The sequence below is a fragment of the Barbus barbus genome, assembly GCF_936440315.1.
Source record: "Barbus barbus genome assembly, chromosome: 42".
Lineage (NCBI taxonomy): Eukaryota > Metazoa > Chordata > Actinopteri > Cypriniformes > Cyprinidae > Barbus > Barbus barbus.
Window position 1 is genome coordinate 13,024,518 of NC_136720.1, and position 69,911 is coordinate 13,094,428.

Sequence of the window (69,911 nt, forward strand, 5' to 3'; positions counted from 1 at the left end):
CCGTCTCTTTCTCTTTATCACTAGGTGTTATACTGTGAAAAAGGAATATTTTTATTGAACTGAAAATGAGAAACTGAATTCTGGTGAAAGTGTATTTTTTTTTTTATTCGTTTCCAACTGTATTCACAATAAATCAAAATAAGGCAATTATTTAAATCAGTGAACCTTGTGCCCTTTACTAAATCTAAACCTACACAGAAGTTTCATTCCAAAACAACTCAGCATAACCTCTTACGTTTTTCCCAATTAGTGGCTAATTTGTACTCAATCATACATTTCATGTTTTCATATGAATCGCCTACAAAACCGCCAACTCATAAAATCCTTACTTTTTCTCATGAGATTAAGATGGGTTGGATCATTAACACTACCAATGTGAAGTACATATTGTACACACAGCGTTTTAGAAACCATAGCAACTAACTCAACACACACACATACAGACACACAAAGTGTCCAATCGTGGGTCCGGTGCCAGCTCAATCTCCCCCCCCCCCCCCCACCGCTGTCATGCTGTTGTTGCTGGTCAAAAAGACACATTTAGGTTGCTATTTCCTCTGGTGACGGAGACTCAGTGGAGCGGATCCAACAGAACCACACTGGTGGAACCAGACAGGTGGCTGTAATGGAGTGTTTAGCACCTGTTGCTCAAGACACACAAACAGCCTTCAAAGAAACGCTCTGACAGCATGTCAGCATTCACTAGGAATCTCACGCCTCTGCACGGCATCTGCAGAACATTGATCATTCATCCGATGTTCATTCAATGACCCGATGAGGAACCTGTGATTTTTAATTACATCTAGAGTCTTGCCATGCCACCCGCCCTGAAAAGTTATGGTTCTCTTCACGCAATTAGTTAAGAAATACAGACAATTAAATTCCTGGTGAACATCTGGCACTGAAAGCCACAGGTTCGTTGCTATGGTTATGTGGACCACAAGTAGGCAGACTTTTTATTTATTGCCCACCCTACCCCTATACCAGCCCCCTCCTTCGATTGTTCAGTGTAATATACACAATTATGCTACATGTCTGAAGAATCTCTTGAGAGGTGCAGGAAGTAGATCAGTATGCTATTTCAGGCCCTTGGTGATGACTGTCAAACGCCCCTCAGCAATGTGGGTTGAGAATAAATTACATCATTGAGTGTGAAATACACTGGTCTCTGATCAGTATATGAAAATATGCATAACACTTTAGCCGTATGGAGAGGTCAGGGCTGAGGTCAGGAATGAACAAAACACAATCAATAGAGAATTTGCACTGTGGACACATTTTTCAATCCAAATGAAAAAAATCTTATTACTCAAAATTTGAAAATATGGACTTGTATGGTTCTTCGTCTCAATGCTTCAATTAACCATCAGTTTTGGGAACTGTCTTTGAAATTGTAGCTAACCACGTTTATAACTGAAAAAGTTTTTTTTAAAAGTTTAAAAGTGTTAAAGTAACTAACTACATTTCAGTAATTTAAGATAGTAGTATGTTTTGATAAATAAAAGTGGTGTAATTAATCATTTAATCAATGATGTATTTTAAATGAATACACACAAACTGAATTTGTTCTAAATAAAAAAAAAAGAGTCTGTTCATTTACATTAACTATAAAAATGAACCTATTCACTAGAAATCATAATCAGACTTTCCAGTTCTATATTTGAGAAAGAGACTTTGCAGTTCTATATATGAGGAAGAGAGGATAATTTAGGATGAAACAATTCACTATAATGAATTCCAGTGCTACATATGAAGAAAGAATCATTTGGGATTCATTTAGGATTAACGAATCAGACTTATATATATTCCTATATGTGAGCGAGAATGTGTGTGCAATGTCTTGAATCAGACCTTTCAGTGCTACAATACAAATGAAAAAGAAAGAATAATTTCTGATTCACTAGCATGAATCAGATTCACTACAAGGACTCAGACTTTCTAACATTTCATATCGGAAAGAAAATATAATTTAGGATTCACTTGAACAAATCAGATTCAATGACTTGAATCAGACCTTTCAGTGCTACAGTACAAATAAAAAAAGAAAGGATAAGTTGGGATTCACTAGCATGAATCAGATTCACAACAATGAGACAGACCTTTCAGCACTATATTTGTGAGAGAGAATAAGAGGATCATTTAAGATTGACTAGAATAAGCCACAATAAATTAAATTACAATGACTACAATGAATCAGCACGATAAATGTGAGAATGAAAGGATAATTTAGGACTGACCAGAATGAATCAGGAGAAATCAGATTCACTACAATGAATCAGACCTTTCAGCCTTATATATGAGAAAGAGATGATTCACTTAAATTAATCAGATTTTCCAAAGCTACGTATGACAGAGAGAGAGAGTGGACAATTTACAGTAGATGAGTATGTTTGGTTATTCCCTCAGCTCAGACAAATTAAAAAATTAGCATAGACATGAGTGGATAAGTTTAAACTGCGGATCTACAAGATGCTTCTTTTGAACTTAGTTAGAGATAAAACAGAGCTCAATCTAAATCCTGGTTGAAAGGGCAACTCACGTTGTTGGGTGCCAATCAAGCATTAATCAAGCAGGAAAAGGTCAATCATATCTTGTACTTATAAGCCACTTGGCTCCATCTGGCACAAAGCCGAGGGGGACATAAATACCTGGCGCTGGGTAACGCTGAAGCTGGGGTGTTTGATAGTAATCTGACCATGGTGAAGAGAGTCTGATGTGAGTGTTTGATAGTGATAGAGAAGAGTTCACTCATACAAGTGCCATCCTGGCAGATGGTTCCTAGCTCGCAGTAGGTGCCATTCTCATGGAGTAAAGCGGAAAGTGGGGCCGTGATGAAGAGGGTCCAGATTGGTAAATGAATAGAAAAGAATCCATGTGATCAATCTAGCCCCAAAATGATGATCCCCTTGTGATGGACCCTCTTCCTATAACACACACGTTGGTTTTATGGTTTACGTGGACAGGTGTAATGGGTTTTATACTGTACAAATGGTATTTTCTATCACCCAACACCAACCATAACCTAATCTAAACCTACCCCTCACAGGAAATGTGGTGTATCTTTAGATTTTCAAAAAACTCATTCTGAATGATTTATAAGCCTTTTGAATTACTGGGACACTGAAAGTGTTTATAAGAAAAAAACGTAAGCTAGTTATTTTAAAGACAATATGTTTTTTCCCACAAATTAAGTAATTGGCTTTTTAATTATCATTGTACTAAGTTATTAAGATATTATTTAGAAAATGTATTTGTATTAAAACTTTGCATTAAGTTGACAGTGTTCTTTTTAAATGATGGATTAAAACGTCTTCAATTCAGTTCTAATTACTTGTAACATTTAATACATATAGTAATATCTAATAAATATTAATAAATAATAAATATATAAATGTTTAATACATATTATAATAACATTGTTTTGACAATTCCAAAATAAAATAAAATAAAATAAAATAAATGTTCAGAATATTTTTCTTTTCTTTTTTTCGCACCACTCTGCAGCCCCAAACCTCTACCTTAGAAAACGAACATTTTATAAAAAATATTTTTTGGCAGAAAATAACATCACATAATAGATTAATGATTATTATCAGCAAAAGTGTGCTTTAAATTATTTAACATTAATTAATAACCATTAAATTAATTATTTTAACATTTTTTACAAGAAATGCATTTTTATAGGCTCGTTCATTAGGCCATTTATTGGAAATATTCAAACACAAACTGCCAGCATTTAAGATGAAATCCAACAGAGATTGTAAATCATCAGTCCCTCAGAACACACAAATTAATTAATAACCAAAAGCTACTATGATCTGGAGCCTGCTGTTCCTCAGACCGATTCCAGCCCATATCGCATCTAATCTTCTCCTGCCATCAGAATAATTATCTCATTTTAAAATTGCTTTGTCCCGTCATTTCGCTTTTTTTTTTTTTTTTCTCCATCTCAGACCTTCTAATTGACAGTCTGAGGGTGCTGTCTGATAGACTGTGACCTCGCACTAATCACAGCTGCACTGGGTCCACCGAACCGTTGAGTTTATTCACAACCCTAATGATATTTCACCATGTGGGTGCCAACAAAATGTCCCTAATTGGTATAGTGAAGATCTTTGTTTGCTTTCACAAACAGGTTTGCAAAACACAATGCATCGGTTATATCTATAACATCACTCCCACCACAGCAAAAACCTATAAAACCTGAATTTTTCAGAAAAGAGCTGAACTGTGCTTGTTCTTTTTCAAATCTCGAATGTGTGTTGAATGCTAATTGGCCAAATGAGACAGCAAGATTGTGAAAGGGGCTCTAGATAAGCCAGCAGTTGATCTACAAGACTTGAGACATGAAAATCAATGACCAAGATCTCACAGTGGGATAATTGTCATGAGACACAAATGTGGTTGGAGTACATTAGACTGCCTGTGTTTCATATATCTGTCAGCATGAAATGAACAGAAGCTGAAATCTTATCACAGTCTGTGGTGGGATGACGTCATTTAACAAAGCGACTGACTGGTGACAGCTTTGGTCGATTACGTCTGAAGCATGTTTAATTAACCCATGACATTTTACTGTCATTAGCTCATTATTGGCTTAATGCAGATACTGCTCGACACATTGTGGACATGTAAGATGTCAATCTGTGATAAGTCATGGGTGCACATACTTTATAAATTGGTTCTTGGGAAATACCATAAAGTACTAGCTTACTAGCTTTTTCCATTTCATTGCACTACTTGTCCATTGTTTTATATGTAAACGTGTATTTGACTATTGCATTTGCGTTTCTTACAGTGTCTTGCGCAAAACATGGCTTTCTAAAAACACGACACTCAATCAAAAAATTTTTTTTTCTCCCATCCCATCCCATCTCCCACGACTCATGTTTTTAAAAGCAAATATGCGTTCTGTCTGAAAATTTTGATAGTGCTAGATGAAATGTTTTGGTCCTGGAAGAGAAAGACTTCCAGGATTTCACATGCTACATGCTAATGCTAATGCTGCTATACCACCTAATTGAAGGACTACACTGGCTAGCATATAGATGTCCTCAAGTCTAAACCGTTAATTAATTAAACATTTTCTTTTGGTCAATGCAACGAATTTGCATGACCAACTTGAACACAAGAGGAAAATGTTCCGCCTTTGCGCAAAAATGCCATAGTGTGGATTCCTATTGGAATGACTGAATTTTTCTTCATGGGGAAAAAACATTTGTCAGGATGTTTCTTGTGTATCATAATTGATTGATTAGTCACATGCCATTTACGGTTCAGGTGATTGGCTAAAGAATTGACATTTGGCTGTTGAGCAAGTACCATTGAGATAAATGCTAATGTTAAAAGATAGCTTTCTCTTTACTCAAAGCTAACAGTCATAACATTTATTGCACTTATTACAGATTGCGTAGTCTAAACTAATCTCTAATTTTGATTTCAAGTAAAAATTTTAAATACGGATTATTTAAAAATATTATAAGACAGATATTTACATTTACATGTATTCATTTAGCTGACGCTTTTATCCAAAGCGACTTACAATTGCTATATATGTCAGAGGTCGCACGCCTCTGGAGCAACTAGGGGTTAAGTGTCTTGCTCAGGGACACATTGGTGTCTCACAGTGGATTCGAACCCGGGTCTCTCACACCAAAGGCATGTGTCTTATCCACTGCGCCATCACCACCCGCAGATATTATAAGATATTCAAAGACAGACACACACTTAAAAATATTAGCTATTGGCTCCCTTGTAATCTGATCCTCTGTTTTTCACAGCCCCTCAAACATACACACAAAATACACACACTTTAATACGTGTTCGCCTCCCTTAACACAGATCATTGCCTCACCGCCCTCTGGAGCTTTTATTGTTGCTGTGAATGTCTCCTCATTTATCTCTCCTCCTGCTCTCTCAATGTTTTCCTGTAGAGCCTCATGGCTATAAATCTTCAAAAAGACATTCAGCCACACAAAGGAAATGCCACAGGCCATCACCTGATCTGCCGCCTCTCAAGACTTCTCATGAATCAAACCATTTAAGGGTGAAAAACACTTTTTCCAGAACCTTGACCAGCTCTCATTGACGGCTGAGATGCCTCAGTCTGGCGTAGCAGATTCTCTCTTTATTCTCTGCAGCAATTTAAAAAGAACTCAACAAAAGACACTTTACTAACCTCCACTAATAAGGCAGCACTTATACTGTGCAAACATTATTACTGGACAGAATGATCACAAAGACACAGCAAAAGTTTTTGAACACCTACAAAAAGACTGATGCGCTCTGATTAGCTTAGAAAAAAATCACTATAATACAGAGAAAGGATAGGCAGTAATTACCTTGATCACTCTTCATTGTTCCCATTATGGAGGATCGTAGCAGCTCTGAAATTCTCTGTCTATAATTAAAGCCGGCTGCCATCGCTGGTGACGGAACCTTCCTGGAGGTGAGAGCAGTATCTCAATACTAAAAGACACTTTTATTAATTGAGCATAACCGAGAAAGGGAAATGAATGCAATAGTGGCCTTTACATGGCCATATTTAAGCAGTCATACAAATACATACTCACATTTCTCTGACAGAAAACATTTGGCAGTTTTGGAAACAAACAAACAAACATTATTTACTGAATTCATACATAATTTTTACATTATTAAATGTCCTGAAAGGACAGATTTTGTCAGCTCCATTTATTTTTTTTCTCAAATTTAGATCGTCAAAGGACAAATTTGTCCCCAAAATATGGTTATGTACATTGGCCCGAAACTCCTGAAAAGTTTGTAAAATGTCTAAATATAATTTAAAACATTGTCTTTATAATTTTGTAGCAATAAACATTAAATAAACAAACTTAAATATATCTTAAATATTACAATTTATAACATCAATAATTAATTATTTTTATTTTTATAAGAATAATTTAATAATAATGTTATATTTAAAAAATAAAAAGGCAAACAACAGTTACAAATTTAACCAAAGTATCCTTATATCTCCTGTAAATTAAAAACGTTTATTTTATTTTATTTATTTATTTTTTTACAATAATTTGGGTAGCAGTTTTGAATGGTTGAACACATCGAATGCAGTCAGTATAGCTGTACAAACAGAATAAAAGGAAGACAATCATGTTTTATATTATGCTGTTTTTATTGTGTTTAATCGTGTTAGTTAGCTAGTACTTTTTTGTAATTTTGTACCTAATCAAAATAACCCAACTGCAGTTTAACTGAAATTAATTGGAATGCACAATGAAAAAACTTCATCTGCTTTTGCAAATGAACTCTTCATATTTCCTAATATATTTCTCATCATGTCACGTGTCATGTGTCACAGATACATTTTTTGGTGGAAAAATATACTGGAAATATCATGCGGTTTACAGGGTTATCCAATTTTTTTTTTTTTTATTGAAAAAATATTTACTATGACAGTCAAATCTATGAGATACAGTTCATGTGTTTAAAAAATGTAGTTTTTCTTACTGGAATTTAATCTAACATAACTAATAGTTTTGTTATTTATACACGGAATTTACATTTTTAGTGCTCTCACAAGAAGTCAAGGGACACCAAAATGTACTGTTCCTGTGAAATGTGCAGAACAAAAACGTTTTCAGAAGGTCAGAGAATGTGAAGCCTCTAAAGGGCACTTCCGCTAAAGAGACTAATTCTTAAATCATTCCACCTGTAATGAAACAACCTTTCTGCATGAACTTAATCCCAATAAAGCGTCTCATATTGGCCTCGGTAGACTCATATGTGCAAAATCAAACAGTTCATGCTTGAAGGTGGAACGTAATGAGATGCAACCTTCCAAGTCCTGAATGAACGCCAATGTGACAATGGCATTTCAAACTTTCTAATGAAATTATTCTAGGCGTCCTCTGTCAACTAGACAGTAAGAGTCTATTTGTGCTTTGACGGCTCTCCTGAAAGGATGTTCTGGGACAGGGGTGAGATGGTTGGTTATGTTATCTGTGTGCCTTGTATGAAACGTTCTGGTCCGACAGACTTACACCAGGGTGTGTGAGTGACTTTTTCTTCATTTCCCTGCTGTTCCCATTACCCAGGGATGTCCTGCCTGGAATGACATTTACAAGCAGAACGCAGGGTACGAGAAGCATGGGGATAGATTACCGGACTGACAACTGCCAGTGGCATGCTGTGTCTGTTTACCTTTGTACTTTGGGAGATTATACAGTCAGCACATAGTGATTGTTAGATTTCTGCTAATACCCTCATAATGGCAGGGTGTGTGATCCATGCAACCAGAAAACCTTAGAGCACATTGGCACAGCATGAACAGCATATCAATTTGACATTTTACAAATCAATTTAATAAGAAGGATAGAAGAAGATGACCATGGCAAAAATGTAGTTTTTTATGTACTTGTCAGTTGTGAGATTTTGGGCTTTTCATAACATGTTTCAGACTAGTGGCAAGAAAGCATTAAAACAGTTCAAGTGTTTATTACACTTTATTTATTTGCTGCTGTAGATTTCAATAATAGTATATATTTTGTCTTTTTGATCACACTTTATTTGAAGTAACAAACAATTAACTATGACTTTTGCTTCAATAAACTCCTAATTTGCTGCTTATTAATAGTTGTTAAGGTATTTAGTAGGGTTGGGGTTTTGGAATATGGTCATGCAGAATATGTGCTTTGTAAGTACAAATAAACAGGCAATATGTTAATAATAGACATGTTAGTAAGCAACTAGTTAATTGTGAGAATTGGTCCCTATGCTGAAGTGTTACCGTCTGTTTTCTCAAAATAATTTTCTCTCTTGAAAAGCAAGAAATTTCCACTTCTTCTAACTTTACAGTTTTATTCCTTTCTATAGTCCGAAGGTATTTCATACCTAAAACATACCCCCCTCCCCAACCAACAATGTTCAGATTTATGAACTGGAAATATATGCAAATTAGCACATATTGAATTAGATAATCCCTCATTTGGATATTAAAGCATAACATTTCAGAAAACTTCAGTAAATTCTTAATTTAATCAATCAACTGGGGAAGTATGGTATATATTCCATCATTTTCTAATCCTAGTCACATTTCACAAAATGTCCACTAAATTATTTTCAGAAAACTTATATTACTTTTATTTTTTTAAGCTTAAATACATAACTAATACTGTAAAATAATGCATTCTATGTTGTTTTGCCATAGCCCATATAATTCTATTTAATTTATGAAATATAATTAAATATATATCAAATATCTAAAATTGGTCATGAATAACATTAACATTAATATATTAGTATTATTTCTGTAAATACCTCACACTGTGTTTATGGAAACAGGTTTATTAGTAACTTATGCGTGTCAGTGAATAAAATATGACTAAAAATTATACAAACAGCTATTTATTTTATTCTACTTCCCTGATTTCATTTTGGAATTACAATTAATATCAAATCATGTTTATTAAAGATTAAATTGGAATTTAAAAGGCGTTCTCAATTCAATCTGAAATGGCGCACAACTCCTCCAACTATGGACTTCCAAGAGAAGAAGCTGCAGGGGAAGAAACGATAACATCAAGGAGACTTCTCTAATTGAACATATTCATTAGTTACCAAAGGGTGATGTGAACTGGAACGGGTTTGATTGGGTTTTTATTTATGTACATGTTCACAAGTGCCTCCCGTCTTCATTGTGGTACACACTCACACACACACACTGGAGGTTGTCATAGCAACCTTCACCTGTTGTTGCGAGAGGGGAGAATTTCAAACAGCCCGTTATCACAGAAGCAGAGCATCCTCTGATCCCATACTCCAAAGTGTCACTCGTAGAATAAACTGAGGCAAATTGCATGATGACAGCCAATTTCATAAAGTTGATATTTGGTGCAACTCATTTAAATTGACCCAAAAATGTTATATTACGTCTTTGCGCCTCTTCAAATACTAATTCCAGAATGTCACAATGATATCATCAGCTATTAAACAAACCATTAAACCGGCAGTTAAACAGTGAAAAATGTCTAAAAGATATTTCAAACTTATTTTCAATATACCGTGAGGTATACAGCTGCAAATCAGTTTTGGCACATTTTAGCTTGTGTGTGAAACCAGACAGTCTTATGACGGAAAAACTTGAAGTCATCACCGCTCTTCGGTAATTCAGGGATGTCAAACTCAATCTCATATGGGTCCTTTTTTAACTTGATTTTCACAGCGCATGTAAGTCATGCGCATTGTTAATGATGCCTATATAAAGAGAAGATTCAATTATCACCTCTCTTCTCTTTCAGATCGCATTAACAAAGTGCTAACTCTTTCAACATGGCTGCTGTTGACGTAAAGAGTCAACTTTATCCCACACACTTCCAAAATGTGATTACAACACTCTCAGACGCCAGACAAGTCGACATACTCTACAAAGCCCAAAAATCCTGTCTGATTGTGACAGTTTCAAGGTAAGAACTTTGACTAGAATGAAAGTGAACCAGATACAAACATCTGAACACATTGTCAGCATAAAACAACAACATTTAGTTGGCTTTCAATGACAAATGGAGATAGAGTCTGTTACTGTCCAAAAATAAGAAGACATATGACTGCATTTCCAAGCACTCTGCATATAAACGACTGTGAAATGAGGGCGCTTGTTCATATTTATGGCCTCTTCTTGTCATAATTCCTCTCCTAGTAACATATGGGCAAGAACACAAACACGTATTGGCATACATTACACACACAAACAAAGACCCATTCATCTCTACAAACAGCCCCCACTGTGTCAATCTTTCCCTCTCACAGATGTTGAATCCGGGTTGGCAGCTGAACTTCAGGGCACCATGGTCAATGTGACGCCCAGTATAGACCCAGCGACAGCCCACGAGAGGTACAACTACCTAGCGTTGATATGCGGCGTGCCTCTCATCCTCATCATCATCTTGGGAAACGTCCTAGTGTGCCTCAGTGTGTTAACCGAACGCTCTCTTAAAACCGCAACTAACTACTTTATCGTCAGTTTGGCTGTGGCCGACCTTCTTTTGGCTGTGCTGGTCCTCCCGCTCTACGTCTACTCTGAGGTGAGTGCCAATGACCAACGAGAGACGGTCTAAACTCCTCCTCTATGTTTCAGACCACTAATTCACTAAACTTTGATTTAGCTGATGCTTTTATCCATGCAATCTACTTCTTACTGGGACAGTCTTGACTGGAGCAATTGGAATAAAGTGTCCCTCTCAAGGCCAGAATGATGATATGGAACGAACTGAGCGTATTGTCCACCCAGTCATTTGTCTTTTTTATCATCTTTGAAAAGATTTCAGTAGGAGATGCTGGTACAATGAGCGCTACAGGGTTTCTGGGAATTCATGAGTCATTCAGATTGTGTTGAGCTTGTAATTATTCCTCATTGAAGTGTTACTAGTGGACAAGTGCAAGGTGTTTGAAATGAATGAGCAGAATATGACTGAAATCAGTAATTGAGTCATTCAAATCACTACATTGTCTCAAACAGCTAGACTTCTTGAACATAAATAAAATTGAAAATGATTGTGTGGCACTTTCTGTTTAACATGGGGGACTGTGTGTGCCTGTCAGTGTTCAAATGAAACCTACGGCACTGGTGATGGTTTTATGCACCGGACTGTGAAACGCTTTACAGTGGTGGGGTTGAAGAATAAGATGATTTGCTGATGTCAACTGGAAAGGGAAGTCATTTAAAAGGTAGATCTAGTTATTTAAATCAATTAATTTGGGAAAAGATTCTTAAGACAGATTCTTAAGATTTTTAATCAGTGTAATGAATACAATATGAACACAATAACCCAAGAAACATGTATTAAGTAATACAGGGTCAGTTTTGATTTCATGTTGACTTAATGCCATTTTGGTGTTCTTCAGGAGACTATTTCTAATGTCTCATGGTGTGAATTTTTGCCCTTAAAGTTTGTGTGTCTGTGAAGTGAATCTTGATGCAGTGAGTGATTCCCTGTCTTTATTGTATGGTTAGTTTGAATTAACAGTGGATTTGGTTCATTCTTTGAATGAATTCAAACTTTAATTGCAGTCAGTCAAGACCATCGAGTGATAAACACCCACCATCTGCTCCCAAAAGATCCCTGAAGACTTAACTAACATGACCTTGAAAATGACTTTAAAGAATATTGTTTTTAATAGTTTTGGATGAGTATAGTTATTTATGTTTGCATATACTGTATGTTTATATATATATATATATATATATATGGAACTGATGCCACTGGCAGGTACTTATAGATGAGTGTATGTGTCCTGTTGTCTTATACATTCTGTCTTTCTCTGTCTATGTGTGTGGGTGTGTTTTAGTTCCTGGGAGGCATATGGACCCTGAGTATGTACATCTGTGATGCCCTAATGACTATGGACGTGATGCTCTGCACTGCCTCCATTTTGAATCTATGTGCAATTAGTGTGGACAGGTGAGACACGCACCCACACACACACCTGCTCACCCACCACTCTCTATTAAAAACAACTCAAACTTTAACTTATAAAATATGAACAGAATGATTATGGTAAGTAATGCCTAACACTGCCATTTTACCTCTATGGAAGCCCATTTCCACCACATAAAAAGTCAAGCTTAAAACAAACATATACACATAAAATGTAAAATTGGAAATGGCCTTCCATATACCCCCCAACACTGTAAAAAGACGAATACAGTAGCTTGTCCATTCAGATTATCTACAGTACACGTTTCTTGTGGTGGTCCCTAAACATTTATATGATTTTAATGATTTTTTAACATTCAGCAGGTCTCTTTTGTGCCTCTCTGAGCATTCACACAGTGAATCTTAAATCGGTGGTTATGTGTGATTGGCGTCCAACGGGATGCTAATGAAACCACGACGTGGAGCTGAATTTCATTACTTGCACAGTGCATCAAGCATCACTGATTCACATAAACAATATGAAACAACTTCAAGAGGTCCCAGACCTAGGCAAAGCATGGTCAGTCTGTCTTTGACGCATACTAAAACAAAAGCGAGCTTGTCTCTGAGGATGAAAACAAAGGTTTGGGGTCGAAATGGTGTAGATGATTGAAAAGATGAATCAGACTTATGAGGTCTCATGCAATTTAAAATGATTGCACTCGAATCTTCCACTGTCTCGCGGGTCACTGTGATTAACAAACACAAAACATGCTTTAAAGAATTGTCAATCATGATTTTACGCATAAACATAACCTTTTGCAAGCAAATCAACGTAATTGCATTAAAAGCAGACAAATAAAGGTAGAAAAACAGTGAATTGTGTCTGACTGAACATTTCATCAAACTCAACTGTGCCATTTTTTTGCCTCAAAATACTTTCTCTACTATCCCGTCTTGAAGAGATGGTTCATCCAAAAATTAAAATACTGTTATATATTTATTAATCTTGATTAGATGTTACTCTTTTTTTTTTTTATCTTTTATCTTACACACGGGTTTCACTTTATTTTGATGGTGCTTTTAACACATTCTGTTGACTATAAGTCAATAAAAATGCAGGCAGACAATCAGAATCCATCCTGCTTTAAAGAGCTGGAGCATTTAAAGTGGCAGACAACAAAATTGCAGCGCACACTTTTAAAAACAAAATGTTATTGTCCACTGGTGTAATATAGTTATCATTATATTTATCCTACTAGGTGTCAGTAGATCTTATTACTTTATCTACATCTCTGTTACAGGTACATTGCAGTGGTGGTCCCTCTGAAATACAACAGGAACCAGTTTAGTGTTCGTCAGCTAGCCTTGATCACAGCCACCTGGGTGCTTTCCCTGGGCGTAGCCAGTCCTGTCATATTCGGCTTGAACCAGGTACCCAACAGGGACCCCCATGTGTGTAAGCTGGAGGACAACCAGTTTGTGGTCTACTCCTCCGTCTGCTCCTTTTTCGTCCCTTGCCCTGTCATGCTCCTCCTGTACTATTGGATATTCAGGGGACTAAAGCGATGGAGCTCTGGCCGTAGCCGGTCGCACCTCCACCGCCCACCCAGAGGCCGTAGAAGCCTGTCTTTACGCCTAGGAGCAGCTCTACAGAAGGAGAAGGGACGGGCGAGGGAGAAGGTGGTGTACCTCATGCCTGCAGGTCTCAGTCCGACATCTCTCACCGCTACCCCGACTACTCCAATCTCCCCAGCCAGCCCGGTTACCCTTACCACAGATGAGCAAGCAGAAGGTCAAATGCCGGCAGCAGAGAGTGACCCCATGACTACCCAGATGGACAGTGTTTCGGACGCAGAGAACCCTGAGCATGCCACTGAGGATGAGAGCGGACGGGAGAATGGTGTGGGGAAGAACCATCAGCCTCATACTGGACGTCGCCACAGCAAGAGCAACAGGGTGAGCGGACGAGAGCGGAAGGCAATGAAGGTGCTGCCCGTGGTTGTGGGTATGTATCTATTCAATTAAAATGTTTTGGTATTGTGCTTTTCACAACATAAATGTCTAAAGCATATGGAAGCCCGTTTCTGCCACTGAATAAATAATAATAAAAAAATGACATTTTTTAAATGCAATTGCGAGTTTATATATTGCAATACTGACTTTGTGACTTTTATTACTGTAAAGGTCATTGCACCCTGAGTCCGAAATTTCCATCTAAATTTTTCGCACGTTAAAAAATAAATAAGACCTCACGTTGTGTCAATCACGTTTACACACTGCCTCCAAAATTTCGTCTGTCATAAAAAATTCGGATCAGGCTCCGTAGCAAGCATTTTGATAGGAAAGGATGACGAATACAGAAAAAACGAAAAAACCGCATACGACAATTTCGGACTCTGGGTGCAATAACCTTTAGTCAGAATTGTGATACATAAACTCGCAAATCTTAGAACATATCAGTCTTTTTTCCCCCCTCAGAACTGGACTTTATACTTGCCGAAAAAAGTCAGAATTGTGAGAAAAAAAGTCAGAATTGCGAGCTAAAAATTCACTTTTGTGAGAAAAAAGTCAGAATTTGCAAGTTTTTATCTTGCAATTCTGACTTAATTTCTCGCAATTGCGAGTTTATATCCCACTATTCTGACTTTATAAATCGCAATTGAGTTTGTATTATGCACTTCTGAGGTAAAAAGTCAGAATTACGAGATAAAAAAGTCGCAATTACCTTCTTTTATTTTTTATTTAGTGGTGCAAACCTGCTTCCATAACAGCAGCTTTATGTGCATTTTAAGCTGCATATTAAAATTGTATTCGTTTTTTGTGTTTCTTGATCTGGGGTGCGTTTCCCAAAAGCATTGTTAGCTTACTATGGTCGTTAGTTCCATTGAACTTTATTGATAACGACAGACTTTGCAACCGTAGTTGCTTTAGGTAAAAGCACCCCTGTTTTATTTCATTTTGGTTGACCAAGGATTTTTTGCTTAAGGGATTAATGTAAATTCTGTCATAATTTACTCACTTTTATGTTGTTCTACATGCAAAAAGAGAGAATTAACATATTTGGATTTAGCATAGATACTTGAAAACATCTTGGGGGCATTATAAACATTCTCCTAAAACATCTCCGTTTGTGTTCCACAACTGATTTGAAATGAGACAAAGTAAATTATGACACAAGTTTTATTTATTTATTTATTTTTGGTGAACTGTCCCTTTAAAATGATTCTAAGAGACTCCAGCATCCAAAACACATACTGGTGAGCAGCCATGCTGGCCTTGCCATGATCTAACGTTTTTAAAATCAAGACTGTGCAGGTATACATCAGTGTGCTTGAATGTTCATTTATGTGAAAATAACGAATCAAGTCATTAATAAATGCATGAGAAATTAGAACTAAATGACAGTCGTCAGGTGATGAAAACACCACTAAAATGTCACGTTCTGCAATATATAAAAACTTTCTATGGTTTGATGTGGCACCTGCTGCTCCCAGATTATTAACATGACAATTGCTTTCTAACAGAAGTCCTTTCAAGTATAAAATGTATAAAGCTGTTTCCAGGGCAATGAAAGCACTGATCATATTGTCACCATTGTTTCCCGCACAACTTACACAGACTGAAATCTTGGTGTGAAATCAGCGCGCTGCAATATAATAGTATAAATGAAAAAATAAATAAAAATACAAAAGCCGAATAAAAAGGTAACAATAGGTGAAAAAAATAGGGGACACTATTATAGAGGTAAATAAATAAATAAAAATAATAACAGGCACATCGAGCCAGAAACGGTTAGCTCTTTTGCTGCCTGTAGTCTGTTCAATCATGCACATGAAAGAGTTGGAAGAATTACCAATGTAAGGACATACATAAACTCCTAACATGATCTTCTCCTCCCTAGGTGTGTTTCTGGCCTGCTGGACTCCTTTCTTCGTGGTCCATGTGACTAAGGCGCTGTGCGAGTCATGTGACATCGGGCCGACGCTGATCAGTGTGGTCACATGGCTTGGTTACGTGAACAGCGCCGTCAACCCCATCATCTACACTGCCTTCAATGTGGAGTTCAGGAATGTCTTTCACAAACTACTCTGCTGTCGCTCCTGAGGCCAAACATTCTTTAGCACATGCTTAAATTCATGATGAATCATTAAATAATTCAAACAATAATGATTTTAAAAAACACCTGGATGATCTGAGTACACAGTGGTCTCCAAGCAAAGGAATGCTTTAAAAAAACTGAACATTACAAAACAATGGATTACTGAAAAGATTGAATATGCAGTGGAATGTACCATTGAGGAAAACTTCTGATGCCTTAGTTAACTGAACATTTTCTTGTAAAATTATTGCTTGAACACTACAGTAGATAACAGAATACTGTTGAATTCACAGCCCAGAGGCATAAAATATGTGAAAACGTCCACATTAAAGATAACAGTCGTCTGTGTTTGATATGTGATTGGTATCAGTGTTGATTTAATTATTTTTAAATGAATTTTCTTATCTTTTTTAAGTGTTGGTTGTTTTCAATAGATATTCAGATTGGACAGGTAGCTTTTTAATGGTTAAGGAGCAAGTTAGATGTGATCATGAGCTGTGTTTGGAATGGCATACTGCATACTAAGCAGTATATTGCCAGTATGATGCCTAATGTTTTAAAAAATTGTATGCAGTATGGAGTAATATATTTAAACAGTTGCAGAACTTAACACATTGTATGTTTACTTCAAGTAGAATTCAGTTATCATTTCAAATACAGTCGGTGTGTGCTTTTATCTCAAGCATTTGCTCATGTATTCTTTGCACATGCATATTATATACTAGAATGCTGCTATAATAATACAAGACATATGTTGTCTGCTAGAGGTATGCTAGTATGCTTATGCTATTCCGAACACAGCCATCGATTCTTAAAGGTGCATATGGTGAGATTGTTTATTACTAAATTTTCCCTGACAAAATGAACTAAGCCCTGTAAAACCATGTAAACATAGCCAGGGAAAGATCTAATTTTCATACACCTTTAGTTAGAACAAACGATGTTAAGAAGTTAATTCTGTGGCTTCATACAAAGAGGAAAATGTGCCAACTGTTGGGGGTGTATATACAGTTGCCAAAATCATTGATGCCTTTCTCTGCCCTAGTGCACACAGTCTGCCAACTTAGTTTTGTTGCAAGTGCGATTTACAAAATCTGTACTGTAGATGTGCTCAGCAGTGACTGGTAATAAATTGCATAATGGCACGGGATTGTGGGTATTATCTGGGGTGGATTATAGTAATTGTGCTTCTAAGAATCAGTGTTGTAAAGAGACTTGTGGAATGAGTATTGCTGTTCTTGTACAGGATCATCAGTGCATCTGTCACTTTATGAAGTTGTATGTGCTTAAATTGTACAAATGTATAAGCAGTGGGCTTCATAAGTCTGAGACCACACTAACAATCTGGGATTGAATTTATGATTTGTAAAATTCATCTTAATTTTGCTTTATTTTGGTAATATAATGTTTTTTTTTTTTTTGGAAAATTGCAAAATAGAAGAATTTTCATGCAGTATGTGGTCTCATCCTTTTGGACCTCACAGGATGCAAATATATATGCTAAAGTTTAAAAGTCTGGGGTTAGTAATCATTTTTATTAATACTTTTATTCATCAAGAACACATTCAATTAATCTGAATCTAATCTGAATCCTGGAAATTTTGTTTAATATTTTTCAAAGAAACTATTAAGCAGCACAACTGTTTTAAACATTTTTAATAATGTCGTATCAGCATATTAAAATTATTTCTGATGGATCATTTGACACTGAAGTAATTGCAGCTGAAAATTTAGCTTTGCCATCATGACATTTTAGGCTATATATTACAATAGAAAACAGTTCTTTCAAATTACTATTACTGTTTTTACTTAATTTTGATAAAATAAATGCAGCCTTTGTGAGAACAAGTTCAAACGACTCAAAAAAACAAACAAACCGACCCCAAACTTTTGAACAGTACTGTATATAAACAATCATTCAGTTCTTCATAATAAATGTACATTTCATAAGCCAGGATTTTAAATTGCAACCACAGACCAAGTGAGAAAATAAATTTTTGTTTTAAGATTTGTTGTCTATATTGCAGAAAAACTACTGAATATTGCTTTTTTTCTTCAAAGGATTGCATAATGCAGTCTCCACAATCCATGGAAACAGCCCGACTGAGACGTTCAGCATGTTTACAACAACGATAACAAAGGATGACATTTCCTGGAAAGCACTCCACCATATTCCAACCCTTTGAGCCGAACACCGATTCATATCTTTGAATCATAAGTAGACTTGATACACAGTGTATCTTGCGATGTACAAATCAGAATTGAGGCGCCCCAGAGAGCACTATGTACTCATCAGGTAAATAGTTCCCAAAATGAAAATTCTGTCACACCCTCATATCATTCCAAACCTATATGCAATACAATGGCTGTTCATAAGGGCTCCAAAAAGCAAACAATTACAAGTTTGTGGGTGAGTGACAACTGATTTTGGGTGAACTGTTCATTTAAAGTTGTCTCGTTTGTCAGTGGGAATGAATACGGCGGCATTCACAAGCAGATACATACCAGCAATCATGCAGTTCTCCCTCAGACATGATGCTCCAACCCTCCATTAGTCTCTTTCTGCACTATAAACACAGCTGTCAAAGCCCAGATGAGAACACAACAACGACTGACAGAGGAAATGAGGGCAATTCGTGTTTTATATAGCGTCACTAGGCAGGAAATTCAGATCAAGGAGTCTTCATAAAAACCTAGTGTTGCGAAGAAGGATGTTCTGATCGCTGATAGTCTGTTGGAAAAAGATCTCCAGCTGACATGATGAGTTCTGCGAGATGTAAACAGTCAGTTGGTATTCATTGTTTTGATGTGGTTTTCTTTGCATACAAAAGATCCCGCAGTGGGAATAAGCTGCATGCTGGTCTGTTTAACCAGGGCTGATGACTCCTCTGTGCCTCATGCGGAAAGTGGGTGTCCACACTCTCAGCGGTACACAAAAATAGATTAAAAGGATTGTGTAAGTACTGGCGGATCCGCAAGTAACCACGGAAACAAGGCACAACGAGGTGGAGCAGGGGCCATGCTGAAGGGCAGGTCAGGAGTCAGAGCTTTCTAGCCATTTATAACACTTAGCGGCCGTCGCTAATTTACAAATTAAATGTCAAATCATCCATTAATGAGAATCGGTTAATGAGACGGAAGTGCAAGTGATGTTAATTTACTGGAACTTCTGTGCTGGATTATAGCCATCATAGATGTTTGGTGTAAAGTGTGCACTGTTGCGTTACAGAAAACTGAATTTAGCTCTATGTGAGAGCCTCAATCTCCACAGGAGAGTGTTTCATTTTCATTTATTTCATTTATTTTAATTTAGTCATTTAGCAGACGCTTTTATCCAAAGCGACTTACAAATGAGGACAATGGAAGCAATCAAAATCAACAAGAGAGCAATTTTACACAAGTGCTATAACAAGTCTGTTAGCTTAACATAAGATATAAGAAAAGCATGAAATCGATATTTCAAAAAGTTGATTATTTTTTTTTTTTTTCATTTTTGAGTGACTTATCCCTTTAATTGTTTTTTTATTAATATAGATTTTTTATGATATGTAAATAATAATGCAAACTGAAATATTTTGTTCAAAATATAACCCAATATTAACTTCTTATTTACTTAACTGCTGTATTGAATCACTCATGAAATCACTTTTCCATGCTATTGGGGACAAAAACAGCACTCGTGTGATATCGCTTATCATATAAATATGAGAAAAATTCATACAGCAGCATTTTTTTTGGCCTAATATCTTCAACTTGTTTTTGAGCACATAACTGTATTTATGGACTGCGTAGTTGTTGTCCTGCATCACGTAAGTTAGTCAACAGTCAACTGTATGAAATATAAGACGATGTACAGGTCTAGGTGCGGGGCGGATATTAATATATTTAATATTTATTTGTCCATAACTAATTAATTAAATGAAGGTTGTTTGTTACAGTTCTAGCTGTGATCGGGCCTTACGCCGTTATGTCACACAGAGGATTTAGAACACGTCCAAATGGTCTCCCTCTCGCTCGCGATGTTGATTGGTTGACGAGAATCGCATCTTTTAAACTGTCATGACTTGGAGTCAGATTTTTTATTTTTTTTTATTGCAATAACTTACACTCCTTGAGGTCTTTGATGTTAACAAACCCTCATTATTGTTTTAAACCCTTATTCTGACCGTCTGTCCGATATTATCAATTTTTAAGGGGTGGCACAAGTATAAGGCCACTGTTATGATTGTCTAACGTATCATCCACTATATAAATGTAATGAGCTCTCTTATAGATCTTACTAACGTCCCATAAATAAGTGTTTAAAAAACATAAATACAAAAAAAGACAAAGCATTATGAAATTGTTTACTCACAGGAGTGTTTAAAGCAGCTAATTTGGCAATCAGTGACTTTGCCACTTAAAAAAAAAACACACATTAGAGTTTTGTAACTTTTAGTTTGTCTATTATCTTTAAAGGGATAGTTCACCCAAAAATGAAAATTCTGTCATTAATTTCTCACCCTCATGTCGTTCCAAACCTGCAAGACCTCTGTTCATCTTCGGAACAGAAATTAAGATATTTTTGATGAAATCCGAGAGCCTTTCTGACTCTCCATTGAGTGCAATGCAACTGAAATGTTCCCAGATCTAAAAATGTAGCAAGGGCATTGTTAAAATAGTCCATGTGACATCAGTGGTTCGTATTTTTTTTATTATTATTTTAATGATGTCCTTACAACATTTATTGGTCTGTGAACATTTCAGTTGCATTGCTTTCTATGGAGGGTCAGAAAGATCTCAGATTTCATCAAAATATTTTTGTTTTGAAGATGAACAAAGGTCTTACAGGTTTGGAACGACATGGGGGTGAGTAATTAAAGGGATAGTTCACACAAAAATGAAAATTTGTCCAAGATTTATTCACCCTCAGGGCATCTTTCAGATGAACACATTCGGAGTTACATTCTACATTGTCCTGTCTGTTCTAATCTGTATAATTGCAGTGAATAGTGCCCCTATTTCTGAATGCGAAAAAAAGTATCTATCTATCATAGAACTACTCCACACAGCTCTGGGGTGTTAATAAAGGCCTTCTGAAGCGAAACGATGTGTTAGTTTAAGAAAAATATAGATTCTTAAAACTTTATAAATTGTAATGTGCAGCTTCCAGTCGCTCAAGCAGGCGCGTTCACAACAAGGCGGTCGAGCGTATGACGTAAGCGTAAGGCCTACACCACTGAAATAACCTCCAATGTAGGCAAGCAGCAACATTATATAAAACAAACCACCAAGATTCATCCAACTAGGACATCCTTCCAAGTCTTCCGATTCTTGTTCTCAATCCATGTGAGTGCACTTACACACACTGTATTAATAGCTGTTGAGCTAAGGTCTATAATATATTAGTGAACAAAGGATAACCTTGACATATTATTGTCCTGACACAGATCAGACCCATTGATAGAGCGCAACCATATAAAAACCATTCGCAGGATTATTCACACCACAGTGTCAGAATGACTCACAGTGTCAATTCACTCCTCTCAGCGCTTTTGTGATTTGGTTCCATTTAATGTAAGATGCAAAAGCTTTTCATCTCACTCCTCTTGTTTCCCTCTTTTTCTCTCCCCTGTGGTACAGTGATCATATTAGTAACATTATGGCTCTGAATGATGTTCATATATTGTGGATATGCTGCTGTCTACTGTTTAAAAAATAAATTAAAAAATAAGTGCAACTGTAAACATTATCTCTCAAAGTGTTTCAAACAGTATACGACAATTGTGACATTTGTCACATGACCTCATCACATAGCTTGTTTCATTGGTCCAGCTATTGCGTCAGAAATATAAATGTAAATTTTATTTTTTAATGCAATTTTTAATTTTTTTTTATCTAGAAGCAATTTCACGTGGATATAATCTTTACATCACAATAGGATAAAAAAGTCAATCACAATTTCTGTTTCATGCTGACTTTAATAAACTTGACCTACAGTTTATTTAGAAGGACATTAGATAGTTCTTCAACTCTTTGCTAGATACATTAAACTGTATTGTAATGTCTTTAATTTATACTACTACTGAAACCGTGTTTCTAGGGCCTCAGATGACACCAACCCTGATTGAACATACAAACATACCAAATACATTAATAAATGTCAGGAACTAACTGCATGATCTTTACTATCCTACAAATGTACATTTCTGCCATATGGAGATCACCTTGACATAGTTGCCTAATTGTAGGGAACTTTAATTTTCTGTGAAGCTGCTATGCAACAGTGTATTGTGAAAAGCGCTATACAAATCAATGTGAATTAAATATAATTGAATTTCTGCAAGATGCAGTGGTCTTGTGTTGTAATCAAAGCTCAGAATTTTCTGATAGCTTCAAGTTGTAAGTTCTGTGAGGCCGTGAATGCTTTTTGCAAGTTGAAGTCTTATAATTATGGTAATTCAGACATGGTGTGAATGCACATATGGCGGGAGTAGGTCATTCAAATACTCTATACCTACAGCATTATTTCACATAACGTGCACAGTATGAATACTATAGTCTGTAAAAATAGTAAGAATAGTTTGCTAGCCCATTCTAGCATTTACAGAAGTGTTAGCATGCTATCTTGGTTTTATTTGAACAATCTGCTGCTCTGAGAAGAACAGCGAAGAGAAAAGATAAAATATGAAGAGTAAAGTAGAGACTGAGCTAAATAATTTCAATGTAGCAGATGAGAAAAAGTCTGGGACAGTTTGTTCTATATGAGATTAAACCACAGTTCAAATCTAATTTATGAGAGTAAATGCTGCTGCTTTAATAACACACTTATTCTCCCATTCCAAAAATATCTGCCTTAATTAGTTTCGTATCATTAATTTACTCATGCTCTCTCTGGGCATGGACACAGAAATATGTGCTTTTGATATTGCTGCCGTTTTAAATTTAATCATCTGATCCTTTATTTAAACCAAGAGCTCTTAACTACTTCGCAGTTTATGAAGGTATAGCAAAATAAATTATTTATTTAATCGTGCCATAAGTGTTACTGGAATACATTTCTACCAGCATCTCACACCCTCTATTCTTAAAATACACCATACTCTGTAATTAACACTGTCTTTTCAGCAGACCTAGTTTTCTCATTAGTGTGAGTGCGAAAGGTACAGCATAGTCACATTAAAATACTAATAACAGACTGTTATATTGATCCCTGGTCATGTTGATCTAGTCGCCTTGCTTCATAGTTTGTCATAAACGTGTCTATATCTACTAAAATATGTACTCCGATTTCATTTAATGTGCACATATATGAGACACATATATCTGCAGAAAACCAAGTGAAAATTATTCCTGAATCTTGTTCAGGCAACAGGCAGCAGGCCTCTGGGATCTACTGCAAAGTCTACAAAAAATACTCATATTAGCTTCTCAAATACTGGTAAAGTACATCACTGGCAGGCTGACTTTTTTTATCTTTATTTTTTATTTTTTTATGTCTCAGAGCATAGCTGAGTGCATTAATCATAGATGATGAAAGGGGAAAACAAAACTGGTATTTTTATTAGGGCAATCAAAGTCATCATATTTATTCAAATATGTTTAATGTTAATGTTCACGCCATTTATGCACTTATTAAATTTGATATTGTAATGGTTTCATTCTGTTCTGTGTGATTACTAAGCACTGATTGGAACAGAGGGTCGCTAGACTAAATGATGGATAAATAATTCATTTCCACAAGTCATTTCTTTATAAATCTAACCAAGTTGCATTTATTGTTTGATGAAATGTATTCATCATTGAAGATGTACATATGAAACACCAGTCAAGGACTGTCTGTCTTTACATAAGTACAGTAAGAGTTAATCCATAAAGTGCTGAACCTATTAATTACACACAGACTTATATTTATTTTAGATTTCTTAAAATGGGAATGCAATTAATCAACTGATGGCCATAAATACTATGTGCTCTGAAAATTATTGTAGATTTAGTCACACTTTATTTTAAGGTCCAATTCTTGCTTTCAACAAACCAATAAATACAAATTTTCCCTCAATCAATTCTTAATTTGCTGCTTATTAATAGTTAGTAAGGTAGTTGTTAAGTTTAGGCGTTGGGTAGGATTAGGGATGTAGAATATGGCCATGTAGAATAAATGCTTTATAAGTACTAATAAACAGCCAGTACGTATAATAATAGGCATGCTAATAAGCCACACGTTTTTACGCTTATCTTAAATATATTGCAATATATTGCACTGAACACTAGCACCTGAAACAGTAAATAGACATGAGTGTGAGCTTCAGCAGGGTCTTCCTGTCACTGTTCTGCTATAATGGACAGGAATCTAACCATTACTATGCTTCATTAAACTAATTTACATTGATTTGTTGGGCAGTTAACAGCTGTAAGGAGGTCCTGGGAATAAGAGACCTCAGCAGGAGTCATGTTATGGAAGAATGTGTGGTGAATAGGGTCAATATTGCCCTTAACTAATGCTAAGTCTTAAGCAAACTGCTGCTCTGAGCACACCTATCAATTTCTCTCTGTCTTGGTGTCCTGGTTTAAACCGGATAAATCAAAGCTGACACAGCAATTAGGGACAAATAATGTTTGAAAGAATTCAGATGATGTGACTTCTTTACTCAAAAATATCTCTAGTGAAACTAGTGTACTCCTATAATGTTTAATTAAAAATTACTATAAAATGAGTTTATTTTCTATTAATAAAAAAAAAAAAAAAAAAGCTGTTACAAATCCAGAATCCACCCCACCCCCTGGCAGACCCCCAAAATATAATAAAACAAATAAATAAGCAAAATAAAATAAAATAAACAATAATAATATAAATAAATTAATATTAATAGATAAATGAATAACAATACAATTATTTTTACAAAGATTTTAGAAAAGATCAAAAACCGAATGCCACAAATCCACAGCCTTCACACTAGATCCATGTATACAAGAAGTTGAGCGTTCCATCGAGATAATGTCCAAAAGATACACAATCCAGGTTTGTCTGTCCATTGTGTGAGGAGGACTCCAGCGGTTGACCAGCAATTTTTTGCTTCTGTGAGAGCAGCTAACAGTAAACATCTTTGTTGGACGGACAAGGTGAAGTCCCACAAGTCAATCATAAAAAAATGGCGCGGAGTCAAAGATATCTCAGTACCCAACAAATATGATAGGTCCAGTGAGAGCTGAGTCCAAAAAGGTGAGAGAGAGGGGCACTCCCAAATTTTTTTTTTTTTTTTTTTTTTTTTTATATATTAAAAAAAAAAAAAAAAACCTGCCTAAAACTCCTTGGGAACAGAGATTAGATGACAGATTCGTATCAAAACGTTTCATTGGAGTCAAGTAAATCCTATGCAGCAATTTCCAATGAATCATTTGATGATTAGGGTTTTTAGAAGACAATTTAAACATACCCCATACCTGATCCGAAAATAAAACATGCACATCCTCATTAAGAATCAAGAGATATGTTGACAAAACAGAGAAAAAAGTAGGGTCAGGAGTACAAGGGGCATAAACTGAAAGAAATACAATATTTCTATTCTCCACGGTTGTTTTATTGTGTTATTTTATCATCTGTATAACAACCTTTCTCTAAAACAGTAATATTTAAAGTCCTCCGCACCAATATTAGGACACCCTTGGTTTTAGTATCCGAAGATGAGTGAGATACCACTTCATAAAACTTATTATTACACCTGTGTATATCTTCCTCTTTCAAATGGGATTCTTGAACTAACATTATATCAATCTTTCTTCTTCACAAAAAATCCTGAAAACCTGTATATTTGTAAGGGCTATTTAGCCCATTAATATTACAACTCAGAATATTAAGGTCAGCCATAGGTATCAAACAGAATTACTGCATAATAAGACAAAATACAAGTTTGAAAATAAAACCAGTTGAGTCTACCATTAAACCACCCCCCACCCTCCCCGTTACCATTCAAACAAACAAACACATTCCCATAAACTGTGGCAGATCAAACCAAGAACAAACCTCAATCTGCCAGCACCCCTTAACATGGTCCATGGCGTCAACAAAACCCTGCACATTACTGTAGCACCAACATTTGGCCCCATAGTCACATATTGACTAGGTAGCATTTCTATTTAAAAAAATAAAAAATAAAAAAAAGAGAAGAGAGGTAAAGAATACAACTAAAACAAATAAAATATCATTAAAGTGAACAGTGAAAGACAGTCACCTAACCATTTAGAGCATCTCTTCTCCGATTAGACAGCAAATGTCCAGCTGGAGTTCACTGAGAGTTGGTGGATGAATGGGATCTGAGAAAATCCCTTGCTTCTTCTGGGGAGTGTAGCATTTTAGGTTCACCTTGATTGAGAATGACCTTCAGCGTTGCAGGATAAAGGAGAAAATTATGGATGCCAGCTTCTCTCATCTCCTTCCTAATTGGCGCAAATGCACTTCTTCATTTTGCGGTGACCGGAGAAAAATCTGGAAAGAAAGACAGCGTTGCTCCGTCAGAAGTTTTCACCGGGGCATGAAGTCTGGCGGGCCATAGAATGAGCTCCCTGTCCGTGTACCGCAGCAGTTTAAAGATGAAAACCCGTGGTTTAGCGCGACCTGAGGAGAGCCTTGTGTATATGCGATGCGTTCGCTCCACTTCAATCTCTTTGCCCGCCAGAGACGGGAGCCACGTCGGTAGTGATCTTTTCAAAAAGCCCATAGGGTCGTCCTTTTTGGAACCTTCAGGCAATCCAACCAGACGCAGATTGCTGCGCCTATTGCGATCCTGTAAGTCCACAACCTGTTGCTCGAGCGTGGCAATGCGCCTATCGTGATCTGCAACAACTTTCTTTTGTTCTCTCATCTCCTCTGTAGAAAATCCAGTTTAGAGCATAGCGACTGAACAACTGACATGTGGGATTCGTTCCGCATCGCCGTCAACTCGGTTCTTAGAATGTCCTCAAAGTGTGTAACAGTGTTCGCCATCTTGTCCATCATATCGCTTGAGTTCGGTGACTTGGATTTCTTCTTAATCGGAGACGCCAACAGAGACAACTCCTGATGTTTCCGATTTTATGCCATCAGGGAAAATATTATTAATGAATAAAACTTAAAATAAAACAAAAACAATCAGCAAAAAGGGGCCAAACGTACTGAGCTCTACTCAAGTGCGACTAGCTTCATGAGCACGTCACGTGACTCCATTTGTTCTAATGTCTTTTTAAAATATAATTCCTAATAATTATATTACAAATTACAGATGAAAGAGACTAAAATAAAAGTAAAATTTTGGTTGATGTTATGTCTAGTCATCGGATCAGTTTGAGCATTTCTCATTTCTACTATGCTATTTGAGTGCTAATCAGGAAAAAGACAAAGAGTGTAAATCAATGTTAGGAAGAACTGTTAAAAAGTGGGAGAAAGTGGGAGGGACAGCATGATTGTAGGTCATTTTGAAGTCAAATAAGACAAGAATAGATCACAATGTAATTAATACATAATTATACTCTCAAACACAACACAAATTCTCACACATGACACACACACACACACACACACACACACACGACAGCACTTGACAACGTGAAAACATCATCATAAGAATTAGTAATATAATTGCTGATCTTAAAATCATTTTGTGCTCACCCTGCTGACCATAGAAAAAAAATTATAGGAATAGTTCACCTGTAAATGCTTTAAACTTGCTCAATATGAAGCACATCATTGGATTTCACTGAATATTCGTTCAACAACAAAAAGCAATCACTTTCCAAATCACACGCCAATCGCCAAACACAAGCCGAGCACATAAACACAAGAAATTACCCACATTTCACCAATTACACCGTTTATGATGGCGTAAAAATCCACCACCCAGGCATGTAAAAATTGTACAAGTACCTCTTGTAGCAACGCTCAAAAGATCCAGATTAAAACGGATGAAAAATGCCAGCAAAATCCCCCACAAGAGTAAGGGGTCCCCAATAAGAACAACAAAACAAAACAAAAAATTAAATAAAACAAAACAAAATAAAATAAAATTAACAACATAAGTTAACAAACAAATAAATACATAATGACATTGCACTTAGCCATTGTGTATTTCTTATAAAGCACAAGACTATAATTGAATAAATATGAGTTCATGAAGGTTTACATTTTTAATATTTATTTAGCAGGTTTGTGTTAAGTTCTGATTTTATGTTTTGTATTTGATATGCTACAGTTATGCTTACGTATAGAAGGATTTATTGTATCCTGAAACTCTTGTGTTATTAAAGATTCTGTTTTCTACTTACTCGCTGGTTCCTGCAGTCCTTCGAAGAGCGTACCATAACAATCACTGGGGCAGTAACTTTTCAAAAGGTGCGTGTTGGTACCTAAAGGATCCATTTTGGTAGCTTAAAGGTACATATTGGTACTTAAAGTGTACATAAAAAATCTAATAGGTACAAAAATGAACCTAATAGGTACAAAAATGCACTTTTTGAAAAGGTAGTTCCCCAGTCATTTCATTTGTACCTTTATTTCAGAGAATGCAGGAATAATATCCTTCTGTGGAAGGTGTGTTTTATTAGAAATTATTGCATATAATTCTCTTGATGCCCTCTGTATAGTACTATCCTGTCTTCATAGATTGCACAAATCATGTCGTCACACAATTAAAAGCGAGTTTAAATATGTGAAGTTGAGCTTGGTTGAAGTTAAATTAAACGGTTTATTTCCTTCCTCGAGAGAAAAAAGGAAAGGGCAATTTTCCAGTGGCCAAATCCAGAAGAATATTTCCCGCTTCAGAGGATCCGGTCAGGAAAGTGACTGAAATCTTTGAGGTGCTCCTGTCACACTGGAGAAAGCACTAAGATTCCCTTAAATTCTGATGGAGGGCATATTTCATCAAAATGTGTGCCCACAGTCTTATTTAATTGTGCTTTCCAGCGCTGAAGGAAAGGTCAGTGGATCAGAACAATGGCTGAGTGGCCACTAAACCAAATCAAACCAAGTGAGGAAATTGGCCTTTACATAGACAAAAGACAGGAGATAGCGGCAGACAGAATATAGGAAAGAAACAACAAATAAATAAAAAAGAAAAGAAAATGAAATTAAATGAAAAGACGGGAAAAAAAAGAGAGCAGAGAGCGAGACAGTCAGAGAATCATTGGTATAAATGGTATAAATCATTGGGTTTTTGTATAATTAAAAATGTTTTTTATAAAAAAATAAAAGATAATTATAAGCATCAGTGTATTATTATTATAAAATTTGTATTATAATAATGGCTGTATCATAAAAAGTGATTTATAAAATGAAATGTATAATATATAAATCTATAAAAACAGTATGATTATTATTGATGTTGGTGGCTATGTGGGGTTTTGTATAATTAAAACGTTTTTTTATTTTTTAGAAAATAATAATGATAATTTGTCAGGGATTCGTCACTCTGTCACCACAGTCACCATCCAGAACAATCACCTGAGTTCTGATCACCCACGCCTGCTGTCACCAATCAAGTCTCACTATAAGAACACGCACCTCTCAGTTACTCACCGTCTGGTCTACGCTTCACTTCGATCAACTGTTCCTGATTCCCTGAGCTTTACTTACCTGTAAAGACTTCCCTGTTGATTCCCCAGCGGTCCTCGATAGACTCCATTGTTCTGTATCAGTGATCTCCAACGAACCTGCAAAAGAGACACCACATCAGAATTCAGCTAAGAACCATTGAAACCGTTGTGTTTATACTCACCTGCCTTTGCCTCTTCCGTGCCATTCATCTCCATCCTGTTAATAAATCTTCGTTTTGCACTTACCTGTTGTTTCCGGCCTTGATTTGTGACAATTATTATTATAAATATAAATGTATTATTATTAATTGAAAACCAATGATTGTTGTTACTTGATTAAAAGTGATTTGATTAAATCTATTATTATTATTATAATAATGAAAATATAATTGTTGTCGTCGTATGATTAAAAGTGATTTTTATTTTTGCTGTTGTTGCTATTATTATTGTTGTTATTTATAATTACTAAGCACTTATTTTGGAGATGTATCAATAGTTTATTTAGTTGTTTTGGCATGGATGCAGCATCATGCAAAGAATTAGTTTTCAGTTACCAGTGCTACTGGAGAAATTATTATTATTTTTAAAGCAGTGAGCTGTGATTAATTCATTTTATGTGTAACATTGTCAAATAATAAGACTTTACTGAGATACAGAATATAGTATTTGGTATGGTTGTGTGATCTGAGTATGGCAGTCTCTCCATGAGAGACCCACTCCATGTAAACCACTGACATGACATGGAGAGAAAAAACAAAAAAAAACTTAGTGCGCCTTTACTCGTATTTCATGCATGGTGCCCTCTGGTGGTCCTGCAGTATGAACCTGTCAATCACAAATATAAAAAGAGTCTCACCTCAATCATATAAAAGTTTTCCCTCTTCACTCCAACTCACATGAGCCCTACCACATCTATTAAAATAATCTCACATAAACCTGGATTCCAGATGGATTTAGTTCAGCGTTCAACTCAAACAAGCACAGAACAATCCTTCTCAGAGAAGACGAAAATATTGCATTCAGTTCTCTTCTCTGTGCAGTGAACACACTCTAGTTGCATGGCAACAGGTTCTATATGGCACAACAAAACTTGTAACGAAAGGGATAAAAGCAGCACTGCATACACAATGAACTGTATAAACGGAGGATCAGCATAGTACAGCTATCCAAAGCTGAATTACCGAGCGGCCTGGAGCTACACACAGCTTTCATTCACAGGGTTGATCACATTCATGACGCAAGAATAAATTACATTTTATTTTCATTACGTAAGGGGAAAGGCAGCATTGACGGTTAAGCGTGCTATGTTTTAACGTTAAATTAATTTATTTAGAGACTGCTAGGGGCGGGGATATTTTTGCAATGAGAGATGGAGTGTTTGATGTTAACCTTGTTTTTTTTTTTTTTGCCTGTCAGTAACACAGATAACACATGACAGTACGTATGTGTAGCTATGCTATCATCATTCACAGCCTTTTTTTTTTTTTTTTATATATATATATATTTTTTTTAATTTTTTTAATTAATTAATTAATTAAATTTTATATACCCTTTTATTTAACCATACTATGACCGACAAGACCAGGGGACAGAGAAAACAAGAGAGAGAAAGAAAAAAAAAAAAAAAAAAAAAAAAAAAATAATAATAATAAAAAAAAATAATAATAATAATTATAATGATAATAATAAAAATAATAATAATAATAAAAAAGAAAAAAAGGAATTATAAAACAAAACAAACAAAAAAAAAATTGTGGATAAAGTCAACAGAGAAGGGGGAGAGAGAGAGAAAAAAAAAGAGAATGGGGGATAGAGAGAGAGAGGAAAAAAAAACAAAACAAAAAAAAAACAGACAATTTGCTTCGATACCTGCTGACAAAAAGAGAAAACAACAGAAGACACAACAGAAGACACAACATCAGAGAAACTGCAGCAACAACCAACATCTGTATGAATCACAATAAATTCTAAATGTTAAATGTTATTGAGCAACACGCATAACTAATATTACAAAATAAGTTTTGAAGCAACAGCAGATCAGAACAATGTGTGTCTGTGAGCACCCGTTTTTACACCAATGTGAATGCTTGAGTGTACACCTGTGTGTGTGAGCGCGCTTGTGTTCATAAGGTTCCTCCATGTAAATGTTTAATAGTGTGTGTGTGGGGAACAACAGCCCCATCCCGCAAGGCATGTTAACCTTGTAATTAACCTTGTAATTATTTTTGCAATTGGTGGCATTATAATGATCCCGAAATTACACACCTAAATGAAAATTACATTAAAAAAACAATATGTGTAAGCTTTTTGTAACCAGTTTCCACCAAAACTCCACCTACACAATTACTACAGTGATATCTAGTGTTGTTATTGTTAACTAAAAACTTGTTTCCCGTAATTAAAGCTGACACAAAATAAAATGGTAACACTTTAAAATAAGATACCATTAGTTAAATGTATTAACTGATATTAACTATCAGCGAGCAATACATTTGATACATTATTTATCTTTGTTAACGTAAAAATATATTTGTTCATTGTTAGTTCATGTTAGCTCAGGTCCATTAAATAATATCAACAGATATGATTTATTATTATATATTATTACAGATATTATTATTATTATATATTATTATTATTATTATTATTTCAACAACCTTTGATTCAATAAAGTATTATTAAATGTTAAAATTAACATGAACTAAAATTAATAATTGCTTTAGAAGCATTTTCATTGTTAGTTCATGAGAACTGATATACTATAGTTAATTAATGTTAACAAATGGAGCAATATTGTAAGGTGTATAAAATATAAATATTAGATGAAAAACTTAAACTTAAAAAAGTTGCCCTGGCAACTGACTGAAATAAATCTTTTATTATAAAGCTATAGACATATGAAAACTAAAAAATAATAAACCACTGACATGACATGGAGAAAAAAATAAATAAATCAGAGGTACTATTAATTAATACAAAAAAACAACTTGCACTCGTATTTCATGCATGGTGCCCTCTGGTGGTCCTGCAGTATGAACCTGTCAATCACAAATATAAAAAGAGTCTCACCTCAATCATATAATTTTTTTTCCTCTTCACTCCAACTCACATGACCCCTACCACATCTATTTCATCTATCTATTAACGTGCCTAAGAGGTGCTGAAGCTGACAGGGAAGGACATGGGTCAGAAAGCGGCGATGGAGGATAATTAACTCCTCAGTGCGCCCCGCTGATCGATGCAAACATGCCTCTGATTGATTCCGAAGCTGCGAGAGCAGAAACTGGAGGGATTTTGCTTTGAATTTGCACATCTCTTGAGCACCAACAGATGCGCTACCTGCGCCCAGCTATGAGAAGTGAATGTCAAAGTATATAATCCACAGAGGTGCGTAATCATTGCAAGAAGTCTAAGCCAATTATCTCCCCTCATGTGCGGCGTTAAGGAGTGGTCCCACTGAAAGCTGACCAGCCTAGCAGCCTGTTATCTCATATATAGAGAGGAAGGGCGGAATATTGTAGGTCAACTGACTTTTCCCCCTTTGCTTTCTATGAAAGCTCATATCAATTATATTTATTACACCATGATTTAGATTTCTTGTGTCTTATTATTTCAATATTATTTCTACTGTTTATGTAATAATTATGATTTGCCATGTTTTTTTTCCCTATGTGTTGGAAATGGACTTCTGTAGATTACTGTTGCTTGCTGAGATTTGATGGATATTATTCGTAGATTAATTAGAATTAATTATGACATTGTAAATAATTTTTATTTGCTGTTTTTTTAGAAACTATTCAATTATGCATGGAGTGTCATAAGACAAAAGACTAATTTTAAAGGACTTCTACATGGCAACAGTTGCTTAGCTAAGACTGATGAATAATGATTTTAAGGCAGGGCTTAGCAAAGGGTCAATTATACAGGGTTCACTATACAGCCGGGGAAAGAGAGAATGAGAAAGTGCTTTGGTATCATAATCCTTTGTCAAAGAGAATTAAAGACAGGTGATGCTTGAGTCACCCTGCAGCCTCTGAATGCTCAGAGAGACACGACAGTGTAGATAGACAGGAGTGGACGTTCTCTCACTCAAGCTCACAGGTAAAAGATTGGCACTTAAGTAGATTTCACTTATGAATCCATCCCACCAGTTATGCAGCCACACTCATTGAACAGCATAAATACACAGGTGAATCTTATGAAACCTGTCAAATCATGTACAGGTCACATTTCACCCCAAATAAATAAGAAGGGGAAAAAGGAAATTATAATCAGCATAAAAAAAATACCATTAAGACTTTTGAAATATTTTCATTACAATTAAAAAGATGACTGGGGACCAGGTGCTTTCAAGCTAAAATAATTTAATAAATAAATAAAATATTGTAAAACAAACAATGTTATTATCATTAAATGTAGTAAAGTTTTTTATTTAAAACTAAAATGAGAATAAATGAAACTATTTAGGATTATATTTATAAGCTATTAAAATTACAAAAGCACATAAAATTCAAAAAATTAAATCAATACTCAAATTGAAAAGAAAACCTGAAATATTCATAAAAAGTAGTATGTAAATAATACTAAACACTAAATGCACAAATTAATTACCATTTGATTTTTACGTCATTCTCTAGTATTAATTATACCATTTACAAAACATTAAAAACATAAAAAAATTATGAAAAACATATTTTACATGTAGGCTAATGGAAATCAATAACGAGAATAATAGGAATTTTGAAAGAATAAATAAAAAAGAATAAGTAATTGTTTATTTAGAATTTATGGATCAAATTACTTAAAAACACAATTATGTCACAATGCAAAAAATCATGATGGTTTTATGAAATGTGACCTGCATGGAGTAATTTTTCATGACATTCAGCCAAATATACAGCAAGGGACAGTTCTTGTGGTCCTTTTGACCCCATAGACAGCTAGTCAGACTGACTGCAAACAGGCCAATGCACCCTCAGTCTGAATTCTAATGACAAACTAGTTGCATTTGCACACCTTGGACTGTATTAGCGTCAGCGCCTGAGCTAATGTTCTCAGTTTAACCTCCCTCTCAGCAGCCAGAGTTATCCTGTCCTGAAAATGCTGCCTAAGCCCTCGCTCTGCTGTGTGTGAGAGCTCTTAATTCCCTCCAGCTAAACGCATTGTGCTCCCGCTCTGTCTCTCTCTCTCTCTCTCTCTCTGAGCAGCCCTGACTTAACTAGCCAGAGAAATCTGTTGCACTGTGGCTACTCACTGTCCCGTGTGGCGCAGGTTTGAGCCCCCCTCAGAGGAGAGACATGTGGCGAAGGACAGGAGCGGCCACCGCAGGAAGTGACAGCAGGATCCCCTGAGCTCAAAAACAAAGGATAACCACCGATCAACGGTGAGGAAATATTGACGATGTTTGGTCTAGTGTGTGATTGTGTTGTTTACACTTCACAGGATATTGACAACTGGTGCTTTCTTGTTATGACTGTAGCGAAAGCTCACTTTCCCAGCATGCCTGGGTTTTGTAAAGCGTGCTCTTCAGACCAGTTTTTGTGATTAAGTGAATGTTTGATGCAAACAAAAGCATAATTTGTTCAGTTGTGGTAATAGACTGCTGTATAGATGTTCAGTGACCTCTTTAGATCGGTCTCAAAACAATCTGATTACAGAAGCATCCAGTCAGCATAGCTTGGGCCTGATCTTATAAAGATGACAGGAATACAGATAAATGGTTTTGTGACTTTGGCGAGAGCATTTCATTTGTCTTTGCTTTTACTTTTAAAGTGATCTGTATCAGAAAGTCTGTCATTTTTCAGTTTACTGACGGGCCCTGCTTCATACTAATTGTTTCATTATGCTTGAGTCTGTGTCCAAAGCTGCTCTAATGAGTCTGATGGTCTCATCTAAGGAGACAGCATGAATCATTGCGCTTCTAAACATACTGGACCTCGCCTGAGTTGCCGGTCTTTCTCTGTAGTGTTTATTAATGTGATTCTGCAGATTTCTGCAGATTTAGCCATAAACCTTTCTGTTACAATTACAGTAAAATAACTGGTAACATGTCATGAACTGATATTATTTTATACATAAACTGGTCCCACTTTATATTAAGTGGCCTTAACGACTATGTACTTACATAAAAAAAATAAGTACAATGTACTTATTGTGTTCATATTATTTTGCAGAACACTTTTGCTGATATTGAGGTGGGATATGGGTAAGGTTAGGGACAGGTTTGGTGGTATGGGTAGGTTTAAGGGTATAGGTTAAGGTGTAAGGGATAGGTCAACAGTGTAATTATAAATGCAATTACAGAAATTAATTACAGATGCAATTACATGCAGGTATTTTTTAAAATATAAGAACAATGTAAAAACATGTATGTACACAATAAGTGCATTGTACTAAATGATTAATTGAAATGTAAGTACATAGTCGTTAAGGCCACTTAATATAAAGTGGGACCCATAAACTAACCTGAACTACTAAAATCCGCTTTGTACCTTACACTCTCAGGTAAAAAAGCTAAAAGGTACCTTATTTATACCCAACTGGGTGCATATTAAGTCCTGTATAACCTGTATGAGTTTCTTTCTTTTGTGGAATATGAAAGAAGATATTTTGAAAAATGTGGGTAACCAAACAGTTGCTTGTCCTTACTAACTTCTATGGTACGGAAGAAATATGGAAGTCATTGGGGACCAGAAACTGTTTGGTTGCACCATGGAACGACTTGAGGGTTAGTAAATGATGACAGAATTTTCCTTTTTGGGTGAACTATCCATTTTAAATGTAAGTATTAGTCACGTTTGATAGGGTTTCACTCCTGAGATAGCTTTTGTGCCATTTTTTTTGGTAGCCTACTTAAAAGCATCATAATACAGATGGCACAGCAGAAGGCCTCATGTGTTAAAGTCTTCAAAATTTGACATCCGGTGAATAATTGCTGAAATAGACAGTGGTAACTAGGCAGAAAAAAAATTAAATGCGTTTGCTTACACTTTATTTTGATAGTCATTGATAGTCATTTATTTGCAACTACATGTCTACTAACTGTCAGAGTAGACTGTAAGGTTAGTTTAGGGTTAGTTAATCGAATAAGTTGACACATACTTGCAAAGTTTATTATAGTCAGTATGTTGTGGACCCATCAAAATAAAGTGTTAGAAGATATTAAGCAGACAGTCTACTAATATGCTAATGACTGCTAGTTTACATGTAGCTGCAAAGTTACTTACTGTTAGTAGAATGTCTAAACTGGACTATCAATATAAAGTGTTACCATGCCTTTTTAGATAATGTAATAATATATTTTAATTATTAATGTGATTTGTGGCACTGTTCTAAAGGTATTGTTAATCAAAGTCTTGTTAAATATGTTATTACAGTAATAACAATAATGATATATGATATATATATTATTGCAATTTAAATTAAATGCATACTATTTGAATATATTTTTAAAATGTAATGACAAAGCTGAATTTTTAGCAGCCATTCTTCTCTAGTCTTCAGTGTCACGTGTTCCTTCAGAAATCATTCTAATATGCTGATTTGTTGCTCGTTTATCATTTGTTACTATCAAAGTTGAAAACCGTTGTGCTGCTTCATACTTTAAGCCAGTGGTCTCAAACTCAATTCCTGGATGGCCACAGCTCTGCAGACTTTAGCTCCAAGCAGCTATAAATAACACCTGCTTGGAGGTTTCTAGCACTCCTGAAGACCTTGATTAGCTGGATCAGGTGTGTTTGATTAGGGTTGGAGCTAAACTGTGCAGAGCTGTGGCCCTCCAGGAATTGAGTTTGAGACCAATGATTTAAGCGATTGTTATTAAATATTGTTGAGAAATATTTTTCAAGCATTTCTATTAGTTATGAATAGAAATCGTACAAAATCGCACTGAAAACAAACTTAGTGTCAGACTTGTGTCCCTGTGTCCTGTGTTTTTCCTCCCTCTTGTTTCCTCATGCCCTTATTTGGTCTTCCTGTTCCTGTCCTCGTTTGGTGTCATTATTAGTTAATTAGTCTCCGTCTGTGTTTAATTACTCCTCACCTGTTTCTGTTCTTCCTCGTTTGATTTCCTAGTGTTCTTAAGCCCTGTGTCTCCTTGTCTCCCATGTCCGGTATTGTTTGTCTTTATCCCCGTGCTCAATGTACTCCTGTGATCGCGTCAATACAAGGAAGGTTTTGATTGTGCTCCTCGACTCCTTGCTCCCCGGGCAGTGTGACAGAATACCGGACCTAAAAAGATGACTGCAGCTGAGGATGCGCTATGGGGTTTGCGGCAGGACAGTCTGAGGTTGGAGCGATATGTGGAGGAGTTTCTCGAGTTCTCTAAACGAGTGAGCTGGAACGCGTCACGTCTCCCCAGCTCACCCCATGCCGAGAACCCCCACATACCTCTCCAACTGCCTACTGCCTGCCCAACTCCTAAACACCCTCCTAAGCTCCACCAGCATCCTCAGCCCCGAGCCACCGTCTGCGGCGAAGTCAAAGCCACCGCCATCTGCGGCGAAGTCAAAGCCGCTGTCATCCGCGAATCTCCCAAGACCGCCGTCCACGGGCAAATTAACGTTGCAGTCCGCGGGAAACTCTAAGCTGCCGTCCGCGGCTCTCCCAAGCCCGCCATCCACGGGGAAGTTAATGCCGCCGTCCGCAGCTCTCCCAAACCCTCCATCCGTGGGGAACTCTACACCGTCGTCCGCAGCTCTCCCAAGCCCGCTGTCCACGGGGAATTTTACGCCACCGTCCGCGGCTCTCTCAAGCCCGCCGTCCACGGGGAATTTTACGCCACCATCCGCGGCTCTCTCAAGCCCGCCGTCCACGGGGAAAGCAACGCCGCCTTCTGCGGCTAGTGTGAATAATAGTGTGCGGCTGTAGTGTGTATAATATTATTTATGAAGTAATTCTAACATTATAGTTCTAAAAACATATTTTTACACAAATTTACAGTAAAATTAGTTGTGTCGTGTTTTCATATAATTTTTTTCATGGATGTAGATAAGCACATTTTACAGTTCAAATTTGAACTTTTCTTTTTCTTTTAAATAACTGTCACTTTTCACAATCTCTTTAACTACACTGGCAATCACCATTGAGGAGTGCACTATATCATCTCTGCAGATGAGTGTTCTCAAGTGTGAGATTAGACTAATCAAATCAAAACAACACAATACAGCGACATCGCTAATTCTACATATACTTCTTCTAAAACTCAGAAGAGCTTTAATTTGGCAAAGTGGTCTCGATCAACACTTGCAGACAAACTCAGACATGCGGAGACATGCATAATAAATAGCTGGCTGCCGTGTGCAGCAAGAATATTAAACCATATTGTGCTGTAATCCCATAATCTTGAGACCTACTTCCTGTTTCGCATTAATTACTCAATTTAATCCCTAATCACATGCAATCCACATACAGTCATCCTGTATCCAAACAATCATTGATTACATCTGGTGTGGAAGCACCACAGTATTTCTGAGTTTCTGAGGTCCCAATTTATATTAGGTGGCCTTAACTACTGTATTTAAATAATTTGATACAATGCACTTGTGTACATTCATGTTTTTACATTGTACTTATATTTAAAAAATACCTGCTTGTAATTCCACCTGTAATTAATTTATGTAATCACATTTATAATTATACTGTTGACCCAACTTTAAACCTACCAATACCACCATATCTGTCCCTAAAAATTAATACAATCAACTAAAGCCAAAATCAAGCTGCTAAACTTAAAATGTATTCAAATTAATCTGTAAACTGTAAATTAAACTATATGCATCAATAATTTTAATGGCTTTGCAATATAAGCATCATAATGTAATGTACAGTAAATACATTATGTATGTATATAGGCTAAATTTCAACACTTACTTTAACACAGTATATAACAGTGGAGTCCCTGGATGGTTTCTTCTTTATTGACCAAGGGGTCCTTGGACTAAAAAAAGCCTGTAATGGTTATAACACTGTTCTCCAAAAAGAAAAAAGAAAAAAAGGGGGTCAGTAAGATTTATTTATTTATTTATTCATTTTGAATTAATGTGTAGTTTTATGTAGCAAAGTGGAATTAATTTAATCAGAAGTGACAGTAAAGACATTATGATTATTATTATGATTATTTATTATTTCAAATAAATGCTGTTTTTTCTTAACTTTCTATTCAACAAAGTATTCCAAAAACTGCTCCACAAAAATATTAAGCAGCACAAGCAACTGTTTTAACTGTTTTTAAATCAGTATATTAGAATAATTTCTAAAGGCTCGTTTGTTACTGAAGACTGAAGTAATGACTGCTGAAAATTCATCTTTGCTATCACAGGAATAAATTATATTTTAAAATATATTACAATAGGACATAATTACAGTTCTGCTTTAAGCACACACATTTCAGAAAATGTTACTTATTTGTTTTCTAGGAAACATGTAAATACCTTATGTACTAATCCTCATGCTGTTATTTCTTTTCTCGCATAGAAAACAGCTACATAAAATATGTGCTTTTAGAGCATGCTGGTTTGAAAAAAGTGGATTAAATAATGACAAATATTTTTGCATGAACTATCCCAACAAAATGATCTATAATTAAACAGTAAATGTGTAATTATCTGTAGTAGCATACAAAATGCGGGGAAAATTTGGTTTAATCTTGCCTGAGCAGACAGCAAAACTTAAGAGGGGAAACAACAGTTCTTAGGCAGCTTTGCAGGTATTATGTGAGGATTTGAAAAAGCTCTTATGTGGAGGGGTGCGCGAAGGTGGAAGGTGAAGGATCAAAAGTGCGGCCTGGAGGTCACGTAACCGACATCACTGCCAGTGCCAGGCCGTTGGCTTGACACTGGCTAAAGACATCATAATAGGTTTTAAGTACTAGGAAAGACCTTGGGGTGAAGACTAAACATGACTAAAGCCCAAGCAGACAAACATTGAGAGGTGAGACTGTATTTAGCGGTTTGATTCGACTCACTTGAGTAACTTGGCTGATGAATTTCAGATGGTGGTGCGACAGTATAAATATGCTTTGTTAATCTTCTGATTTAATTGACCTTTGGTGTGAATAGGAATGTCTGCTCTTTGTGACAGGTAATATGAGCACTCTAAATCCTTCAGAGCAATTGACTGTCAGGGTTTGGCATTTCTTTTACAGCAGGGACAAGGAGACGTGAGCCCAGGGGAATATCAACCATGTTGACACCATGGAGATTGTTCCTCTGCCAGATGGCACTGAACATATTCTATCACATTGCAAAAGGTAAACACCTCTCTGAAATCAGGATCCGCAAAGGCTAATTTTCATGAATCACTGCTCTGTGATGTAGTGGATGGTAACATATGTGCCAGACATGGTTATGAGGTTGTGGAAATGGTAATGAGTCTTTGAATGACTCTCTTCTAGTCACGAGAGTTCTGATTCACTCAGCCTGTCAGAAAGAAAAGTCACAATTCAGATTCAATTGTTTTTTCTTGACAGAAATGAGATGGAGAAAGGGAGAACAAATGGAATCTCTTGAATAAAGCAAACATTAAACTGTGTTCACAACTGATTTTTTACTTTCATTACATGGCAAATGTCAGGATATCCTAATATATAAAATTGTAGGGACTTGATTTTATACATCAGAATTGATTGTGCCCCAAGTGTTATGCAAAGGCCCAAGTTAAGGGCCTCATGATGTGTACTTGCGGCCTTGTGGCTTCCGCTTGCCGTTTTTGAAGTTTATAAGATCGTAGAGCATCCCATTTGATATTTTACATTTGGGAACGGGAGAAGTTAAAAAAATAGGAGGGATTGGTGACATTACCTGGAAAAAGAAAGGCGTTTCAGCTGTGGTACAGGTTGTTACTTACATCTTTATCAAGTATTACAAACTTAAACCACACATGTATTTTCGTGTCACATAATGTGCACAGATTTGCCTAGTTGGCAACCAAAATAAAGAGATTTCAATATGAGCTACATTTCTCATCAAATATCTATATGGAAAGTCTGCATTAATTTTAGAATTTTGTTATGTTGCATCAGCAATTGTTTCAGTATATAATATTAATTTAGTGAATTTAATTTTGTATATTAATATGAGTATTAAATGGAATAGTTAATGGAAGTGTTAACTCTGAATTCTGAGAAAACAAGTCAAAATTGCAAGGTGTAAAATCAGAATTGTGAGGAATTAACTCAGAATTCTAAAAAAAGAATCAGATTTGCAAGCTGTTAATTCCGAATTCAGAGAAAACGAGTCAGAACTGCGAGGTGTTAAGTCCGAAAAAGTATGAACTGTGTGTTGTAAACTCACAACGTCTAAATTCTAAGATGTTAACTCACAACTGCAAGATGTAAACTCAGAATAAAGTCAGAGTTGTGAGAACAACCCTTATGCAGGAATAGTTGGGCGTAATCAAATACATGTTACAATTATCCCTGCTTTCCCCTGCTATTACAAAGGTGCTGTTTTATACATTAGCTTTGCAGTCTGTGATTATGCATGATTTGTGTTGTCCTCATAATCTAATCAGTCTCTCATCTGAACGGCAGCCAGTTTATGCCTTGGTGGTCAAGACATATTTGCCACGGTCCGAGAGAACAGTCCCACTGGAGAGATCATAGCCAACCTCAGTATCAATGGAGACCCTGGAGCTGGTAGCATCCGTCTGTGTCTCACAGGCGAAAATGCCAACTGGTTTTACCTTGAAGGCCGAACAATCCGACTCAACTCGTCGTTTTCAAGGACCTTGGATCGAGAGGTGATTAACACGAGTAGTGGCTGTTAGCATGTGGAGGAAAGCCAGAATAACACTGAAGCATTAGGACTGCCAGCCAACACAGTGGAGGAGTTTTAAGCCATAGTTTGGGGTTTTAAAATGTCTATAAAATACAAATGTTATTAGTTATATAAATTCTGTTTTACCAGATTTGTCGGTTGAAACTGGGGCACAATACCACAAAACTTTACAACGATATGCAAAATGAGCATAAAGCAAGAGACAACATTAAAATACAATCAAAATACATACATTTATTTAATGTCTTGTACATTGTTTTTGTATAAAAATAGTTTTAGTCCTAAAATAGTAGTTCCCTTCCAGGAACTTCGAGCTACGTCCGAAGACGCTATGGGAACGCCATCAGCGTAACCGGCACTCTGAATATTGTATACAACCAGTCTAATGAATGGGCGAGGCGTCACGGGCGGGGGTGACGTCACGACCAGGTATATAAGCACGTGCGGCGGAGCCGGCATCAGCTTTTTGTCATTCAGCAAGCGCTCTGTGTATTGTCAGTCTGATTTGTGTCTTGTGAGTCTTATTTGGTGTTGTCTGTCTTAGAAACCCAAGAGATTATGCCTAAAGCCAAGGCAAAGACTAGGGGCGATCCCAGATCGCGTTTCAGGTTGTGTGTTAGTCCCTGCCCTCGTTACATAACGAGTGGACACACACACAACCTGTGCGTGGTCTGTTTGGGTGCGGAGCATGCGGCATCAGCTCTCGAGGGAGCCGATTGCCTGCACTGTGAGCGGCTCTCGCTGCGCACACTCCGCACCCGGAAGGCTCTCTTCGAGAAGGGAGCCTTCGCGAGCCTCCCACGCGGTGCTGGCCCCGCTGCTGCCGAGGCAGAGCGGCGGCTGCACGCGTGGGGCTCGCAGGCTGATCTGGCTGGCGCGAGTCAGACGGGCATCTCCTCCCGTATCCGCCAGATCTGGCGCCCCGTCTCTCGGTGCGGAAGCGGTTCTCTTTCCCCAGAGACGAGGGCTCGACGCTTCATCTCTCTTCCTCCGAGGAGGTTGATGAGACGAGCGTTGACGAGGTTTCGCCGCCTCCGTCGCTCCAATGTAATAGCGAGCTCTCCAAGCGCGCTGTCGGTCCCGCTTTGCAATCAGAGCGGCGGCTGGGCTCGCGCGGCTCGCATATGGATCATCAGATCCAGCGCGCGCTCTCTGTGCTTGGAAGCGGTTCTCTTCCCCCAGAGAGAGGGCGCGACGCCCCGCCTATCTTCCTCCGAGGAGGTGGATGAGGAAGGCATCGATGAGCTTTGTAAACTCCAGTGTTTTGTACAGACACAAATAGAGCCGGTCCCGCTCTGCTGAGGCAGAGCGGCAGCTGCGCTCGTGGGGCTCGTAGAGAAAAAAGGCTGGTCTGGCTGGCGGGCATATAGAAGAGAAGAGAAAAGAATTATCTTCTCCCGTATCCACCAGATCTGGCGCCCCGTCTCGCGGTTCGGAAGCGGTACTCTTCCCCCCGAGACGAGTGCTTGACGCTGCGTCCTCCGAGGAAGTTGATGTGACGAGCGTTGACGAGGTTTCGCCGCCTCTCTCGCCCCAGTGTGAGGAGCCACAAGAGCCTTCAGTTTCCCCCGATCTCCACCGAGGTGTTGAGATCGCGGGTGGAATCTTTGAGGGCAGATGGTATGCGCGAAATTCAGGTGGCTGCTGGGCGGGCGCAGCCTCCTCCGCATACCAGCTCCTCGCGCAACAGGTCCTGACGGGCGAGCCCCAGGACCGCGGAGGGCGACCCCTACTGGGGTGGAGCGGCTTACACCGCGGCACACGGTGACCGTCTCCCCTCAGGTGCTCTCCGGGGATTTGTCTGTCAACCCTGCAGTTCCAGGGCACAGCAGGTCCCAGCGAGTGTTGCTCTCAGGTTCTTCCGCCTGTGATTTCAGCGGGCCTGAGAAACTCGCCTCAGCCGCCAGATTACGCGTCTCCTGTCGGTGCGCCGCAGCGAGACAGCGGTCTGGCCGCTTCTCTGACACCAGAGGTCAGTCTCGAGAGACTGATTCCCTTAGTAGCTCGTTGGACAGCGAGCTGCCGAATGTGTCTCTCTGGTTCGTTCAGATGTCCTGACGGGCGAGCCCCAGGACCGCGGAGGGCGACCCCTACTGGGGTGGAGCGACTCACACCGCAGCTCACGGTGACCGTCTCCCCTCGGTGCCCTCCGGGGATCTGTCTGCCAACCCTGCAGTTCCAGGGCACAGCAGGTCCCAGCGAGTACTATCCTCAGGTTCTACCGCCTGTGATCTCAGCGGGCCTGAGAGACTCGCCCCAGCCGCCAGACTACGCGTCCCCTGCCGGTACGCTCCAGCAAGACAGCGGTCTGGCCGCTTCTCTAACACCAGAGGTCAGTCTCGAGAGACTGATTCCCTTAGTAGATCGTTTGGCGGCCTGGCAACGGCTGCCGAACGTGTCTCTCTGGGTCCTGCGCACGGTAGAGGCTGGCTATTCCATCCAGTTCGATGGGCCGCCCCCGCGGTTCAACGGGGTCTGCGTGACTACGGTCCGCCCCGAGCAGGCTCTGGTCCTGGAACAGGAAGTCAACACTTTGCTGAAAAAGGAAGCCATAGAGTTGGTTCCACTTCACGAAGTGCACACCGGCTTCTACAGCCGGTACTTCATTGTTCCGAAGAGGGATGGAGGGCTCAGGCCCATACTGGACTTGCGTCTCTTGAACCTCTCAGTCAGACCGCTGAAGTTCAAGATGTTGACGGTCAAGCAGATCGTGTCCCAAATCAGGTCCGAGGACTGGTTTGTCACGATAGACCTCAAAGACGCCTATTTCCATGTGTCCATCATTCCCTCTCACAGGAAGTTCCTGAGGTTCGCTTTCGGGGGCAAAGCGTACCAGTATCGGGTTCTTCCCTTCGGCCTAGCACTCTCACCCCGCACTTTCACCAAGTGTGTGGATGCAGCACTGGTCCCGTTGCGACTGCAAGGCATCCGCATACTAAATTATATCGACGATTGGTTGATTCTTGCTCAGACAGAGCAGTTGGCGGTTCGGCATCGAGATGTCGTTCTCGCCCACATGAAAGATCTGGGGTTAAGACTAAACGCCAAAAAGAGTGTGCTTTCTCCAGCTCAGAGAACCACTTATCTAGGCGTGGTGTGGAATTCGACCACGATGCAGGCTCGTTTGACCCCTGCTCGGATCGAGTCGATCCTCACGGCAGTCAGGAGAGTGCGAGAAGGCCAGCCATTCACTGTCAAGCAGTTTCAGAGGCTGCTTGGGCTCATGGCAGCTGCGTCCAGCGTGATTCCTTCTGGCCTGCTGTACATGAGGCCCCTACAGTGGTGGCTCAAGACCAGGGGGGTCTCCCTGAGGGGAAACTCGCTCCGCGCTGTCAAGGTATCACGGCGCTGCATCCGTGCCTTAGACATGTGGAGGAAACCCTGGTTCTTGTCCCAGGGCCCGGTGCTGGGAGCTCCTTGTCGCCGCGTCTCGCTAGCGACGGACGCTTCCCTCACCGGTTGGGGTGCGGTCATGAGTGGCCACCCTGCCCGCGGTCTGTGGAGTGGTCGCCACCTGACGTGGCATATCAACTGTCTAGAGATCCTAGCTGTGTCCCGTGCTCTCAAGCACTTCCTCCCAGACCTGAGAGATCGCCACGTGCTGGTCCGCACCGACAGCACGGCAGTGGTCTCTTACATCAATCACCAAGGAGGTCTGCGATCGCGCCCCTTGTACAAGCTGGCACACCAGATCCTTGTGTGGTCCCAGGGCAAGCTCCTATCATTGAGAGCTGTGCACATTCCTGGGTATCTCAACATCGGAGCAGACGTCCTGTCGAGACAGGGGCCGAGGCCCGGGGAATGGATGCTTCACCCCCAGGTGGTGAAGCAGATTTGGAAGGTCTTTGGCCAAGCACAGGTGGACCTCTTTGCGACTCGAGAGTCTGCGCAATGTCCCCTTTGGTTCTCTCTAGCTCCTCCAGCGCCTCTGGGACTGGATGCTATGGTACAGACCTGGCCGAGGCTTCGTCTGTACGCCTTCCCCCCGATCGCTCTGCTCCCGGGAGTTTTGGCGAGAGTGCGCCGGGACGCGGTAAGCCTACTGTTAGTAGCGCCGTTCTGGCCGGGCCGAGTATGGTTCTCGGATCTGATTTCCCTCCTCGACGGCACCCCGTGGCCGGTACCGATCAGGAGCGATCTCCTCTCACAGGCCGGGGGCACCCTTGTGCACCCCCGCCCGGAGTGCTGGAGGCTGTGGGTGTGGCCCCTGAGGGGGCACAACTCATAGCTTCCGGTCTGTCAACCGAGGTTGTCGAGACCATCCTCCAATCCAGAGCTCCCTCTACGAGGAAACTGTACGCCTTGAAGTGGAAACTCTTCACTTCATGGTGCGGAGACCGCCAGCTCGACCCAGTCAACTGCCCGATCCGCGCAGTTCTGGAGTTCCTGCAGGCCCGCTTCTCCGCAGGGTTAACCCACTCCACTATTAAGGTCTACGTGGCAGCTATCTCGTCGTACCACGCCCTTATCAGTGGTCAGTCAGTGGGCAGACACCCCCTGGTTACACGTTTCCTCCGCGGTGCGCTGAGGCCGCCTGTACGGCCCCGTGTCCCCACGTGGGACCTGGCGGTGGTACTAGAGGCTATGGGCAGAGCACCCTTTGAGCCTCTCGGGGAGATAACTGATAGACTCCTCACGATCAAGACCGTCTTCCTGCTGGCTATCACCTCTCTGAGGAGGGTGAGTGACCTCCAGGCCCTATCTGTGGCCCCTTCGCATATCGACTTTGCGCCCGGTTCGGCGAAAGTCTTCCTCTACCCCCGTGCGGGGTACATACCGAAGGTTCTGACGGTCGTACCACAGCCGGTCGTACTCCAGGCCTTCTGTCCTCCTCCCTTCAGGGAGCCCGACCAGGAAAGGCACAACTGTGTGTGTCCAGTGCGAGCACTGGACGCATACATCCACAGAGCTGCCCTGTGGAGAAAAACGGACCAATTGCTCGTGTGCTTTGGTCCACCTAAGAGGGGTCTTCCAGCTTCGAAGCCCACTCTTAGCAGGTGGATAGTGGATGCCATCAATCTGGCGTACGAGACCTCTGACCTTCCCCCGCCGTTGGGAGTCAGAGCACACTCGACCCGAGGTGTGGCGGCCTCCAAGGCCTTCTGGGCAGGTGTCTCCATGCAAGACATCTGCAACGCTGCTGGGTGGTCCACGCCCCTGACATTCGCCAGGTTTTACAACCTCGACATCAGAGCCACTCCAGGCTCCTCCGTCCTTTCAGCCTGACACTAGGCAGGGACTTGTCAGTCTGGCAGCGTTGGTATTGCGTTCCCATAGCGTCTTCGGACGTAGCTCGAAGTTCCTGGAAGGGAACGTACCAGGTTACGTATGTAACCCAGGTTCCCTGAAGGGAACGAGAGCTACGTCCCGAGCCACACTTCCGGCATCCCTGCCAGCGCTTGCTTCATGACTTGAAGCTGATGCCGGCTCCGCCGCACGTGCTTATATACCTGGTCGTGACGTCACCCCGCCCGTGACGCCTCGCCCATTCATTAGACTGGTTGTATACAATATTCAGAGTGCCGGTTACGCTGATGGCGTTCCCATAGCGTCTTCGGACGTAGCTCTCGTTCCCTTCAGGGAACCTGGGTTACATACGTAACCTGGTACGTTTTTTGGGTAACACTTTAGCATAGGGACCAATTCTCCCTATTAACTAGTTGCTTATTAACATGCCTATTTTTAACATTTTGGCTGTTTATTAGTATTTATAAAACATATATTGTGCATGACCATATTCTACATCCCTAATCCTACCCAATACCTAAACTTGACAACTACTTTACCAACTATTAAGAAGCAACAAATTAGGAGTTTATTGAGGCAAAAGTCATTGTTAATGGTTTGTTAACAGCGAGAATTGGACCTTAAAATAAAGTCTGATCATTTTTTGTTTTGTAATTTTTGTTTTGAGTGATAAAAAAAAGATTAGATGAATATTAACTTCTCGATGCAACCTATTTATTTCTGTGGTAATTTACAGGTGCTGGGATCAGTTCTGATAGCTACTTTGACATGTTATGAAGATGATATAATTAGGGTATGTTATAAAAATGCATTGCAAAAATAATGGTATTTAATACTGGAGTGCATTTAACACACAGTATCTTATTTCAGAGTCGATATCGAATTATGGTGGAAATATTGAATGAAAACGACAACATGCCATATTTCCTTGAGGACACCATTCAACCACGATATATAAGTGAGGTAAACTCTGGTCCATTTTTACTCCAGATTTTACTCAGTGAATTATTTCGGAATTAAATTCCTGTTTGAAAGTAACCTTTTACTGATCATTTTACATGTGTGATTATTTTAATGAATCCTGGCTCTCTTCCCACAGTTGCTGACTGTAAACTCAATGGTGTTCACAGTAAAAGCTAGAGACGGCGATGGAGACACAATCACTTATATGACCGACAAATCTACAGTGAGTGACGCCTTCGATAAAAGAAAAAAACAATTTCTGCAGCTGACTGACTACTCCTCAAACCAGCACTTTACTGTGTGTCTCTCTAATTCAGGCTGATGCCAGCTATTTTAGGATTGATCTGCCCAACAGCGGGATGGTGATCCTGGATAAACCGTTGGACTATGAGACTAAAACCCAGCTGCAGGTGGTCATATTTGCTGTGGTATGTAGTTTATGTTATTCACATATGTGCTGACTGGCAATCACAAAACATTGATGTGCTGGAAAGGAATCATAATTAAGAGAAAACAGTTTGAACTGCTATTTAAATCAACAGGAAACGGCCACAAAAGAAAAGTACAGCACAACAGCTACAGTCACTGTGAATGTTCTAGACGGTGATGACCAGTATCCTCAGTTTCAGCCATGTGCACCTGTTTATGAAGATGGAGATCATAATATCTGCACCAACCCTGTGTACAGTGTTAACATTACAGACACAGATGAGGTATGTGGTAACATTTTAGTGTAAAGGTGATTAATTTAGCTGAAATGAACTCATATACAGTAGATTACTGTTCAAAAGTTTGAAGTCAGTACATTTTTTAAAATAATTTTATATTTTTATTCTGCAGGGAGGGATTAACTGATCCAAAGTGACAGTAAAGACATTTATAATCTTACAAAAATATATAAATAAATAAATATAATGTTTCAAATAAATGCTGTTCTTTTGAACTTTGTATTCATTAAAGATTCCTGAAGAAAAAAATCTATCACCATTTCCTCAAAAATATTAAGCACAATGATAATAATAACAAATGTTTCCTGAATAGCAAATCAGAAGATTAGAATGATTTCTAAAGGATCATGTGACACTGAACACTGGAGTAATGACTGCTAAAAATTCAGTGTTGCCATCACAGGAATAAATTACATTCTAAAGTATATTAAATACAAAACAATTATTTTAAATCGTAATGGTATTACTGTTTGCACTGTATAATATATAATAAAATATAAAAAAATATATAATAGATGCAGCCTGATGAGCAAAAGAGACTTCTTTCAAAAACATAAAAAAATCTTACCAACCTCAACATTTTGAACATTTGTGTATATGGAAGGCAGATAAAATAATACAATTATAAATATGAAAACTACAGTAGCCACATTAGCTGTCTGCAAAGTATTTGCCAAAATTAAATTAGATTTTTATTTCACAGCAATTTAATGTTTCATTTAAAAAAAGTGAAGCTGTGAAGCTTGTGTCTTCACCTGTATGGTTAAAAATAAAATGCTCTTTATGATCTAGGATGCTGTGCTCTATTTTTCTCCTGGGCCCATTCATGCTGAAGATGGAGACAAAGACATACTGACTCCTCTATTCTACAGTATTCTGTCAGGTGAGTTTACTGTACGTTGCATTGATTTATAGACTATTTAATCCTTTAAATCTCCATTGTAGTTTTTTAATAATATTCAAAATGACTTTATAGGTAATGAAAATGGCAGATTTACAATCGACTCTAAAACAGGAGAAATCTCTCTCAAGCAACGTGTGGAAAACAGACTCCTCACATCTTCATTCAGGCTCCGCATAATGGTATGATGAGATAATGTCTATGTTTATGAACAACAACGTGATGGCTGATTTACCACGCTGATCTGCTGTATAGTGTTGACAAGGACACAGTATGGAAGTACTTCAGCTGCCATATTTCAGACCATAATGCTAGGCAATATAAAGACAATAAAAAGAAATTGCATTGAACATAAATGTGTGGGTTGTGTGACACAGCAACGACATCAAAGTTCTCATCATAATTGCCCTTTGCAAACTCCGACAGGCTGCGCAGGTGAACGACCCAAAGAAATATTCGGTGGCGACGGCACTGGTGCATGTAGTGTCAGAGAACCGATTTCCTCCATTCTTCAACAAGACCGTCTACAAAGGATTTCTCATTGAGAGCTCCAGCCCTGCCACACTGGTCACTACCTACGGGAACCAAGTCCTGGTAGTCCAGGCCATCGACAGGGACTTCAGAGATGTAGAGTGAAAATATTTCCTTTATAGGAAACATTTTAAAAATGCTTGCAAACATTAATTTAGAGCATTTTCTCTCTTTTTTTGTTCTTTTGCAGGGAATAAACCCAAAAATCCATTACACGATGCAGCCCTTGACAGGTAGCAATAAACTGTACCACATTACCCAGGATGGCATTGTGATTGCGAAAACGGACCAACTCAGAGCATTTGACCGACACATCCTTGAGGTGACAATTATGATATGATCTACATCAGGGTTCGGGAACCTTTTTTAACAAAGAGCCAACTTAAATGCCTCTGATTGGAAATCAACAGATATGTCTGTGATTGACTACACTGCTCAATGCTGCAAAAATACATTGTTAAATAGAAACCTTGATGCAATCTCAGTCAGCGGACACAACTACTCACTAGAGTGCTATGCTATTATTTCAGCTTCAACTGAGGGTGTTAGTACCTCTGTAAAACCAGGCCTGGTTTACAAAGTGTGTAGGCACAGAGCAAATGGATTTTTGTATAGGTAATTCATCTAAATTGTTCTAGGTTGAACAATCTTGTATTGGTGATCTAGTCTATTTCAGTTAGGTATTTCAGTTATAATACGGGTTGTTATTGCTTTGGTGAATGTCTGTTTGTCACACTGCTTCACAACTGAAGCATCAGAAACTTCAAGTTCTTCACGGGAACTGCATTTAGGGTATGCAGCCTGTGAAATCCTAAGCACAGATTCACTGAATGAAGCTTCACGCGGAATCTTCAATCGGCACAGAATTTACCTGTAGTTACAAACACACTGAGCTTGAGAAAGAATTCAACTGATATATGAGACTGAAGGCGCAAATCTTTAGAACGTGCATCATTGAGACATCACTGAGACTGACTGTGTGTGTAGGCACGCAGAAGACCAAAATTCTTGTCCGTGTTCCACACAGAATGCATCCTGTCAGTAGCGGATTCAGTTCTCTTTTACGGCTTATTGCGCTTTTAAAGGAACACTCCACTTTTTAAAAAATAGGCTCATTTTAAAACTCCCCTAGAGTTAAACAGTTGAGTTTTACCATTTTTGAATCCATTTTACCGATCTCAGGGTCTGGTGGTAGCACTTTTAGCTTAGCTAAGCATAGATCATTGAATCGGATTAGACCATTAGCAAATAGTTTAGATAATTTTCCTATTTAAAGCTTGACTCTTCTGTAGTTACATCGTGTACTAAGACCGACGGAAAATGAAAAGTTGTGATTTTCTTGGCCGATATGGCTAGGACCTATACTCTCATACCTAGCTGGGGACTACTTTCAGGCGCTGCGTCATATCATTGCGCCTGCTGCACCCATGGTACGGCAGCAAAGTTCCTTGATTATTACGCCAGAATGTATTCCCAAGCAGGTCGGACAAATATCGTGGCCATCGTCAGGTAGAAGAGTATTAGGGCACAGCTTACATGTTATTGCGAATGCAGTAGCAATAGAACCGTGAGCCATGGCCACCGCAATAACAGGGCAAAACGAGATACAAAAAATGTACACTTGACAACTGGCCGTCGGATTGCACCGAGGAGCTCAACGTATCGGAAACTGCTTGGAAAATAGCAGGGAATTATTGATCTATCAGCATTGAAAAACACTAGCCACCGGATAGACCCGAGAAGCACTTGGTGTTTCACAAAATCATTATTTAGAGATAAGGTTAGCGGGGAAACGCCAACATATAAGGGTGGCGAAACACAGCCTCCGGATAGCACCGAGAAGCACAAGTTGTTTTACAGAATCCGTCTATAAAGTGATAAAAGCGGGGGACCGTCACTGTACCAACAAAAAAACACTAGCCACCGGATAGCACCGAACGGCACAAAGTGTTTCAAAATTTTATGTAAGAGAACAGAAAAATTCTAAAAGCTCAGCGGGGAACCGTCAGTAATTGATCGGTAACACTGGCCACCGGATAGAACCGAGAAGCGCCAAGTGTTATCAATATATCAACAATATATCCAATAAAGCAAACAAACTCACAAATTCAGTCGACAATCCGTTCCAAAAAAACTCCTAAGAAAATCGCGAAAATCATTTGAATCACAGACAAGCGAGAAAGCGAAAGAGACCGAAGGCTGAGCTAGTGTGTCTATTATACTCGAGGCTCAGCCTACGTCACCACGTGACCTTTTTGGTTTATTATCTCAACCTATCGAGCTGGCGCTGCTATAATCCACTAGTGCTTAAGCACCGCCTCTGGCGGTCAGGAGGAATGAAACAGAACTATTTTTAATGGATTATTTCTTGGTAAAGGGTGAGAGAGCTAGTGTGGCTCATGAGCCATTGGTTCCCGACCACTGATCTACATGATATGCCTTATAGCAATACATATTTGTCATAACATCGCTGATGATGTGATGCTTTTTTTTTTTTAAATCAAAGGTGATTGCAACAGATGAAGAGTCAGGTGAAACAGCCCATGCTTCAGTGGATATTGAAGTGCTGCAGAGGGGACAACCAGGTAAATGCACTTAAGTACATTAATTGTGTTAATCTTGAGATTTCAAGATTATCAAGATTGTGTAACTACAGTTAACTCTCCATTGTATTAATTATATTTTATCAGTGAAATATATATATTTTTCTTACATTAAATTGATAAAATAAATGTAAAGAGTTAACCTTTAAAAATATAATAATGTAAAATTAAATATAAGTTTATTTTATGAATATTGATATATTATTATTGATACAACACCTATAAATTAACATGACAAACGACTTCTTTTTTTTCTTTTTTTAAGGAAAAAGTTTTCTATTGGAAATAAAATAGTAAAATAAAATAAAATATTGCAATATAGAAAATCTGTATCACAAAAATGGCTTCTTTAATTCAGTTCATATTTCTTGAATTTTGATACATTATTGATTAAACTCCTATAACCTGAAATTGCACAAATCATTATCATTTATCCATATTGCTCTTAAAAGTTAAGTTTATCTTCATTGTTAGATTCAGTTAATGCATCTGTGCCATTTCTGTTGGTTGTTTAGAAAACAAACATAAATTTTTTTTTTTAAATGATGACTTCTCAAAGATGCATAGAAAAAAAAATCCAAATGTAGAAGAAAGGTTTCTAAGGTTCTTCAGTATGTGTCATTCAGGTGAGAAGTAAAATAATATTTTGCCATGCATAGCAACACTGTCCCATAGAGGGTCAAACCAAATATGGAGAATAGTTTACACAGATCATTCGTCTGGTTAATTTGATTATTCATGGTTGATTTAAGAGGCATGAATAAGGTGTTAAATTAGATTTAGCCTTATTGTATTCCCATTAACCTCTGTGCTGCTCCAGCTCCTCACTACCCTACATTTGGCAGTTATTCAAAGCCAAACAAAGTGATAAATCTCTTGGTAAGACAAAGAACCGACCACTAAAAAGTCTTTGTGAGTGATTTGTAAAAATAATTTCCACCTCTAAACTCTCGGACAGTTCCCAGAAGTCCATTTGGTGAGGAACGTCTGTTTGGAGATATAAACGCAGGGATGGCTGGTGGCATCGCTGTCCTTGTTCTGATAGTGGCTGTGACAGTACTATTTCTCTTCATCTGGCTGGCTAAGAGACGGAGAGAGACACGGGATCCAGCAGACAGGGGTGCAGTAGCTCTTGGGAAACACCCAAATGTGGTAAGAGCTACTATATTTTATCAGTCATACCAAGTTGTACCCTTTACTCCCTTTGTGCATAAAGTACATCCATGGAAACCCAGCTGCAAAGAGGAGATGCTAAATTTGCCACTAAGACATTTGGCTATTTTGACTGAACTGGGCACTATGATAATCTCCCATTTTTTATTAATCTACAAGTGGCTTGTCTCGTCTTCCCTGTACTATGTCTAGTAGTACGAAAGGAACTAAAAGCAACACCAGCTGAGCTCACATCCTCTCTGAGCATATCCTATACAATCCCAGAAATTTAATCAATGCCTTTTTTAAAAATAGCAAGAGCAATATAGAACACATGCACATGTGCAATAAATTGTCCCACTGCTTTAGTGTATGATGACCAATGACCATATCTACAGATGTTCAAGCAAGACTTTTGCGCTAAACAAGGAAATAGCACATAATAAATAAACTCTTTTGATTGGAGGAAGATTACTGTATCATCAAGAAAAAACAGAAAAGCATCATTTTACAGATATTTTAGAAACAGCTCCTGCCCTTGTCGTTTTCCCCTCACATTCCTTTTTAATTCCTCTTATGTAGAGCTTAAGATGGTTTCAGCAGGTAAGTACTTGACATTAAGTAGCTAGACGTGTTCTGCAGTGTCACTGTCCCTTGTGAAGGTGAGATGTATTTTGTATCTGAAAGCCGTATACTACTGATAGGCTGGTTTAAATGGGGTTGTCGGTGTTACGGTTTATCATAAACATGGTGCACCATTTAAGCTGGTCAGTATACGAAGCACAGCTCCTTGTGTTTGATGGTTTGATGTTTCACTGTGTATTTGATTGGTCTGTGGCTGTTTTCATGTAGATAGGCGTTTTGTATTATGTATGTGTATTTTGTGTTACATATTTAAGTTTAATAAACACTGTTGAAAATGTAGCAATTGTTAATGGTGTTTATCGATTGTTTATTGACTCTTGAGAGATGAGACAAAATGCCACACTTTTACCTGCCATTAGTTAACAGTGAAGACAATCACTATGTTCTGTACCATTTCATTTACTGTTTACTTGATCGCTAATATAAAATAAGCTTTATATTTTATTTAATTTTATTTTAAATTATTGTGATTCTATCTTTTCTCACAATCATGAAATATCACATCCATCGGAAAAATTGTGTCTAAAAAATAGAATAATTTTTAGATAATTTCATTCATTTTGAGGAGGTCCTGCTGGTAACTAGCAACACCAATTAACACATGCATGGTTTAATACAGCATGACGGTAGCAACAGTTCAATAGATATAACTGAAAATCTGATATTGTCCTATGTAGGTCTATATTATATTTTTAATAATAGTTTAATGCTATGTTTGCAAACATCTATTATAAATATTTGACATAACAGTTCATATAATTTTTCTGTCTGACATTGTGCATTACAGCTAGAAAAAAAGAAAACATTTTAAAATCAGCCAATATTCAAATTATTAAGGTCTTCTCTTTCCATATTCTAAGGCCATACAGGCTAAATTTAATTTAATTGTATAGTATAATTTATTTTAAGAATAGTAGTCAACATTTGAAGTGGATCAAAACCTTTCATCAAAGTTGTCCTAAAACCTAAAGCCAAAATGTGTTCTTGTCTTAGGACAACTTTGATTAAAGGTTTTAATCCACTTCAAATGTTGACTACTGTATTTGACATAACAGTTAATATTTTGTTCTAATGTTTACATTACAGCTAGAAAAAAAAAAAAAAAAATATATATATATATATATATGAGATATATATGAGAAAATAAGCAGGACATTGCACCAAACACATTGACCCCAAATAATTCCACAAACAGTTTTGTCCCATGTCTCAAGAATCAGCTACACACATAACTGCTCTATAATCAGCGCTGGACCTCAGCAGTGGATTTGACCTGTGAATATGTCACGGTTGTTGGAGGCGACCCTAAATGCCCTTTCTCCGTGGTCAACAGGTCAATTCAGGACGTCCCATATCACTCATAGAGGACGCCTCCTACCACAACGAGGCATTCATTGACCATGAATACCCCAGTGATTTGTACACCAAAACAGATGACATGCTTCCTGCATCAATCAGGGCATATGAGTCTGAAAGGCCTATGGCACTGCAAGACATGCTGCCCATCCTGGTGCTTCCAGAAATAATACCCACAAACACCTCATCTTCAGCTCTGACCAATGGGAAAGCATTTGTAAAATCAGTCTCTTTTAAAGACGACGTAGGAGCAGCGGAGGAGACTCTGCCCAAAAATGAAGGACAAATTGTAGTTGTATGTAATCAAATAGAAACCAGAGCGGATATTTTGATGCCTGTCATGCAGCAGGATACTTTTGCTATAGCTACAGCAGAAAATCCTGCAGAAAAGGTTGACGTTTGTTGTCCAAATACTGCTGTAAGACCCAGAGAGGGTCATGCTAATGAGGATAATGAAGATGATCCATACAAGATCATGGCCTCTGTTATTTGCAGCAGTGATGAAGAGACGGGGGACGATGAGCCAAATGATTTAAGGCACTATTACAAACATGGGCAAAACCAGTTTACAATCGACCACATGAAGGCCATCGGATTACAAATCGAGGATTCGGATGAATCGCAAGCCTAATTCGGCAAGCTCATTTGAACAAGTCACTTTCATGAAAAGCCAAATCCTTACAAGTTTATACAAAGGGAAAATAGCACAAAAAACAAAACAAAACAAAAAAACAGGCTCATTAAATAGGACATACATATGTATTATCAAACTCTACAGTTGGTTGAGCATACCTGCTTTTTAATTTTTGGGTTATATTCCATGTGTTGAACTGGTACAGAAATACACAGAAAAATACAGTGCACATGATCAGCCTTAATTAAGAATCAGTTTAAATGACGTTTTGATGACTGTGTCTTTGAAAAATTTTGATCTTAGTCTGTTTTTGAATATTACATCCACCTCTAATGTATTTTTAAGATATTCTGACTGAAATTGAGGTCAAACCTTGAAAATTAAGTGTGTATTGTAACTAAATGTTTTTTTGTTTTTTTTTTAGATAATGTTCTGATTATTGATGTCTGCTGCGTAAAAATACACAAAAAGTTTAAATAAACTGTAATTACCCATTTAGTATTTAAATAATAAATACCAGTTGGAGAACACAATACTCTGTGCCAAAACTGATGCATTGCCATGTTTTACTTAAACAAAAGCTAAATGCTGAATAGTCTGCTGCAACATATTGCATTTGTTGTTTGAATTTATGACATATAATATGATGGAGATGATATTCAGGAGTTCTGAAGATCCTGTGAAATGGCTCTATACATTACTCTGGAGCTAAAGTGTAAAATTTCAGAGCATTGTCTCTTGTCAAAACACCTTGGATTATACACAGTAGAGTCTTTGTCGAGGTAAAACTGCTTAAAAGCTTCAAATTGTTTTGACATGGGTGTAAAGTTCATCTTTTACTTGAATATAATATAATAGCTGCCTGTAAAGCTCTGATGTGTCATTTCTCTGTTTGCAGGAGGCATCATCACCCATCTCTCCTCGCCATGCGTTGTAGGACTAAAGCAACAGCATCACAATCATATTTGAGAAAACTCTATTTCTATAGGCACATGCAGTCAAGATATCTGTGCCAGGACCAGGAAAAGTCTTATGCTCACCAAGGCTGCATTTATTTGATCAAAAACAGTAAAAACAGTAATGTGGTGTAATGTTACTGTTTTATATTTTATTGAATTTTAAAATGTAATTTATTCCTGCAATGGCAAAGCTGACTTTTCAGCAGCCATTAATCCAGTGGCACATAATCCTTCAGAAATAATTACAATGTGTTGATTTGGTGCTAAAGAAACCTTTCTTATTATTATCAATTTTGAAAACAGTTGTGTTGCTTAATAATTTTGTGGAACTTTTTTAGGATTTCAGAAATCTTTTCTGACATTGTAAATATCTTAACTAATTTGTAATGTTAGTTTTTCCTCTAATAGTAAATCCTGCCATATCATAAATCATAATACTATGTATCACAGTGCTTGATGGTAGCATATATTGTTTGTGTTATGTCACTTGTCATAAGGTGTCTCTGTAATGTAACATTTTTTTTTTTTTTTTAAACACAGAGCAGAAATATATACATCAATTAAAACTTGTAAATGTTGGGTTCACCAAAAAAAAGAACAACACCCTTTTGTTGTTCCAAAGTTGTATGACATTTTTTCTGGGCAATGTTCATGCTGCTCTCTTCTATACAAATGAAAGTGGATCAGGAGCACCTAATTATGCACTGTATTCCAAGTCTTCTGGAGCCATATGATTGTTCTCTGTGTTAAACAGAACTGGGCTATTTGAAATGTGCTGCACACTGAAATGTGCTATTTGGTGAAAATCTTGCCTTTAAAATCTCAACAACAGAATCAATTTTTATAGCTGGGATTTGTGCTGTTTTATGAAGTTTGATCACAAGAGGGCGCCATTAGACCATTTTCCTTCTGTTACAGCATATTTGTTGCTGCGGAGTGAAGTAAAAGTTTGACACTCAAAATTGTCACATTGGACAGTGGCAACATGATGGATGTCCGGAAACGTGCTATTAATCATGGTTGTGGCTAGAATGGATACAGCTATGGTCGGAAAATAACAAATAAGTAAATTAGCTACGTATCACATTCTGTTTTATTAACCTACCCCAACTCTAAACCTTAACCTACCCCTTACAGTAATCCAAATACAGTAATTGTTGTTCAGGCTATATTGATGTGCGCATGCCCAGGAAGCCCAGGTGGCCCTAGCTGTATCCCTTCAAGCCTCAACCACTACACAAATGCATGCTTGTACTTCAAATCCTCAAAAAGCAATTTCTTAAAAAGTACGAAGTTCTCGCAATCTACTATTTGAAAAATATGTTAAAATAATGCAAATACATAAAAAGGCATTTGAAATTTGTGGCCTTCTAAAAGCTTTTCGTTTAGGACCACACACACAGTAATAACAGATGATAACATAAATGGATGAAAGCCCCCTGATAGCACACGTACTGTACATCACGTCTGCCTTTACATCTGCAAGACATCTTTTTTAGAGTGTTTGCTCACCTGCAATACGTCTATCGGACGTTTCCTATCAGATGTCAAATAGACGTTAAGAACATGTCTTTAAAATGTTTATGATTTAGAATGTATGTAAAACTGACATCTCATAGGCGTCTATCAGATGTTTGTACACAGCAGATGATGAAACGATCTTTAATAGACATCTTACAGACGTAGGTCTACTTGTGCTACAAAAGTCCTATTTTTATTTTATAAGGTTTATAAACCAACTTTGATGGTTTCAAATTAATGTGTTGACACTTAATAAACACAAAAACGATGCAAAACACATCTTTGTGTTTTTTAGTTGGACAAATGTTTGAACATTTGAATGGAAGTGTACATGTGATGCTTGTTGAAATAACCGTGTTGACCACTAGAGGAAACTAGTAGTACATATATTTAATTTCGATTACACTTATGAAAAGTGTATATCACAGTTAAGTATTGAATTAGTGCAAAACATAGTTTAGCTCTAAGATGTGTGTGTGTGTGTGTGTGTGTGCGCATGTTTTTCTATCCCGGTGGGGACTGATACACTCACCAACTCATGGGGACTTGATTTAGGTCCCCATTGGGAAACAAGTATAAATCATACAGCATTATTTTTTATTTTTTTTGGAGAATATAAAAATGCAGAAAGTTTTCTGTGAGGGGTAGGTAGGTTTAGGTGTAGGGTGGTAGAATATATATACAGTAGTTTAAAAACCATTACATATGGAGAGTCCCCACAAAGATAGTAAACCAGACATGTTTGTGTGTGTGTGTGTGTGTGTTGTATATTGAGACAGTTCCTCGAGGTTGCATCGTTAGTTTGTTCTGCTCAGCTGACCATGGTTGCTTGACCTTATACTCTCATACGATAACATACAGTCACTTCGATGCTCACTTTCCTTGTAATATGTATATATAGTAAATACCCATTGTCACTCAAGGAATTAGAAAATTTAAAAAAGGTTCTCTGAATTATATTTAATGTAAGTCAGATGTATGATGTACACAAGAGCATGAAGCTGTAGGGATGTTTTTTGCTTGAGTACTTCTGTATGTCTCTTAATTCTCTCATGCACGTGGACTTTGACAGACTGGAGAGAAATGCTGCCTAATGTGAGGGAGGACATGGACGGAACAGGCTGTGAATCAGACGTACACATCCTGAACACACACACACACACACAAACACAGAGTGCCATGGCTTAATCAGCTAATAGTGGTGAGTGGGAATGTATCATGCTTGTAGTGCTGAATTAATTTCAACATTTTCACAGCTGAGATCTCTTGGTCATTTTGAAGCAGATCGCTCTTGCTTGTAGACACCCTCATGACTCAACCTTTAAATACACACAGTTACACGGCCGCATAAGCAGTGTATTTTACAAAAACACAATACCATCACAATATGAAACGACTTAAAGGAAAATAAATTCAGCGAGGACAGCCTTTTTTTATTTTATTTTAAGTGCTTGTATTAGTTATTCCATACAAAATTGTGTGTTATGAACTGTAAAGTTGTCTTAGCGGTAGACCACTAATTGTTATAGGTGGATTAACTGCTGGTTATTTCCAGTAAATCATGTCGGTAATTGGAGAACAAGTGATTTTGTCACACTAGTTCAGTGTTAAGCAAGGATGCCTTGCCAAATAGACTTACATTGTAAATATGTTATTGTACACGTTTTTTTGCTTGTTTTTACAAATTGAAGGATGAGTCAAAATGGCAATTGTGAATGTATAAAGTTGAGCTTGGTGGAAGCACATTTAAGAGTAAAAAATGTTATACCAAAGTACTGTACAATCTATACAAATGGAATAACTACAAAATCAAACAAAAATGTGTTAAATAATAACAAACTAAGCATTATAAACATAAAACCCCAAAATATCTAAAATAACATCCAAAGCAATGGAGAAAAATGTAAAATTAAATCGCATGGTTTATTTCTGCAGTAATCAGTAATTTTCCAGTAAAGTCACTGAACCTGGAATATTTAGCGCACAGTCCTTTCTGGAAACAAAATTTGTATTGTATATTCACTGCCAAAGTTTGTCATTGTATTCAGTCTCATAGCTGTAAGTGAATATGTTTGATGTGCAAAAGCGCATTCAGCTGTAGATATTTTTTTTATTTATTTTTTTGCTTAAGTAATCCTGTATGTCTCTTAATTCACTACCAACGTAAAAAAAAAACAGCGTTTCCTGGTTAGATATGTTTTGAAGCATGGTAGCTGGTTTTAGATGGTCATGTCCTTAGCTGGTCATGAGCTGGTTTAAGCTGGTCCTAAGCAACTAGCTCCTGCTCAGGACCAACTCACAACCAGTTTATAACCAGCTCAGGACCAACTTAAACCAGCTGACATACCTAACTAGCATACGCTGTTTTTTTCAACAGGGATTGTTCAATCTAATGTAACCTAGCTGTAAACCAGCTAAACCTGACAATTCATTGGTTATTTGGCCCGCTGTTGCCACCAAGTGTCACAGGCCTGAGGACAGGTGACAGAAGTTTCCTCCAGCAGACAGACAGGTTTCGGTTGGTGCTCTGGGCCTGCCGTGGTGTTCCCACGCTGTGACAGATGTGTGCAAGTACCTCGGCGGGGCATCGGACTGCCAGGCCGCCATGATGGATCCCACCTCTCTCTCCACCTGCTGCGGCCCAGCGAGCTTCTCTTGTTTATATGCTGTGTCTGCAGCTGGGTTGCGACACCATCTGTCACTATCAATGTCTTCCATGATTGGGAATGATGTTTGAGAGTGTTTAATACAAATCAAGGCTAAATATGTGTCCCTTAACCTCAGTGAGGCTTGTTTTTTAAGTCAAAAAGTTAGCAATTCTTCAGCTTAGCTTAAAGATGTTATTGCCCACAGTGCTCTAAATCTTATGGGAAAAATAGAGAGAGAGGTGGATGAGTAGATTTATGTATGTGTTATCTCAGTATGTCTATGACACATACCCAAGAGAGCCAGAGGGAGATTGCTTATGCAAGACAGTGATTCAAGAGGATCTCTTCTTATTCCTTGTTATATTCATTCATTGTCATGCAGAAAATTAGTTTGTGCTGTATAGCCACAACAGTTTTGCTGTGTAATCAGACGAGGCTTTTATCTCGCAATGAGATGCTGAGATCTTTATAGCGTAGGATCTGTGATCCTTAGCTTCCTCTGCTGGTGTCTGCCAGACGAGGCACATCTGCTGTTGAGAGCTGCGAGATGCAGACATCTGTCTGCAATCAAGAGCTGAAACAGTCAGCCGTATCGTGTGTGTCCTGACTGGAGAAGCGAAGCTAGAGTCTTAAAACTGTATTTTATGAATGTCAAAGCATTTGTTTACCACGGTCCAGTCACATGTGTGATGTTTCTGCTTTATATTAGGCCATAAACATTAAATTTGGAAGTAGAATGCATTGCAAGTGCACAGTCCTGTTGTATTGTCATTACTCCAGTACTTAAGGGAGCAATCTAGTTGCTACTAAACTTAAGTAACTAGTTAAAACATCTATAGCTAAATGTTTATATCTAACATTCTCAGCAAGAATGTGTTTCTCCACCGGGAAGGCAGTTGATCTGACAGAGAAAACTGTCCCTAGAAGAAGACATTTTATGGTAAATTTCAACTTAATAGCCCTTTCATGCAATGGTGAGAGTATAATGTATTTTCATTGTTAAGAACTGCATTCTGGCACATTTCTGACAAGACATATATGTAGCTCGAAGCATTAGCATTTACTTTCATAGAGTTCTTAAGGACTAAATCCTAAAACTTGCAAACAAATTAGCATTTAAACACTTCTGGACCCATCATACTGAAGTTTTTTTGTTTAAATGCTTGAAATATGGTCTGTGGTTAAAACAAGATCTGAAACTTTCCAACTTGTACATTTTAAATAACGAATGGAAGAGTTATCAGAAGCTTTTTAGTTGTGGTAAGGTTGAAGTCATGCAACCAAGCTCTAATTCATAAAAGTTATGTTTATTTATGAAGATTATTTTCATGAATGAAACCTGTAGAAATCATGAATGTTTGTAGGCCACAGAGCTTATTTCCTGCAGTAATCCAAAAGCCAATGGAAATTTTAACTTCCAGATCGGCCTACAAAAAAATAGTCATCACTGCAGTTCTCTATTGTAGCATCAGATGAGGTAATTAATTTCCCATGACGCACAGCAGTTTTATTTCATTGTTAATTGTTGTTATTAGTTTGTGTTCATAACAGTTGTTTCTGATATATTCAGGAAAGGGTGTGTTTTCAGTTGACCCTTCGCAAAGACCCGCCTCTCTTACTTACTGTTGCTGTGTCAGACAATGCTCTCACGCCACACACCATGTTCTCACGCAGTGAAAAATACTTTGTGGAGCAAAGAGAAAACTGACAATGCACCGACAGACAAGACAGGGCATGGTTATTTCTGGTATGAAACATGGTCTCAGCTTTCAAATTTTGTCATTTTATAAGGAATTAAAGCAATAAATGCTGTTTTGTGGCTCTTTAATGTGTCGTGACAGATATAGCGCCCCAGTTCAAGCGGCACGTGAACCGATCATCTCTACCTCTATACTAATTATAGCACGAAATAAACATGAATGAACATCAGAGGGAATCTTGTTTAAACCGCCGAAAGACGTCAATACACACCATTTTTTAAGTTCAAGTCCACCGACGTTAATCTACTCTCCTGCCTGGTTTGTTTGTCGGACAAAATGGCAGATTCGGCATTATGATTGGTCAGATCGCCTGTCAATCAAACTCCCTGCGAAGGGTCAATTGACGTGCTATTTTTTTGCTTATATTTTATTTGTTGTCATTTTATTTGACGAATTTAGTTACTTATAATGGATGATAATCCCATTTGTTTTGATGGCTTAATGGTTGTTTGATTGATTATTTGATAAACTGACTGATGCCCGGTATGTTTTGGAATATGCTGCTATTTGATTCCTTTTTCAAGTGTTTATATAGAGTGTTCTCGTGAGGCAGATTCAGAGCTGAGACTCAATGAAGGACAGTAGACTCTAGATTTATTTTCATTTTGGTTACATAACGTAATAGATTTGTCAGAAGCGGCGAGAGAGACAATAGAGGACGGAGGAGATTTTGTGGGTGTCCACTTTGATCAGGGGACACCTGTCTGTCTCTTTTTCTTTCATCAGCATAGTGTCTCCCTCTTCAAAGGTTCAGATGTGGACTTCTAAAGAGCTGTTTGCTTATCAAAGATGTGCAATGATGCTCTTCACTTTGGCTTTGATGAGTCACACAAACAAACCTCACGCTGCTAACAATTAAAGCCGTATTGTTCCTTTGTTTATGCACAATATGTTTATCCACGGTCACCAACCTCCAAATCTCATTAGCTGAAGAATGTTCAAATAGAGGTGATAGAGGTTATTTCTGCTTAGACCAGTATGAAGATCTAGGATTGCTGGATCTGAGTTTAAACCTCAAGCCAGTGTTTAATCTAGCTTGCCACTCCCTTGCCTGTCCGCCTGCTTTCTTTCTTCCTTAGCATGTGACGCTCCGTATGAAGTGAGCTATTAGACATAGTAACACAATTACACCTCAGCTGCCTGGATATTTTTTTTCTGCTATAGAAAGTCAATGGAAAAACATTGTTTTTCTATATCTAATATTTAGACATTTTATTTCAATGAGCAAAAACAAATAACTTTAGTTTTAGTTAACAATAATAAAAGTGGCTGATTTCATTTAGAGTATTTCCAGGCTTTTACTGTCATTGAGATGAATGGCAATGCTAACAGATCACTTTCTCCACATGTTAAAAACCTCCTTCTCCAGTCTGAATCTTTAAAATGCGTGATTCCCATTACTAAGATCTTCTGACACCCTGAAAATGTTGCATATTGACTAAGTGGCAGTAATGACACCTGTTGAGCATGTGCACCTGTCATGTGGTGTGAAGTTACACAAAGTGCTTTAGATCAGCTGTATGATTCAGATGACAGCTTCTGTTGATTTTGTGGTACAAGAAGCTCGCTAACATGTTTTTTTCTCTCTTAATGAGACAACTAGTGTAAAAATAAATCATATTGTAATATTTAAGTGTTAAGTATTTTCTTAGATATTAATAACTGCCTTTTACTTCGGCATGGATATTGTTTTTCCAGCATTTGCCGTCTTTTTAGGTGCATTGTAAATAAACCAAAACCAGAAGGGAATCAGCACAACATTAGCCAGGAAGCTGTGATGTTCTTCTGCTTGCTCTGTTAGAGCTGCATCTCTTTTTTTCCCAGTGTCCTGGTTGCAGGCAGAGCTGTGTGACTGCAACCAGGTCACATCAGGGTGGCCAGTTTCTTTTCAGCTAGATTTTATTCCTTCTGTGGCTCCATCTGTATTCTCAGCTCAAGTATTTCCAAAAATGATCCTACTAACAATGGAAGTCACCTGATGGCTGCACTGCCAAATTGCAAATTGTTTTTGGCACAATTTGTGAGTATTATTTGATCAGACAATTTTTGCAAACTTTAAGGGCATTAAGACATTGAGGTAATCATATGCATTTACATCTCACATGCTTATCTGGCAACAAACCAGTCAGTTAACATTCCCAAACTCTTATGTAACTTATGGGACTCAGTTAAAATGTAGATGTCCTCAGTTGCCTTGGAAACAATCTCCATGGGACAGATTAATTAATAAATTACACTTGGCAAACCATAAGTGGAGGAAAGGATTTTTCCTCATCATTTCTTTGTAGGATTCTTTTCATTTTAAATTGAATTAATTGAAAATGTGTTGCTGCAATAAATACCATATGCTGTAATAATACATATTCTGAAAATCAACCAAATTATTTTTTTGTAAGGATATATTTGACAGATTGTTCTCTACAATCCTGAAGCCTAAAACTGCAACAAGGGCAGCCAAGTAAAAGGACAGAGATGCCCGCCATCATACCCAACGCATGTGTTTCTGACATGCAAGTCAGTTCATGTCCAAACATTCACATTGCCTTTAGACAAAAATGTTTGTTTGCATGCATTTTCCAATTTATTTTTCTTTCTGTCATGTAAAATAAAAATAAGAAGCAGGTTTAATTTCTTCTGCTGTTTAACATTTTAAGAACAAACCCCTTTTCTGCTGGAGAGCAACCCAGTTAGCTAAAACCTGCTTATAGTATCAGCTCTGGGTGTTGATTCAGGGGGGAATAAACTCAGTTGGGGTGACACATGGTGCCCCACATAGATGGCCACAACTAATATAATTTTGGGGAAATAGCTAAAACAAAACTGCATCATTTAATATAATAAAGTTAGTATTCCTCAAAGGAGATGGTTCCCAAATGGATCTTCCTACACCTAAAGAGCCAAGCAAGGACAATTATTAGACCAATATTAAATATTAACACACAATCATTAGTTACTAGGACAGAGACAGAGCATAAGGCTGATTTGGCCTGCCAAATGACTATGTTAAAAATGAAAGCAAGACACCAGGTCTAAATACAGTGCCCTCCAAAAGTATTGGAACAGTAAAAACAAAATTGCTCTGTTGGCTGTGGAGTCAAGACATTTACAAATATGATTAAAAGATGAATATGAGACAAAACTACAGAATGTCACATTTTATTATTGGGTGATTCAACACATAGATGTTTTACCAGCTAAGAAGTTCAGCACTTTTAGAGTTTCATCCCTCTATCTGATGTGAGCATAAGTATTGGAACAGTTGCTTCACAGGTCTTTCTAAGTGATCAGCTGTGTCCTGTTGCATTAATTCTTCAGATATTAAAAGCAGGGAATGTGTCGTATCAGTTATATCCATTACTTCTGCATTCTGAATCTTGCATTCAATGATGACACACACACACACCAGGATGAAGATGAGGGAGCTGACTTTGAGAGAAAAACAAGCAATTTGGATGCTAAAAGAAAAGAGGAAGTCAATTAGAGCTCTAGAAAAAACAAAAAGCATGGAGAAATCAAGAGTTTGGAAACCACCAGCGACACCAGCAACCAACAATAGGACGGCACTTCTAAAATTCAGAATGAAATTAAGAATGACTTTTACATTATAAGTCCAATTCCTGAATTCTAAAATTCATGTTCAACTCAAATATTTCACTAAAAACAAAACATTGTCAAGTATAACTTTAATTTGTAGCTTGACAGGTTTAAAAAGCCCTAAAATTTATAGGTTTATCTGCCATATAGACAGGGACAATCATAGAATTAAAGAAACTATTAAAAAATATATTTTATACACTATCAGTGAAAGGTTAAGGATCAGCAAGATTGTTTTTAAAGAAATTAACACTTTTATTCAGCAAGCATGGGTTAAATCGATTAAAAGATTTCTATTTCAATTAAATGCTGTTCTTTTGCTGTTCTTTTTACTCATAAAATAATCTTGAATAAATAAATAACCATATAACCTGAACTCTAGCATATTTTCACCAATTAATAATTTAACTTTCATGGACCAGGGTTGAAGAATATAGAAGGTCGCAAGATTCTTATTAATAAATAACTCTTTCATTTGACACTGATGCATTTATTTATACGTATGCATTTATTTATGCTTTTACTGAAAGATTTATTTATTTGTTTTATTTTTAATACAGCCAAATTATCGACTTTGAATTTTGCCCGACCGTGCAGGATAGTGTGAGGTTAGGGGTCTAATATAGAGTAATATGAAGCTTATGGATTACATTCACTTTCATATCATAATCATCCATCTAAAAACATCTTGCATGAAAGGGACGGAGCATTAAGAGAAACCAGAGGGAAAAAACAAAGCACTCGCTCATATTTTACCCCCATAATCTCTACCTCCCCCAACAGTTGTACCATTTCCAAGTGGCAATAAAACCCACCAGCATCACTCAATGTAATCCCAACAGAGGGATCCATAACAGCCCTACGCACTCTGATGTCAGTAAATGTACAACAGTGCTCTCTTTGGCATCGCCTGCCAGGTTGTATGAGGTCATTTAGTGCAAGTTGAATAGACGAACCTCACTGACAGGGCATGTTACCTTTTTTTTTTTTTTTTTTTCCACATTCATCTTTATTTTGTCTCTCTGTGCTTCCCTTGCTCTTTTTCTCTTTTGCTGACTTACTCTCATTCATCTTCTGCCTTTTAAAGAGTGCGTCCTCTTCAGCTTCAGAGTTGGACTAACTCGGGCGACTCCCGTGGCTGTGAATATAGTATTGTGTTGCTAGGAGACGACTGAGATCAGTTAATCTGTGGATAGTGTGTACAGCGTTTGCCCTACCTGCCCGCTCTGTAGCTCACATCCTGGGGGATGAACCATGAACTCCTGATGACCCCATATATGCATATCAGAAACAAACAAAAAAACCATGCTGTTCTCCCTGTACAGAGATAGACACCCTGACAACTGCAGATACATCATATAGCTGTACCTTATTGGCTACTGCAATGCAAACATATAATCTTTCTCAGTATTTTTGTCTTGTTTTCCAGTACAAATATCTTAACATTCTTAAGTCAAGACACATTTACTTGAGAAATGAAATGATTTAACATATAGTCTTGTTTCTGGAAAATGTATCAAAATGAAGTTAAAAGTAAAAAATGGGGTAGGAAAAATGAACTTAATTTCTAATAAATTGGCATTGGCAGATATTTTAAGTTTTAAGCTAAACTAAACTTTTTTTTTTATTTTTTTAACAGAAAACAATAGACACTTATACTGGAAAGCAATAGACAAAAATACTAAGTAAGATTTGTATGATTGATTGATTGATTGCAGTGTGGCTAATTACTTTTAATATTTTCAGTGTTTATTCTTCTCATACTGTTTCACATACAATCATAGTCTTAAACATTAAACGAATATCTGTATTTCATACTATACATTATGATGTTATGTTGTGATGCCTAAATTATTA

At 37.9% G+C, this 69,911-nt stretch overlaps 2 protein-coding genes across 5 annotated transcripts; both read left to right on the forward strand.

Moving 5' to 3' along the window:
* Positions 1-10,823: 10,823 nt before the first annotated feature.
* Positions 10,824-16,499, forward strand: drd4-rs (dopamine receptor D4 related sequence; the record flags this gene model as incomplete). Its single annotated transcript, XM_079403396.1, has 4 exons — positions 10,824-11,060; positions 12,325-12,437; positions 13,697-14,400; positions 16,297-16,499. The coding sequence occupies 4 exons, from the start codon at positions 10,824-10,826 to the stop codon at positions 16,497-16,499; spliced, it is 1,257 nt and encodes a 418-aa protein (XP_079259522.1).
* An 18,726-nt stretch (positions 16,500-35,225) lies between these two features.
* Positions 35,226-60,323, forward strand: LOC306861350 (cadherin-related family member 5-like). Of its 4 annotated transcripts, XM_079403565.1 has the most exons (16): positions 35,226-35,419; positions 41,180-41,284; positions 42,566-42,774; positions 48,796-48,852; positions 48,930-49,022; positions 49,159-49,245; positions 49,340-49,450; positions 49,565-49,735; positions 50,543-50,633; positions 50,727-50,833; positions 51,078-51,278; positions 51,373-51,504; positions 53,689-53,767; positions 54,744-54,937; positions 55,520-55,540; positions 56,916-60,322. In XM_079403565.1, exons 2-16 carry the CDS (start codon positions 41,218-41,220, stop codon positions 57,567-57,569), a joined length of 2,274 nt encoding a protein of 757 aa, XP_079259691.1. In that variant the 5' UTR covers positions 35,226-35,419; positions 41,180-41,217; the 3' UTR covers positions 57,570-60,322. The 4 variants fall into 4 exon arrangements, with proteins under 4 accessions (XP_079259691.1, XP_079259693.1, XP_079259692.1 ...); XM_079403567.1 differs by lacking the exon at positions 55,520-55,540 and having other exon boundaries at positions 35,261-35,419; positions 58,471-60,323; XM_079403566.1 differs by lacking the exon at positions 48,796-48,852 and having other exon boundaries at positions 35,271-35,419.
* The last annotated feature ends 9,588 nt before the right edge of the window (positions 60,324-69,911 follow it).

What these genes read in the sequence shown, in the direction of transcription:
- LOC306861350 (XM_079403565.1), top strand. Translation starts at nt 41,218, where the DNA reads ATGTTGACACCATGGAGATTGTTCCTCTGCCAGATGGCACTGAACATA. An exon ending in AGGTGGTCATATTTGCTGTG is followed by an intron (nt 49,451 to 49,564) that starts GTATGTAGTTTA and finishes TTAAATCAACAG; the next exon opens with GAAACGGCCACAAAAGAAAA. An exon ending in ATTCTACAGTATTCTGTCAG is followed by an intron (nt 50,634 to 50,726) that starts GTGAGTTTACTG and finishes ATGACTTTATAG; the next exon opens with GTAATGAAAATGGCAGATTT.